This window comes from Dysidea avara, chromosome 14 (genome assembly GCF_963678975.1).
Source record: "Dysidea avara chromosome 14, odDysAvar1.4, whole genome shotgun sequence".
Taxonomy (NCBI): domain Eukaryota; kingdom Metazoa; phylum Porifera; class Demospongiae; order Dictyoceratida; family Dysideidae; genus Dysidea; species Dysidea avara.
Genome location: NC_089285.1, coordinates 8502527 through 8574615, shown reverse-complemented (window position 1 = coordinate 8574615; position 72089 = coordinate 8502527). Strand labels below are relative to the sequence as shown.

At 37.2% G+C, this 72089-nt stretch overlaps 2 protein-coding genes, 3 long non-coding RNA genes and 1 pseudogene across 6 annotated transcripts; 4 read left to right on the top strand and 2 right to left on the bottom strand.

Annotated features, from left to right (window-relative positions):
- Positions 1-3536: 3536 nt before the first annotated feature.
- LOC136244902 (uncharacterized) lies at positions 3537-10539 on the bottom strand. 2 transcript variants are annotated; one of them, XR_010695635.1, is made up of 4 exons: positions 10299-10539; positions 3850-3921; positions 3696-3798; positions 3537-3648 (listed from the first exon to the last, which is right to left on the bottom strand). It is a non-coding gene; the product is annotated as an uncharacterized lncRNA (long non-coding RNA). The 2 variants fall into 2 exon arrangements; XR_010695634.1 differs by lacking the exon at positions 10299-10539 and having other exon boundaries at positions 3850-4073.
- LOC136244901 (uncharacterized) lies at positions 10328-13154 on the top strand. The gene is made up of 3 exons (XR_010695632.1): positions 10328-10598; positions 11537-11591; positions 12529-13154. It is a non-coding gene; the product is annotated as an uncharacterized lncRNA (long non-coding RNA).
- Positions 13155-20189: 7035 nt separating this feature from the next.
- On the top strand, positions 20190-33139 carry LOC136244548 (uncharacterized). Its single transcript, XR_010695412.1, has 5 exons — positions 20190-20309; positions 29374-29593; positions 31209-31356; positions 31691-31798; positions 32720-33139. It is a non-coding gene; the product is annotated as an uncharacterized lncRNA (long non-coding RNA).
- Positions 33140-35446: 2307 nt separating this feature from the next.
- Positions 35447-38568, top strand: LOC136244037 (uncharacterized). The gene is made up of 4 exons (XM_066035563.1): positions 35447-35555; positions 35622-36123; positions 36284-36710; positions 38418-38568. Exons 1-4 carry the CDS (start codon positions 35448-35450, stop codon positions 38566-38568), a joined length of 1188 nt encoding a protein of 395 aa, XP_065891635.1. The 5' UTR covers position 35447.
- Positions 38569-38633: 65 nt separating this feature from the next.
- LOC136244036 (uncharacterized) lies at positions 38634-39251 on the top strand. Its single transcript, XM_066035562.1, has one exon. The coding sequence runs from the start codon at positions 38634-38636 to the stop codon at positions 39249-39251; it is 618 nt and encodes a 205-aa protein (XP_065891634.1).
- A 13182-nt stretch (positions 39252-52433) lies between these two features.
- On the bottom strand, positions 52434-53775 carry LOC136244784 (uncharacterized; annotated as a pseudogene).
- Positions 53776-72089: the final 18314 nt, after the last annotated feature.

Here is a 72089-nt window from a genome sequence, read left to right as displayed (position 1 = left end):
AATCATACGTGGTTGAAAAATACAATTACTATGTAGTGTTAGTAAGGGTAGTGTTTAGTTTTAGTAAAACACAGGCCTATTTATTTTCCATTTTAATAGCAAAAGGAGAGTTCTCGATACCGGAACAGTCAGCTTTGTTTAAGTTGGCTCTGACCTTAGATTGCAATTTTTCCTAAATGTTAGAGATTGAAATGGGGATAGCATTTATTTGTGACTAATTTTTTGGAAAACCTTTGATCTATGCACAATAGTATTTTTGTAATAAAATGTATTTTAAAACAATGGGTAAAAGTGCAAGCTCCAGAAAAAAATTATGCAAGTTTTTATCGCCTCATTGGTGGGGGAATTAAGCCTCCAATGGATAAATATTAGGCATCATCATGTTTACCTGTTCATACGGAGTACAAAAATATCTTTGTTTCATCTCCACACAATAAAGAATTTCAAAGTTACAGTCGTTTATTTACATTGAGGTGACAAAAGAATTTACTGACGATCGTTCTTCAGTGAATTCGCCTTCCTTCTCGGACACAGTCACACAGATTACCAGAACTTTAGCAACTACTTTTGAAAACCTTGTAATGAAAGCCATTCGAATATAAATTTCAACCTTACATCGTGGCTTAAGTAGTTATGATGAATTTATCGAGGATTTCGGACAGTGAAGCCCACGTAATTCTGCATTGGACAGAGTACTGCATACATGAGACCACAGTATGTACTGCCCTGTAGTTGCATTGAATGACACCACAGTACATACATGTATCATGCCTGTTTTAATGTGAGAAAATGTAGTGTTCTCACTGATCTACATTTGTACACTTAATGATAGGGTACTCCTTGCAATAACATTCATGCGGACGCAGTAGTTCTTCTGTGTATACCAAACTGCTGGATGAAAGTAAGTATATACTTTTGTTGTGATAATGTATTGTAATAGTGATTCAATCCAGGAATTGTCTGTCGATGCATGTTGATAGTTAACAAAATTAATGTGCTGGCTGGAATATGTACTGTGTTGCTCTATAGTAAACTTTGAATACTTTGTGTAAACTTCAATAATGATAATTGTACATCACAATAATATAATATAGTTTACATTTTACATTTGTACATAATTACATAGTATAGTGTTGGAGTTAAATCTGTAATATAAAAGGAACACATGTAAGCATGTCTGAAATTCTGCTACAGTATTTTAGCTACACATGCTTACCTTTCAGATCCTAACAGCTCTCTGTGAAATTGGAATAATATTAGCATTACAATACATCTGCTGTTATAACATACCTTACATCCCTAACCATTCTCTGCCTACAGTAAATGAATGTGACCATTATACATACTGACATAGCCTTGCGAACCATACCTTTCCCAACGGCCCTGCCAAGCCCTATATCCACCTCTATAAGTGAGAACACAACATTAGCAGGTACTAACAATAGCAAATCATACCTTCCTCCCCCTCTAGTCAAGCATCCCCCTCTGGTCCAACGTCCCCCTCTGTGTGTGCATTAAATGGTACAAATTCCTCACCTTTTACATAAGCACATACCTCCACTGTCCCCTAGCCCTTCCTCTTGGCCATTGATATCTATGTATAGAAATATTTGTAGAAAGATTTTTGATAATTTTAAATACCTTCTCCACCCTCCTCTGCCATCTGGTATAAATTGAAACAGTTAAAAAATCTAATATATTATCACTAGAATACCTTTGTCCCCCTTGACCTCTACCTCCCCTTTGCCTTCCACCCCTATAGCTACCTCTCCCGCGGCCATATGGCCTCCACCTAGGCCTTCGTCCAGGTCCACTGTGTAGTATGAGTTATTTCTATATTCACTTAGAATAATACACTTACCCCCTTCCTCTGTAATTAGGGCCTGCCCTCCTTCCACCCCTCCAATCCCTGTGTGTCAGAGAGTGTTGCCTAGGGGTTGGGGAGCGTGAACGCAACGGGTCTCGCAGGGGCTCCTCCATCTCCATATTATTCCCTTCTGCATTACCTCCACTGCCTCCAGAGCTTGACATACTGTAGTGAATTCTTGTATAACTCCTAGCATATCGAATAAAGTAACTTACTTCAAATGATAGTCCTTTTGCTAGACTCAGGTATTACCATTATAGATACCCTAATAAATAGCCAATGATAAATGACTACTGGCATTTGGTTGGCGGACTTCAATGCGCGATTTGCATTACCAATGCAGGTAAGTTCCTCTGCAGCTAACATTGTATTTTACTGTTATAAAATATTATTGCTGCTAGCTATATGTAAGTCGAGGTGTAAGTATTTGCCATTCTAGCCTAATGACTATAATTAAATCAGTAATTATGCTGGAAAACCCCTTGGCTAGTCCCAAATAAGCCACAAAATAATCATGGCACGTTCCTTCCACATGAGGAAACATTTTTTACAGTTCAAGGATGGCTGGGATGCATAGCCCCAAAATGGCATACTGACGCGTGGTAAAGGCAAGGTTTAACAGGCAGCGACTGAATACAGTCTATTCATCATATCAATAGCTACTGTAAAATTTACCTGATCATAATAAGTTCCGGTAGGTTTTGCCCGTTTCCGGTTTACCACCTTGTAAACAAACCACCACAACTTTCGCATACTTTAGTTTAAAGAACCCTGATTTAATTACTTGAATTCCCGATGAAAGGAAAGGGCAGAGAGAGCCTTGTTAGGATGAATTTAATACCCATCATCACTAAGGTACTGAGCTACGGTATAAGATATGGCTGGGTAAACAGGGCTGGTTTTTCTCAGTGTAATTGACCAGTTAAGAACTCAACATGGGCGGATTCTTAACCATGATCAGTAGGCTTTGACAGATAAAATGACACCAAGTTCAGCAGATTTTGTAGGTTTTGGGCTTTACCCACTAGCGTAATTAATTTCTCCAATACGTAGTGCGCATTTTGCCTAAATCAACAGAGATTAAGCTGTTAAGTCATCATGACTATGGTAACATTACAACAATACGGGGGGGGGGGGGGGGGCATTGCCGGGAATTTTGCAAGGACTTTCTTTTGTTACATAATGTGCTGAGAGATTATGGGTGCTATAGCTACTGCTTGTAGTTCCTTTTGTATTTTCTATTTGTAGTGCAAAATACATGTATTTTATATTGCACAAGGGAATGACAAGGTTTTTTTAAAAATCAGCTGGTTTGACCAACCTGAGATTGCGAAAGGGATAAAAAAAAGCACAGATTTAATGATTAATTCTTCATAATTAAGAACGGTAAATCTCAGAATTCCGTGAATAAGGTTTTTTTGACCATTGAAGTTTTGGCTTGATTTTACATAATGTACAGAGTACAGTAGCCCAGGTGGTGGTTTACAATTGTAGTATTATGTTATTGCATCACAAATTCGTTCAATGCTGCATCGATCACTGCGACATGTGCCATACAGGTCGTCTTGCATGGTCAATATGCTGGTAAACCCCTTGGCTAGTCCAAATTAACTACAAATACCATAATTATTTGCAAACAACATAATTGAATGTATTACAAACTTTTAAAGTTCTGTACACTACATGTAATAGCTGAGTTGCCTGCATGGAGATGAACTCTTGCTGTGTTATTTGCATCTGCTCTCTCTTGTACACACGTGTAATTTCAAGGAAGCTCCTGTCTACGAAAGGGTAATTCATGCACTTCAATGATGGCATACCATCACACTTTATGTAATGTTATTCTATCAACTCTCTCCACCAATCATATAATAGTCTCGGACATGACAGTCAATCCTAATAGTCTCAGACACGACAGTCCATTACATTACCTGCCATAAAATAAACATGGACTATGAACTGGGAATACAACGCATTCTTACGTTGATATTTCACTTTGTACATATCCCTCCACCATTCCACCAATCACCTCCTAGTGACAGTCCTTATCTAACCTGTCATTAAATAAACATTATCTCATTGTAGTAACTGTTATTGTACTGTAAGCCAGTATGTTGATAGTCACTTTGGTACCACCCCAATCCTCTTCTGGCAGGCATGTTGATCAGTATTCAATTACTCACCTTGCTATCACCAGTTTTAGTATACTCTGCAGGTTTACAGCACTACTGTGTAAACCTGCAGTGTCTCTATTATTTGAATTGATTTGGGCCCTTAGTTCATTGGAAAGTTTGGTCACTTATTCATATTATACTCATGTATAGATGAAATACTCTAGAACAGTAATTTCTGTTTGGATAGCAGTTGGTCAGTATGTCCATCATGCAAGTAATTTGTAATGTTTGTAAGTTTGTTCTCTGTAAAGTACTCCAACTATTACTTTTCCTGGCATGGATAGTTTATTATAATGTGTAAAATTATTAGAATAAACCTATGTGAGATTGATCTATATACCTAGTAAAAGCATGCAGAGTCCTATAATTAGAGCAAGTTTCCTAGTTTGTGTGTCAAATCACTGATATGAGCAGGTGTTCTTATAAATAAGAACTCTTGACAAGACTTGTTCATGTTTCATGTATGCAGCTTCCCCAAATGTACCAGTACTGTCCATTTGGTGCATATAGGCACACATGTCAGTGAATGATAGAAAAGCTTTGAGCATCTTATTATAGATCACTTTCACCATACCTTGTAGCAGTTTGGATGTGTGACCAGATTTAAGACAAAATTTAATATGTTGTAGATACACTTTCTGTACACCTTGTAGGACAAAATTTGTGTGCATAAACATCGCTTATAGCTACTGTAGCAATTAAACCAGGCACTTTATAATTAAGTCAGAGTACTGCTGACAATACAATAGCAGCACTAATTAGATGTAATGAGCTATTCAATTTGGGAGCGGGTAATCATGTTAGTAGTGTGCATACTCAGATTCTGTCATGTAATTATAGTAGCATATAGCTTATAATTTATGTGAACAGTACGGATCCTCACTAATCCGGACTACAAAAACCTGAACACTTGCTAATCCCAACGGTAGAAATGACTGTTCTATTAGGGTATTTTGTGAACAAGTGTTTGCTATGAGAGTATTTGAATAGGATTTTGTGTATAGTCAATAATCTGAACAATTTCACTACTTTTATCAACTTGAGAACAGGGCTGTTCAGATTGCTGAGGATCCACTGTTCAATAAATTGCTATAATGTGTATTATTAGCTTACAATGTGTGACTGTTTTTGTATGTAAGTACAATTAAGTGATGGATAACTATCAATCTTTCTATGATAGATCTGCTCTGTGTTGGCTGGTCTATCCGTTGCCCTATAATTTTGATAGCATACTTTAACATTGTTACGAGGTTGTACTGCATTTTCAGTGTCTTTGTATTGGTACTTGTGACATGAGTTTTATAAGATGACCATGTATTTATGTGTATGTACACTGTGCACATTGCTTGCCCCTTGCTATCTGTATAGTGATCCTTCTATTAATTAAATAATGGACAGTTTGATTAAATAAAACCCCTTGATTTATATTCAGAATTTCATTCAGATACTCTAATAGAGCATACACACTTAACAAAACACTCTATTACAACAGTCACTTCTGTTTGGGTAACAGAACATCATGGGAATAGATGGCCGAACTGCAAAGTACATGCAAATTACTAAAGCAAAATGTTCTCTGGTAGTTTGAGTTCGGCTGCCTTTCCATTGTTCATAGCATTGCCATATACATGGAAGGCAACCAAACTCAAATTATTTATACAAGGTAGAGGCAACCATAAAGTGCTACGCAATGGTAACACAACCAGCTGATACAGTATAGGACCTTGAATCTTGATTATCCAAACTCTTGATTATCTGAACAGTATAAGTTACTGTTCTATTATAGAGTATTATGTAGGAGTAAGTTTATGTTCTATTAGAGTAGTTGAATGGAACTTTCCATACAAATGAATGGGCTCAAACAATTTCACTTTCACTTACATTGAAATTATTATAATTGAACTGTCACATAGATGCTTGGATAATGGAGGTCCTGCTGTACTTATTATACATAACAGTTAGAGAAATCATAATGCAGGTTGTCTTATACATTGAAAATTTACTTGGTTATTTATACTTTTTCAATGAGTTTCAATAATAGAGGGACCACCGTACAGATAACAAAGGGGTAACCCATTTGCACAGTGTACTTTTGTGGGGGGTGGAGCTCCTCTTATCCCTACATTTTCATTAATGGTTTATTCTGGAAACACATATTATGACCTGTGAAATACAGTAATTCAACAGGATTACAAATACACTTACTTGCTTGTCTTTCTACACTTTATACGTAAGTTGCAATTTGTATTTATAACGTAACTACCAAAGAAACTTTTACTTGTGGCCTTGTAGGTGCAAAGGGTGTTCCCATTACACCTCATCAATGAAATGTACTATCAATGCTGCCTACATGCAGAAGTGCAGCACTTCATGCATAGTAAATAAGTTTCCTTTAGCACAATGGAAAAACTTTTGTTTGGAAAATAAAATCCAAATCACATATTAGAAGTTTTGAGATAAATGGTTTAGATTTAAAACTATTATAACTTGCCAAGGCACGCATATGAAATTTACACCAGAAATGCATCAATTTATTACCTTTCAGGTAATTGTAGAGTTCCTGCCAAATAAGAAAGAAAATGTGATGAATTTAATGAGGAAGCTAGCTCACTACAATAAAATGCATATTTGTGCATATGTGATGAGCTCTAAATGTGATATGCATAAAATGTACTTGAGTGGGGTATATAATGTGTAGGAGATGATAGTTCACATTTGCTATTTAATGAGGCAAATGTGAACTATCATCTCCCACACACCACATACACCACAGGAGTGCACGCTAACACATTTAGAGCATATCATGTACACACAAATACACTTTTTATTGTAGCAGAGGTAGTATCACGGCTCCTCACAAAGGGTGGAAGGTGGGATGTAGAGGAATGAGAAAAATATAGACCATGATTGAAATCCAGCCATGCATGACGTTGCAGAGCTGTGCTGGCTCCTTAGTACTCAGAATATATGCAGCAAAATCAACACAGAATATTAAAATAGGCCATCCACCAATTCTTGTCATCCCAAGACAATCAACCTTACCAAGGCCAGAAATTTCCATTGAGCTTTTAACACCACCTGCACCATTAAAACCAGCCTCAAGTAGTTTGAGCTCAAAACCATGCACTACTATGGTAGTGTGGCTACCGTGACATTTGATTTTGCCTGATGTGCAAATTGTAACAGTTTTGTAAAATCTGACACTGTTGTAACTATTATGTCCACTTTAAACTGCAGGTGATTATCTTGCATGATAGTTCAGGACAGGTGCTGTTGTCATGGGGGCCAATAAATCACTTGGCCCATAATTTAATTGCATTCAATTGTTTTTCCACACTTCTAAGAGTGTTAGTAATTGTATGCAATTACAGTCACAATATTACACCCTATCATGAGGTGAAAGACCTCTGTTTGGGGTGTTCCAATGAACAATTAAGGAAATTTACAAAATAGTAACACCCAATGGGTGTGACTATAAACCTCTTAAGGTGGTTATTATTTTCAAGGGTGTTGCAACAACACCCCCCTTGATTTTTAGAAAATTATAGGTGTTATGGTAGCACCTAAATTTTAACAGTGTGTAGTTTATTTTTTAGTTTAGTCACCGTACAGTAATTCCAAAACCACTCACCACAGAAGGCTGAAACTTTGGTGAACCATTCCTTGGACTATGCAGATAATGCTGAGAAATAAAAAAAATATTTTGAGGTTGTGCGAACTAGACAGGTTTTCACTGTGATGGTCACATATGTGATTATTGTACGTACATTCAGTATAATTAAGTAATGGATATCTTTCAATCTTTCTTTAATATTGTTACTCTGTGTTGTGTTGGCTGGTCCATCTGTAATGCTATAATTTTTATAGCATACTGTAGTATTGTTAATAGGTTGTACTGAGAATAAAGCAGATGGGGTTGATAATGGTCCTGTTCTGTGTCATGCATGGTATTGGGGACATTAGCTTTATATAATATTATTATTTATGTACACCGAACACAGAGTTGATGCTTGTTTTCTGTGTGATAGTGTTGTGAACTGGAATAGAAAAACTGATTATTAACTGGTATTGTCTTTTGCCCACTCACTCGGTAGACTTGTGATAACGTCATAGCATAACCTCAAAGCATGTGTAAATGCTGTGTCTTTCACAGGGTTAGATCATCCGATGCGTAATCAAATATCTGGATTGGATCATGTGTGCAACGGATCAATTAGTTCACGTTGAAGTTAGTCCTGCTACAATCTTTATTTGTGTGAGCCACACCCACTTATCGTGATCATGTACAGGGTATGTATTTCGAAGTAATACAGTAAACCTTTGATTTCTTTAGGATGTCATATCAAGTTACACATACAGTGTTAAGGAGTATTGACAATGTCATCAATGGACTGCTTATTGCAAACTACAAGGGTTATTGAAACTGAATGCTGAGTAGATACCTGACCAACTAACACATTAAAAGTGACTATAGATTGCATCATCGCTTCGAGATATGCATATGTACAGACTATACTGAAGTAGGATACTCTCCTCTCTTTATATATTATGAACTCTTGCTAGTGGCCATGGGCTTGGCTCCATGTAAGCTTACAGACAGCATCAAACATAAGATTCATGCAGACTGTAATACTCTAATTGATAAATGAATACAAGCACCGTCTTATAATTAAAGCAAATTTGCTAGTTTGTGTGTAAAATCACTGATAGGAGCAGTTGTTCTTATAAATAATACTTGTTCGTGTTTCATGTATACAGCTTCCCTAGACATATCAGTACTGTCCATTTGGTGCATATAGGCACACATGTCAGAGAATAATAGTATAGCTTTGAGCATCTTATTTAAAGATCACTTTCACCATACCTTGCAGCAGTTTGGATGTGTGACTACTGGTTAAGACCAATCTATTGTAGATACACTTTTCTGTACACTTCGTAGAACGAAATTAATTTTGTGTATAAACATGGCTTATAGCTACCGTAGCAAATAAACCTATCATTTTACAATTATATTGGAGTACTGATGGCTACAATAGCAGTGCTAATGTAAATGTAATGAGCTAGTCATTTTGGGAGTGGATAGCCATGTTGTTAGCGTGCATACTAAGATTCTATCATATAAACTATTGGCATATAACTTATAATGTATGTGGACAGTATAGATCTCCCAACAGTAGAAATGACTGTTCTATTAGGGTATTTTAGAACAAGTGTTTGTTCTATTAGGGTATTTTAGAACAAGTGTTTGTTCTATTAGGGTATTTTTAGAACAAGTGTTTGTTCTATTAGAGTATTTGAATAGGGTTCTGTATATAGTCAACAATCTGAACAATTTTACTACTTTTATCAACTTGAGAACAGTGCTGTTCAGATTATTGAGGATCCACTGTTTAATAAATTGTTATAACATCTTACAATGTGTGACTGTTGTGTGCACATATGATAAAATTAAGCGATGGATAACTCCCAAACTTTCTATGATGGTTTTTCTCTGTGTTGGCTGGTCCATCTGTTGCCCTATAATTTTGATAGCATGCTTTAACATTTTTACAAAGTTGTACTGAGCTTTCAGTGTCTTTGTATTGGTACTGGTGACATCAACTTTATAATATTACCATGTATTTTGTGTATGTACACTGTGCACATGGTTTGCCCCTTGTTATCTGTACAGTGGTCCTTCTATTATTTAAATTCATTAAATAATGGGAAGTTAAAACCGATTGATTTATATACAGAATTCCATTCAAATACTCTAATAGAACGTACAGAGTAAACTCTGAAACAAAATACTCTAATAGAACAGTCACTTCTGTTTGAATAACAGAACATTTGGGTATCGATGCCGAACATTAAAGGGACCATTGCACTGGGGTATGTGTGACATATTAGAGTATTTTGCCATTACATGAACATTCTATATTAGAGTAGGTGTATGTTCTATTAGAGTAGTTGAACATAACTCTATATAAACAAATGGGCTTCATTTATTTGAACAAATTCACTTAACTGGAAGCTTTTAACGTTGAACTGAAACAGATGTTCGGATAATGGAGGTCCTACAATACTTATTATACATCACAGTTAGACAAAGCAAATACAAGTTGTTTTATATGTTAACAAATTTACTTGGTTATCTGTGACCCGGTCCTAGTTACATAACCAAGTAATAATAATAATAATAAGTGACATCATAAATAATTAATTAATTAATTAATTAATGTATAGCGAAACTACTTAGCACACACACAAATGCTCACCGGGATTGTGTTAGACGATAGTAAAATAGGAAAAATAAAAAGGGATTTTTTCTTCCGTGCTTTCGTTATTGAATAGAGTTTTCCATATAACGCCATCCCATCTCAGTTCTTGACAACCAGTAACTCATTAGTTACCACTCGTAAAACCTATTTGCGTGCCCAGAAACTAGTAAGGCCGGTTTGTAGCTCATAGCAACCAATTCAAATGCGCTGCGCCGCCTGCGCGTTAAACCAGGTGCTTGACTCCTATGAGGGAAGGCACTAATATTGGTGGAAACAACGATATTTTCTTACTTGGAAGTTAGTTCTATATAATGTACTCCAACTAATACTTTACTGCAAGTAGTTTTTAATGTATTCCTTTTGAGTATTAAAATGCGCAAAAGCATTAGAATACACTTACGAGATTTTAGCCAAGAATCAGTAGGGGAAAGGTCGTATTATTGGACCACATTTAGAAGTTTGTACTACTGTCAAATCACTGATATTACACTGTGTGGTCTGTTATTTAGCGACTAGTCCATAAGTGGCGACTTACTATTTATAGCTAATGTAAAAGCACTGTTTAGCTAAAATGTAGCAAAACAAAATTTCTATGATAAAAGACTCTGTTTACTGTGCTCAAGATCGAGTAAGGGGCACCAAGAAATAGTTTGTCATAGAGCAGTCGTTCTTATAAGACTTGTTTGTGTTTCATGTGTACATATCAGACAATTCAGTGTATTTTAATGTCATTCAGCTGCAGTATGAAAATGTACTGTTTGTTCAATTAGAATTTTAAAAATAAAACTGATTCTAAAAAAAACCCATTAATTTTAGCAACTTTTATATGCTCACCTGTATAGCACATATATCATATAGGGGGTGGGTGGGTGGGAGGGTGCGGAGGGCAGGGGTGGTGGGCCGCCCACGCACAAGAAGTGGTTGACAGTGAAAAAAACAGTCTATAAGTATCATACAACTGTTTAAATATATACGTTCTTTGATATTGTATATGCATTAGTTTGCCAGTGATAGGTATAAACGGTGAAAAGAATGTAATGAATTGTCCGCCCACGCCCACGCCCAATTTGCGCCTTCGTTAAAATGGCCTTGCTCAAAGACGATTAAATGTCTGACATAGTTTTCTGTATAAATACTTTGGTTCGTTTATCATGCTGTAATAGTATGCTGCTGTGTTATGCTATAATAATATTAATGCTTATATTATTTAATGATGTTTGTTTCTATTACTTTAGTGCACGGTGGGAGGTGGAAGTGTCCATGATGACGATTGGGCAATGTGCAAATAAGGTGAGTGTATATGCTTTGTAAAAAGAAGCCCACGTAGCTGTGCAGGGCTCATCTTCTGTACAGCTCATCTTCTGTACAGATCAGCTTCTGTATAGTCTTTCATTATTTTATTTTTCCCGAGGGGTAGCCAACTCCCACGCAAAACACAGAAATGGTGTACCAGAGGGATTGCCAATGCCCACGCAAAGCACCCAAATGGTGTGTACGAGACTCCCAATCTTTATGTATTTTTAAAAGCATTTAGTGAGATTGCTAACTAGTAACTACCTGTACAGTTGTTGATCTACATCTTGTTCTAGTTATTCATGATCGATCATTGTCTACTTTCTCCATTATTTTTACATGATTTTGGATTTAGGATTTGGTTTCTAATATATTTGTGTATTTCTGATTGTATTTCTCACATAGCATACAAGAGTCCCAAGGCATTGGCTACCCCTCGCTTTTTACCAAAAGCCAGTTCATCTCTAGTTGACAAAGATAGTGTGACCATCTAATTATGATATTATTTCAATCTAAATTAAATTCTTGATCACAGATACACATTTCCCTTGTTGCTATATGTGGCGCACCACAAAATTAACCAATGTAGTGTGTGTTTGTGTGTAGTGTGTGTAGTGTGTGTGTGTGTAGTGTGTGTGTTTGTGTAGTGTGTGTGTTTGTGTAGTGTGTGTGTTTGTGTAGTGTGTGTGTTTGTGTAGTGTGTGTGTTTGTGTAGTGTGTGTGTTTGTGTAGTGTGTGTTTGTGTAGTGTGTGTGTTTGTGTAGTGTGTGTGTTTGTGTAGTGTGTGTGTTTGTGTAGTGTGTGTGTTTGTAGTGTGTGTGTGTGTGTGTGTGTAGTGTGTGTGTGTGTGTGTGTGTGTAGTGTGTGTGTGTAGTGTGTGTGTGATAAAGATTTTTTAAATTCACCAATTTAAATGTGACTGTTTTTTCCACAGGTTTATATGTTGGAGAACTGCATGCAAACAACTAACTTGAAATTTTTATAATGACCATTTTTTAAAATATTTATTTGATTACATGTACAAAATACAAAGATGTATCACGTGATCAAAACAGTTATTAGCATGATGTACAAGGACTATTGACCATTGAAAAGTTGATGAATTAAACATTCAAGAACGGAATGCTTCTCCATTGCAACTCGCCCACGCAATATAGCGCGCGCGTCACTAATAATCAGTGCTCAGCCGGGGTATGCGACTATTGGATTGAGATGGTGATTTTTATAAAATTATTTGTACCGTGTTAAACGTTCATCACGAACGGTATAGCTAGCTGAAGTATTCAAGAAAGGATAGATCTAGCCTGGTATAACCTGGAATCGTTAAAAAGTTCGCGCCTGGATTGTTGGGGTGAGCCAATATTTTCATTGCCAATGGTTCTATGTGTAATGTTAAACCCCCTACTTTGTACCATGAAGAAGGCCGTATTAAGCTGTTACATTTTACGTGAAAGTAGATGTCATGCTGGCCATTCCTGCTAGAACCTGGAAAAGGTTAAAAAGTTATCTGGCGCTCCATAACAGAGCCTTGAAAACCTGCTTCCAGTGTAGACGCGTGTATCTTGTCAATAAATTTTTTTTTATTAAAAGTCGCTTAATTGTTGGATATGATGCAGCTTCTGTAGACATATCAGTACTGTGCATGTTGTACACTAATGATGCAGACACATGTGTCATAAGATAAATAATAAACTTTGAACATTTGCTTTTACTATATGCTTGCAGCACTAGATGTGCGACTGCTGGTCAACACAAAAATCTATTGTAGATAACATGGCTTATAGCTACTATAGCAATCAAACCAATATTGTTAACACTGATTAATAATGACTACAATAGCAGTGCAAATGTAGATTTAATGAGCTATTCAATTTGTGGATGGTAACAGTGTTAGTGGAGTTTGTACTGAGATTCTGTCTTATAGCAGTGCTGCCTGTTCACGTCTCAAAACAAACCCGAAGATTCACTCGCAAACAACTATAAACTTGTTGCTAACTACTCGCATAACAATAGTCTATATATTGCATACATACAGTATGCTATAGAATACTAATGTAGTTATGTTATGGTTAAATGTCTGTTGTTACATATAGCTTGTAATGTATGACTGTGTACAGTACGTATGTATGATGACTTACCATCTCAGCGAATACCCGTCTAGTTCACACAAGCATGAGTATTGAAAAAATCGAAATTTTAAAATAATCCATAAAATGACATATGCTACAAGAAAAAATATGCAAGTTTTTATCGGGCCAGTACTTGAAGAAGGAAGATTCAAATTGATTAAATTATACACCATCTTACTCATGGGGAGTTAGAAAATCTTCCAATGGTTTGCGTGTCATGTGAGTTTGTTTACAGAGCAGCAGACGTAAACAAAGTTATTGCTGTTTTTTTTTTAACAAAACCGCCTTCATACCCCTATGCACAGGTGAATGCAAGGCAAACACTATACCTTAGTTGGTCTGCCAATCCATGGTGAACATTGTAAGCCAAATTTCAACTTTGTAGACTAATCCAAATGGAAGTTATGACTACGAATGTAAGTGCCTGTAGTTTATTTTTAGTTTAGTCACCGTACAAATTGATTTCCTTGTTCTTCCTACTTTCTAGCACTGTAAATCCAAAACTACTCACCACAGAAGGCTGAAACTTTGGTGAACCATTCCTTGGACTATGCAGATAATGCTGAGAAATAAAAAAAATATTCAGAGGTTGTACGAACTAGACAGGTTTTCACTGAGATGGTCACATATGTGATTATTGTACGTACATTCAGTAAAATTAAGTAATGGATATCTTTCAATCTTTAATATTGTTACTCTGTGTTGTGTTGGCTGGTCCATCTGTAATGCTATAATTTTAATAGCATACTGTAGTATTGTTACTAGGTTGTACTGAGAATAAAGCAGATGGGGTTGATAATGGTCCTGTTCAGTGTCATGCATGGTATTGGGGACATTAGCTTTATACAAGTTGACCATATAATATTTTTATATTTATGTACACCGAGCACAGAGTTGACGCTTGTTTTCTGTGTGAGAGTGTTGTGAACCAGAATAAAAAAACTGATCATTAACTGGTATTGTCTTTTGCCCATTCACTCGGTAGACTTCTGCTGACAAGTGATAACGTCATAGCATAACCTCAAAGCATGTGTAAATGCTGTGTAACAACAAGATAATATTTAGGCAATTTGCAGTTGTCAATTTGGCAAAATACACACTATTTAATTTTTATTAAATTTACTGGTAAATTGTCTCTACACTGTTGCACATGTTGTAGGCTGACAGAAGGATGAATTTGTATCCTGAATGTTTATTGTGCTAAAATGTCTGTCTTGTAGATTTAGTGCTCAGTCACAGTGAGCTGTCCACTGATCCCTTTCACAGGGTTAGATCATCTGATGCGTAATCAAATATCTGGATTGGATCATGTGTGCAATGGATCAATTAGTTCAAATTGAAGTGTTTTAACTTAGTCCTGCTACAATCTTTATTTTTGTGAGCCACACCCACTTATCGTGATCATGTACAGTGTATGTATCTCAAGTAATACAGTAAACCTTTGATTTCTTTAGGATGTCATATCAAGTTACACATACAGTGTTAAGGAGTGTTGACAATGTCATCAGTGGACTGCTTATTGCAAACTACAAGGGTTATTGAAACTGAATGCTGAGTAGATACCTGACCAACTAACACATTAAAAGTGACTATAGGTATTGCATCATCGCTTCGAGATATGCATATGTACAGGCTATACTGAAGTAGGATACTCTCCTCTCTTTATATATTATGAACTCTTGCTAGTGGCCATGGGCTTGGCTCCATGTAAGCTTACAGACAGTATCAAACATAACAGACTGTAGTACTCTAATTGATAAATGAATACAAGCACCGTCTTATAATTAGAGCGAATTTGCTAGTTTGTGTGTAAAATCACTAATATGAGCAGTTGTTCTTATAAATAATACTTGTTCGTGTTTCATGTATACAGCTTCCCTAGACATATCAGTACTGTCCATTTGGTACATATAGGCACACATGTCAGAGAATAATAGTATAGCTTTGAGCATCTTATTTAAAGATCACTTTCACCATACCTTGCAGCAGTTTGGATGTGTGACTACTGGTTAAGACCAATATATTGTAGATACACTTTTCTGTACACTTCGTAGAACGAAATTAATTTTGTGTATAAACATGGCTTACAGCTACCATAGCAAATAAACCTATCACTTTACAATTATATTGGAGTACTGATGGCTACAATAGCAGTGCTAATGTAAATGTAATGAGCTAGTCATTTTGGGAGTGGGTAGCCATGTTGTTAGCGTGCATACTAAGATTCTATCATATAAACTATTGGCATATAGCTTATAATGTATGTGGACAGTATAGATCCTCGCTAATCCAAACTCCTGTAATCTGAACAGTTGCTAATCCCAACAGTAGAAATGACTGTTCTATTACAGTATTTGAATAGGGTTCTGTATATAGTCAACAATCTGAACAATTTTACTACTTTTATCAACTTGAGAACAGTGCTGTTCAGATTATTGAGGATCCACTGTTTAATAAATTGCTATAATATCTTACAATGTGTGACTGTTGTGTGTACATATGATATAATTAAGCAATGGATAACTCCCAATCTTTCTATGATGGTTTTTCTCTGTGTTGGCTGGTCCATCTGCTGCCCTATAATTTTGATAGCATGCTTTAACATTTTTACGAAGTTGTACTGAGCTTTCAGTGTCTTTGTATTGGTACTGGTGACATCAACTTTATAATATTACCATGTATTTTGTGTATGTACACTGTGCACATGGTTTTCCCCTCGTTATCTGTACAGTGGTCCTTCTATTATTTAAATTCATTAAATAATGGAAAGTTAAAACCGATTGATTTATATACAGAATTCCATTCAAATACTCTAATAGAATGTACAGTGTAAACTCTGAAACAAAATACTCTAATAAAACAGTCACTTCTGTTTGAATAACAAAACATTTGGGTATCGATGGCTGAACATTAAAGGGACCACTGCACTGGGGTATGTGTGACCTATTAGAGTATTTTGCCATTAAATGAACATACTATATTAGAGTAGGTGTATGTTCTATTAGAGTAGTTGAACATAACTCTATATAAACAAATGGGCTTCATTTATTTGTTATGTGTGACCCGGTCCTAGTAATAATAATAATAATAAACAAGCACCACCAGACAGCCAAGCAGCATATCTGTCAACCAAAAGAAGCTGTATGCATTAAAAGGACACAAAGAAGCTTGATGAAAGACACCATAAAATTCCAGTTAACCTAAATATGATTAAGGGAATTCTTATATATGCACTCCATCAGTGGTTTGTCATATGGCCACTTTAAGCTGTAGTGTTTTCTGTAACTATAAGTGTTAGAGACAGCATTTACAATTTTTATTGTGAAATATTGACTCTAACCACTTTGTTACAGTGAAAAAATCTTGTTAACTGTGTATAGACAGTATTAAAAACAGAAATTGTCTGGGATGTGGCTAAAATCTTAAAGTAGTTAATAAAGTTATAACAACAGCTACCACCTGCATACATCATCCCACACATCCATATAAGGACTTGCACTTGTTACTACAGTTGACCTAACATTAGTGTCAAGTAATTTAGAAGACTACTGTGATCACCAGATGGAACAACAGAACAGTATGTGACTAAAAAGCTATGGCCATTTGCATTAACATGCACTTTTCAGATGATCAAAAGGTGAGCGCATGTAGTGAACAACAAGTGTGCTATAATGATAATGTGATCATATAGTGACCAGCCTACAACCTACACTGAAGGTACTATATTAAGTCCAACCGCATGGTTTCACACCTAGATATACACTTTTAACTTTATTAAAGTTCTTGCAAAATTAATATTGTATAGGCATCAGGGGCAGATCCAAGAGCTATTATTAGGTCAAGTAATTTAGAAGACCACTGTGATCACCAGATGGAACAACAGAACAGTATGTTACTAAAAAGCTATGGCCATTTGCATTTACATGCACTTTTTGGATGATCAAAAGCTGAACGCATGTAGTGAACAACAAGTGTGCTATAATGATAATGTGATCATATAGTGACCAGGCTACAACCTATACTGAAGATACCATATTAAGTCCAACCACATGGTTTCACACCTAGATATACACTTTTAACTTTATTAAAGTTCTTGCAAATATTGTATAGGCATCAGGGGTGGATCCAGGAGCTGGCAAGGGGAGGGGCACAAACAGGCTAAGTTGTAGGAACCAGATTATCTTGTTAGTAGCTGCATTTTTGAAGCAACAAATAATCACCTCTTTACAATGTCTGAAAATGACAACAATATAACAATTTCGACTAACAGATTGGGACAAGGGGCTCAAAATGTCCCATGACAGCTATTCAAATGGAAAGGTACTTGGTTCTGTACATTCCTGGATCCATTTGGGAACATCTGCCTCATACCCTGGCCAATAATAGCATTCTTTGACTTGCTACTGTTTTCTGCTCCCTCAGATGTCCTGAGTAGTTATGTCTGATCCATATTCATTTGATGTTGATAGTAACAGTTGAGACTCATTATTTTAAGGCTTGTATTAGGATTTAATTTAAGTTTATCAATTATGGGTTGTTTTGGAGAGGGGTCAGGAAGCTTGATTTGTAACATTTTCCTGGGGAAATTGTTGATTAGTACTTATTATACCATTTCTAATGCTTCACCACGGTACCGTCTGCTCTTTAATTCATCCACTAACTTGTGCTGTTCTCTCTCTAACCTGGTCCTGTCTGGAATAATGTAAACTTGTTTATATTCTTCAATATGTTTCAAACGATATGAACGAGACAGGAGGAGGTCATGTGTACAAGACATAACATGGGTCTGTACTTGTTTACCCAAACGTAGAATCTTAGAAATTTTAAAAGTGGATTCGTACGTAGTCCTACACAGGTTTGCAAAGGAACGTTTCTCTTCTTCACAGTCAGGGACTTCAGGAAATTATATACGATTACATTTCTCTTTCTTCTGGCTCTGTCAGCAAACTCATCAACAATAGTTAGTGCAGTATTTGATGGGGATCCAGATATAACATTGTTGCTCAAATACAGATGCAGTGTCTACTTCCATGTAGATTTTACTGTTTCGGGAGGAAAGCTCATTGATCTTACTAGTCAGTTCATTTAAGTAAGTTTGAAATTTTATACAGTTTGAATCTAGCTCTGATAGTTTGGTAAGTGCAAACTGTACTTGAGGATGTTTTGAAATTTGACAATGTAGTTTATCATAGAGAGTCTTAAGCTTTGTATCCAATGTCTCCTCTAATTGGCCAAAATATTTGCTCATGCTAAGGGCCTCAGGAAGGATAGCAAGACAGGGGTTACAAAAGAAAACTATGTTATTGGAGGCAAATTCCAAAATACCTGCCTCTTCATTTTTGATGTTGGCACAAGTATTGTACATCCACTGCATGCACCAAGTGCATGTAACACAGTTACCAATCACGTTTTCATTGCATGTACTAAGTACATTGACCAATGCTAACAGACTTATCTATTGGTTTATTAGGTGATTTGTTTGGTAATCTATTCCTTTTCAGCAGTATTTCTTGTCCACTCGACGATTCCAAGGAAGTATACTGAACTAAGCGACACTCGCCTGTTTCTTGCCATGGTACAACAGCGTTTCAGCTTGATGTTTGCTGAGGATAAATAAGTGGAGAAGAGAAGACCACGACAACGAACGCTTATGCTCCAGTTGTGCCCTAAATAATATCTATAGTGGAATAATTCCGTTGTGCTTTTGTTTACTGATAGCTCCAGTAACAGTTAAGTCTTGCGGCCAGATTAAAGCTGACTGAGGACAGTGCCAATGGCTGGGCTCTGTCACACTGACATAATTATGGATGAATTTCCAATAATAGTTTTGTGAGGCCCAGGAATTGTCAGAGTGATTTAGCCTCAGTGGGTGGGGGAAACTGGAGAATTGCAGTCACTTTCTGGAGATCAGAAATGATACCACTAGATGATACAATACAATAGGACACTTCTGTGCGGGCAAAACAATTTCAATTAGGGAAATGTGCCTCCTGTAGAGCTATCAAGACATTGCAAAGTCGATGTAGGTGTTCTTCAAAATTAGTAACATCGTCCACGTTGTTCATAGGTTAATCCAACCAAGACACACTCCATTAGCCTCTGGAAAGTCACAGGTGCATTAGTCAAACCAAATGACATGACATTAAACTCGAAGTGCCATTCCTTGTAGAGAAAGCAGTCTTCTTATTAAATTCCTCTACAGCAACCTGCCAATAGCCAGAGGCTAAATCTAGGGTACCAACATCCAGCCAGAGAGTCTAGAGTATCATAAATTCTAGGGAGTGGGTAAGCATCTCGGTGGGTAATTCAATTCAATTTCCTGTAGTCTATGCAGAAACACCGTGAACCATCCTTCTTATACACGGTCCGTGTACTTTTCCGCCACCCTTAATCCCAATGCCCAAAACTAAAAGGTAATAGGCGCTGCGCGCGCGAAGCGCCTATTACCTCCTTTAGTTTTGGGCATTGGGATTTAGGTTATTGGAATTCGTGAATTCCAATTTTCTATTTTTTAAGAAAAGTTAAGGAGTGGAAGGATGCTGACGCTGTGTTTAAAGACCAGAAAAATACACTGATAAGTTGAAAGGTAGGTCAATTGGTTTATTTGTTTTGGTGGTTTTAATATTTGCAAGTGAATGTCACGGAATTTTTCATATAATGCCCGCCATTACTGGAGGTTTCTGTTGGCATATCTTGCTAATAGCTATCGTTTAATCTGATGTTAAATAACGCATCCTGAGCCTGTGAAAGATGATTTTTACTATGGCGGCGCCCACCCCTTTTCATAGAGAGGGGCAAGGATGAGACGCTCTCCCTCCATGTATGGTGGGGGTGAGCACAACCATACTATTACTGTCTATTTTTAATTGTAGAACCTCAATAGTGATGGGTATGCCATTTTGCCACCAGTTTATAGATCCTCAGTGCCTTGTTTTGTTTACCTTTTTGACTGGTGAACGCACACATACCGCATCAAAAGAAAGGATGGGTGCCAGAGTTAATGTTTTCGTGAGAACGCACGCCCCAGGTATTAATTACTGACTCAAAAGTGAAGTAGCCATTATGCTTTGCTACCAGCCATTATACACTACTATACACAAAGAACACCTCCGCAGTCACCACGAAAAATTCAGACAATTCACTAGTCTCAACTACTCGAGATTGAACGGTGGTCATTACGCTTTGCTTTCGCCTATATATTTCAGTCCGTTACATAGCGTTACAAATGAAGAACAGTACAAGAAGCGTCTCTGCAATCAATCCAGTCACTACAGAAAATATGGATGAGATACAAACACAGCCACAGTGAAGCCGCATCTTGCTATCACAAATCGACTCCTTGCGTCAGCGAAATAGCTGAAACACAAAGGAGGACAAAGGCAAGTTCATGATGCGTGTGTTGTATGTACTGTGGTTGGCAAAAAGGCACATCTCATCTTGGGACAAAGCGACATCGAACAGTAAAGAAGTCAAGCCTGTACCTATATCCATTGTTTGTCCATTGTCGGTTGGCTAAAGGTATCAGTTTTAGTCAGGATAAAATTCTGTTAAATAGAATCTTTTAAAATTTCATAGAATCTTTTTGGAAGTGGTCTGAATTCAGACATTTTTGGGCTTGGCTGTGCCTAACCAATACTGCCAAGTTGTCATGAAAGGAAATTCAGGCTGATTTTTGGGTGGTATTTTGATTGGAAAAGCAGTACTACCATACTGTATGATACTGTTTGACTGAATAATAGCTATTTCACTTTCAAATAGTCCAGTACAGTGAACCCTCGGTTATCCAAATCCTTAGCCAAGGGTAAAAGTGTTCAGATAGCTGAATTGTTTGGATAACTGAGGTCCGTAATACAGAGCTGTGTTGTTGAAGTACTCTAATAGAACTTATAGAACTTTGCGTGGGCGAGATCAAAGGAAAAAGTGTACTTTAAATTTCATAAAGTACACTCTCAGCCGGCCAACTACTTCATCAACCACAAAGAGTGCTTTATTCGTTCAATAAAGCACTCTGCGGTGCAATAAAGCACTCTTTGTGGGCAATAAAGCACAGTTGCCCACGTGCCTTAGTGTAGGCTAATAGCCTACGGGGCTCGCTCCAGTACGACTAATCACCCAAGCCGGTGAAGGCTGATAGCCTCGCCGCGCTGAGTGATCAATCACCCCAGCCAATACGAGTTGCTCCACTGGATTTATTTTATAGACATACGTAAATGCTTCGATAATGGGTGGGAGAAGGTAACGTTGCTGTTACGTTTGTTAATGTAAACGGACAAGTCCTGGAGATATCACGGAAATACTTCACCATGTGACTCACAATAGAATCGATTGTGGGTTGCGAGCAAAACCTGCCAAAAGACGCGATGAACGTCTACTATGCCAAACTATGGTGAAATACGCGTGAGTTACTTTGTTAAACTAGTTTGTGTGCGTTCAGGCTGCTAATAGTTCGTGCAACGCTTGTTAATTACGAGTCCTAGTGTATGGTGAAGCTACACGACTAGAAAGTTCCATAAATCATTTAAAGCATAGCCTTGCTCGTGCTATATGAAAAATAAAGTACTCGGCCGTGCGCCTCGTACTTTATTTTTCATATAGCACTCGCGGCTATACTTTAACATATACGTACATTTGTACTTGAATACTCTAACAGAACAGTCATTTCCAATTTTGGATAAACCAGGATGCGGATCTACTGTATTGATGCATTTCTGAATTAAGTATTTATTTGTATTTATTACATGTATGTAACAATGCCTAGCGGTTGTGGATAAATGAAACACCCATGGGAATTTAATTATTAATTTTATTACAGCCTACCCAGCAGCTGTGTAATGGTGACCTGGTGTCAGCTGGGGAAGCTCTCATTGTCTCACTTAGCATTGTTGTGGCTGTTGTGAACTTAGGGTCCCGTGGGCTCTCGGTGAGATTTGGACAATCTCACTAGTCCTGCCAAAGAGTTTGTGTGCACAAGACTTATGTGCCTGAGTATATCAGTAAATCATGCCAGTTATTGTTCATGTTATGAACGTACGTACCAGCCTTATATAGAGTGTCAGTAAATCATGCCGGTTATTGTTCATATTATTAATGTACATACTAAACTTAGAAAATGGTATGTATAATATGCTTTGATCTTTGGAGGATAATGAGGTCTTTAAAATCCACTAAGAGACCTGCTAGCAGGTTCTTAAAATGGTTAGAAACCTGCTAGCAGAAAAGACCTCAAGCATTACAAATCTCACTTTCGATCATTGACTGACAATGCTCCATCCAAGCATAATCAGGCTGATAGCCTGCAGTGGGTGACCAGTCACCCAGGCCAATATGTGGTTAACCACTCTGTTCATTTTATAGGCATACCTAAAAGAATTCGATTATGGGAGATACAATTTAGCATTGTCTGTACGTTTGTCACGATGAACGGAGAAATCCAAAAATATCACGGAAAATTCTGTTAAGCGCCCATCTGTTTCTAGAATGTTTTATGGCTGTTTTTGTTGTTTATTGAACTATGGATGGACTTTACCCCCTTGTAGAACGTTATTTTTTGCTACGTGTAATGTGGGTGTGGTCCATATTAGAAACCCTGCCTGTTCTTCGTGCTACTGTGGGCACAACTTGAAACAACTTGTTCCCATCGTATAAATCCACACAAACTGCTTCTTTGACACATGTGTAGTGTTTACACTGCTGTGATGCCATAGGCACTGGCCCGGCTCGACATTATCGATCACTGCTGTTTCCCAGCTGTGCCAGATCCAGTTATTCTAACTTGCGGAAGGAAGTGGTGCGAGCTTCGATTTTTTTCAACAATTCAACAAAAATATGTTCAATCTTCTGTGATTATTTTAACATTGCACGACAATTTCAGTACGACATAACCCAATCCCACAATGACTCCACCTATATGTCCATATATATAATGCATACATTTTCTAAGTCAGTTAGAGACCACGCCTCGGATCTTCATGTATTTTAAAAACCTCGCTTCGCTCAGTTTTTAAAATCCACGAAGATCCTCGTGCTAGGTCTCTAACCTACAGTTATATGGAGTGTCATTAAATCTCACCGGTTATTGTTCATGTTATGAACGTATGTACCAGCCTTATATAGAGTGTCAGTAAATCATGCCGGTTACTGTTCATGTTATGAACGTACATACTAAACTTATATGGAGTGTCAGTTAATCTCACCGGTTATTGTTTGCGTTATGAACATACGTACCAGCCTTATATGAAGCATTTGTAAGTTATCAGTGTTTTCTTGTAATTTTTTTTGTCCGTAAACAAGACATACATACCATTGACTTGCTAGTGTGGGGGCTCACCCCAATTAATATTTTGCTTGACTGTTGTATTAGGGTGAGTGCTCTATTAGAGTGACTGCTTGATCTTGCTTGACCAGTTTCTGAAAACCTCAGTAGCTAACTCCCCAGAGCTGCTCCTGGATGGATTCTTACCATGTACAATAAGTTGAACTAAATAGCACATAAAACTTTGTTAATACAAGCTTTCAATGCATCTAAGTATAGGTTATCGCACAAATCCAGGTATCTTCGCTATTTTAGAGCTGAGGAATGGCACAATGATCACCAAGGGCGAACAAGATACCATGGATTTGGTGATAACTGATTTAGAGTATGGCTCATACAGCCCTGGTCACTGCTGTAATGGCAGCTTCCTGATCGAATTAGTGCTAAAATAACTAATTGATAGGCTTCCTAGATGAATATGATCATCTTTATGATCCAGCAATGCTTTCTTTACACTCTCTGATGGCTATTGTGACTGGAATCCAGCAAAACGCGTGACAAAATAATTGTCATGGGTATCTAACCAGTTTAGATACCTACCCCGGGTATCTATTGAATTTTAAATACCTCATTAACGGCTAAACTTCAAAGCATACTATGCGTGCCATAGTCTAAAAGGTCCAACGTAGCTCTCAGTTCAGTGACTTCATTCACCAATATATTTGGTAAGGCAACTGCCTCACCTGCCTACATTGTAGCTACATAACATTCCATCCAGATTTTCCCATATATTTCAGTCACAAATTTGTTTATGACAAACTACACTTCACCAATTTTTTGAATATAGATAGCTGACTCAATAACAAAACGACACAGTAAAGTTATACAACTGTTCTTAATACCTTCTATCCAAGTAGATCAATTTTCCAACATTGGGACATTCTAGAATTTTATTTAACTTGTTGCTGTGCAAAAATATTGGTGAAAACTAGAACAAACATGCACACATACAAATGATGGTACAAACCCATAAGTACATGAAAACAGCTTCCTTGTGGAGAATGACACGTACAGTACATTATAGCCCTATGTGCTTTATCAACTGCTTCACCACCTATTTTTATAATCATGGACAGAACCATTTCAAGGCGCTGATTTCCCATATTGACACATTCTGTATTTAGATGCCACAAAGTTATTTGAAGCACTTACATTGCTGTCAGAAGTATCATAAGTTGTGATTACCAGCTAGAAGACATCGGGCCAGCGAAAAGCAAATTTATATTATTTTGCAATAAAATTACATTGAAATAAACTGAGTAAAAATATGCGTGCCACTTAAAAATAATTTGCTTTGGTACAGCAGTGAAACAATGCTCAAATCAAAAACACCTATACACCACTGGATTTATCTACTCCTGGAAAGTAAGAAAATCTTTATTTTATGTTCGTATAGCTAAAGGCATATGAATTACAGGCGCTTCTTCATGGTGTGGTAGAATTAACATTTACCATCGTAATTTCTTTGTTGAAATGGCCTTTATATCTGTGGAAACAGATGGATGTAAGGACAGAGCACTATACCTTGATTGATTTGGTAGTTCACAGTGAACAGATTAAGCCAAGTCTTAGATTATGCCAGTCGGTGTTATCATTAGTCTTAGAATATAGTTTAGTTAATCTAATAGATAGATAGGTAATATCTGTGACAAAGTTAAATATAATTTTAAAAACCCATGTATGTATGATAAATACGGTATTCATACCTCACAAAAATAATTATACTACACTTACTTCAATGTTACACTACCAGATTAGGTGCATTGGACCATCGTGTCATGATCAAAACTATAAAAGACAAGACTGCTAGTTTACTCATTCCAGACTAACCCTATACAGGACGTATGCATCTGGAAAGAGTACTTAATAGAACTGCTTGTCTTTACTCTTTGGAGTTTAGGACATTAGAAAGACTACCAACTACACTTTGTTGTTAGGACTGGATGTCGTGGGTGGTGGCGTGTGCATGATAATTAGTGTTCCAATGAGGTTAACCATGCAAAATAGTGACCTAAGTTTCATGCATGGAAAAGTACAGATGGTCAATAAAATAAGATCAAAAGACTTGCTGATGCAAAATATTTTATTTCATAACTAAGTACATACAATATGAAGCACTAATTATGGAGGTGATTTAATAGAGCAGTTAAATAGCACATGCTAACAAATGTGTCAACTACTGGTTGTAGACACACCATATTCTATCAGTAAACACATGCCGTACTATCATCTGCTGTCATGATAACATCAAAATGAAGTCGGCTACTAATGTTATTTAGCTATAACACACACACATGCACAAACACACACAAAGTAAAGCCTTGATTTCTGCTCAGCAAATCAGCACTGCAATGCATGTGCACCCTCCATATAAGGCTGGCACGTATGTTCATATAAATACAAACAATAACTGATATGTTATACTGGCCTATTCCTTATTTTGTCTGAGTGGACGACACAGATGATAGAGCTGAATCGCTTCATAGGTGTCGCAGAGAACTTAACACCAGATGAAGCAAAATTGAGAAGAGTATGTAAGAAGAAGGGAACACAATAGACAATAATAGACAAAAGAACTGATGAATGCCAGAACAAGTGGAGCTACAAGACAACAGCACGAAAGCCACAGGAGGATATTAGTAAGTAACTCAACAAAGATACAGAATAAACATACAGCTGCTAAACATTAAACAAAGGAGTCGAGGTGAACCCGTCATTGAAGGCGCAGTCAGTCAGCAATGGTATAGTACTATTGGGGCCTGACAGTCCTGCGGCCCAGGATAGCCGAGATGTAGAGCGGCGTAAGGAGAATGAGATGAATGGCTACTGTAGTTTGCTAGCGTATTGCTACTTTGTTGTCTGAGCATTCTGGCCGGGCAGTGTTACAGTAGAACACTTCACTGGCCGAGTCAAGTTAACTTTTTTTACTCCACTCAGCAATAGCTTGTCTAAAGGGATCTAGGTCATCTTATCATCATTTTTGTTCTTTTAAGGACTCAGCAGTTGACCTGGTGTGTTCTGAGAGTCACTTAGATTTGACTGATTAATTATTGTCTTGTTGATTTGTAAAAATATTTGTTTGTGTGAAACCTTCATTAGGGGGGTCTAGCTTGGTGATGCCATGGCCTAGTTGTAAGTCGAAGACCAAAAAAAGGTAACTACTTGCTGACATTGGCTGTCCTCCACCAACTATATCCCGAGTTTTATCTCCTTATTTATAACTACATACGTAATTTGCTACTCTACTGCTCTGTGACTGCTCTATTAGAGTATCTCCATCTTGACTGCTCTATTAAAGTATCTCGAATTATTGATGCTATTGAGTTAGGTTCTCAATGACAAATATAGATAATATTAGGGGGGCTAAGCCCCTCCATAATCTTTTTGATAGGAGCTACGGCCCTCCTTCTCTGCCGCCCCTGATACATATCATACAGTATGGTAGTACTGTATAGTAGAGATCATGCAGAATTGGGGTTTTCCAGCCAAAAATATCCCAGCCTCATGACAATTTGGCGGTATTGGTTAGGCACAGCCAAACCCAAAAATGTCTTCAGAGCAACTCTAAACCCTTCCAAAAAGTTGCTATGGAATTTTAAAAATTTTCTATTTAACAGAATTTTATTCTGACTAACGTAATTTTCCATACTCTGCAATGGTGTTTGTCTGTCTGAGAGGCTTTGTATTAATTGCAAACATAGCATCAATGATCACTGCTTGTGGCACCCACAATAATAAGTCTTCTATACTTGGTGTGGTACACTGGTAGCGTTTTTGTAGCTTGTCAGTCCAATGACTCTTGTTTGATTTGTGTGGGTAGCCATCCTCATCAGCCAGTGCTCTAGGTAATACACAATACTGTTCTACCTTCGCACCATTGTATCTTATGCCTTGAATATTTAATCACCTGTCTTACCCTATTCTCTTCCTGTACACTCATCAGTTTTTTGGCATTAATGTCAAAGCACAGTTTTTAAATGTTTTCTTCTGTACATAGTATATAGTGGATGGTGTGGTATCAGTGATTGTGTTGCTAATAAGCTTGTCATATTTCTCAGGAAACAATTCTTCTATCAGGTTGTTGAATGCTTTGATACGATCATTTAAAAACTAAGAGTTTTTTTTGTAAATATGTGTGGTGGAGTGTATTAGAGCTCTTTTCATACCTTTATTAATGCACGTTTCATGTGAATGCCACAGAATAGTATCATCTTCCTGTAATACTAACAGTAAATGCTCCTGCTTCCAAACACTGTAGTGGGTACTGTTGGAGATCAGCCAGTGACGTGGAATAATTCTCACATATGTGTCATGATCAAATCCAGCAAATAGTGGTGCCATTCATTTTAAACTGGATAATCTAAGCTTCCAAATACTGCTCTGGATTGCAAGGTGCAGTGTTAAATAACAATAGCAGTTTACAAATACAAAGTCGGCCCATACAGTAGATTCCAAACAGCATCCCTCTCAGTCATTGACTAAATGAATTTCTTAAAATTTGCAGTGAGTCAACATTGATGAGGGAACCGAGACTCCTGTAGTGCAGCTTCTAAAATGTACTTAACATTATCTATAAGGGTTTGAGTAATTGGTATATGCTCGTACCGTTACTTGATATAAGGCTTCTTACGCCTTGCTTCTTTACTGTTCCAGGGGCTAATCCAGGAGCTGGCAAGGGGAGGGACACAAGCAGGCTAAGTTGAAGGTGGTTGGAGAGAGCAGATTTTCTTGTAGCAAATAATCACCTTATAGTAGTGTCTCACTGTTCATTTTTGCCATTGTAGCCTTTGTAGATAGTTGTGAAGTCTTCAAAGCTGTTTAAAAGGCTATGAATTTCTCAAACACCAGTAACATGATAATTATCTTAGAGGCACTTAGTATGCACGAGAGTGCTGGGTGACAGTTTGACAGCTACTTTGACTTCGGTTTCAGGTATTATCACCTGGTAATAATATGCATTTTTTTTTTGATTTTGGCCTAACAAGATTTATACGATCTGGACTGTGATTCTGTGATAACTGCGTGCTGGTTGCCGCAATAGACAGCAGAGTAGCTCTGCAACATGTCAAAGTTGTCAACCGAAGCAATTGTGAATGCATCTGATCATTTATGGCAGCTCATTCCAAATGCTTTGTGTTCGCTCATTGTTGGCAAGTTGGGCAACAAAACAGTCATGTGTATCTGGTGAACCAATCTGTTTAAAATTCTTAACAGTTCTCATATAACCACCACACATCTCAACAGCATCTGCTAGTAGGTCATGTATAAATAAGGGTTGTGTTGGGTTTGTAGCATATAACAGTGAGCTTAGAATGTTGTATGTTCTCACCTTCTTTAGGTACTGGTTGCTGTCACTCACTCTGCCTAATGACAAATGTTTACAGTCACGGATGGATGTTGTGATACAGTAGATAAATTGTACAAGTTGTGAATTAATGTTCTCAAGCTCCTAATTGACGGTCAATGAATGATTTCCTACTGATTGTACTGCCTCTTCATGTATTAAATAATTTACCATGTATGTAGCTTCATGAAGAATGCAATGAGATGGTTTTGTGGTAGGTGCTTGCTGTTTTAATTTAACTATTTCATTTTTGCTTATGTGTGGTTATAGTGTGATATACTGAAAATTTATACACTAGAATTGACACATATAAATTCAGCTTCTTTCCTTCCATTGCTATACTATGGAACAACTTGCAACCAGAGACTGTTGAAGCTTCATCTATCACCGTGTTTAACAACCTTCTTATAAATGAACTGTAAAATTGTAATTAGTTAGCTGTAGCTATATATTTGATTTGTATATTGCATTTATACTCACTGTGCGAGGTCTTGCAATAATAATAATACTGAAAATTTATACACTTTTTAAAATGCAGAACAAAAGAGCTTTCAACGTTAACTTATAATATATTTCCAGGGGCGGATCCAGGAGCTGGCAAGGGGAGGGGCACAAACAGGCTAAGTTGGTAGGTGGTTGGGGCCGGAGAACCATATTCTCTTGTAATGTTAGTTGTTGCATTTTGAAGCAGCAAATAATCACCTCTTAGTAGTGTCTCACTGTTGATTCTTGTCGTTTTGGCCTTTGCAGATGGTTGTGAAGTCTTAAAAATTGTGTAAAAGCCTTTGAATGTCTTAAATAACAGAGACACGATAATTATTTTTAGAGGCACTTAGTACGCATGAAGGTGCTTAAAACCTTGGAACAATGATGGGGTGTATAGAGGCGCTTGGCGTTTAAACTGTAATTTGTTATGGCTGCGTTAACTGTGCGAGGTCTTGCAATAATAATAATACTGAAAATTTATACACTTTTTAAAATGCAGAACAAAAGCGCTTTCAACGTTAACTTATAATATATATCTATCATTGATCTGAAGGTGCACAATATTTTCATTGTAAATCAGCATGTGGGCATTGAGATAATTCAGTAGTTATACATCACGTGATGCAAGTAATTTCAATGCTTTCTATTTACGCACAGTATCTAATTTTAGGAGGAAAATGAGGGAGAAGGGAATCCAGTCTATTTTTGCATCCGAAATGAGTAGCAGCATGGATTCTTTGACTTACAGTGGTAGACAAAAATTAGTGTTAGGAAATTCAGTTAGAGGTGAAAAATTGCAATTGGTGGCTGAATTAATCCATACGATTATCTCAAGAGTCAGTCAGACTGGAGTATAAAAATACAGATGAGTTAAAAGAGAACAGGAGGTATATAATAAGTTAGTTTTCATTTCTAGCTTCTATATAATTCATGCAGTAGCATTGAACTAATGAAATAAGGTGAATTGCAGTGTAGCGACAGACCAATCCACACCGTTACAGTGCTGATTACTTCAGTCATAAGATCCACATTGACCAGAACGAGAAAATGGTCATGTTTGGATGCACACATATATGTGCGCTAGATGGATATAGTTCAAAAATTGTTGGATTTATCACCTTACCAGTGAAGAATAACTACACCATATATTCAGATCTTTTTATGTATGTAAGACTAGCCCTTATGTTGATTAATATGCTGCATGATATTGTGACACATACATTACTGTGTACATCAATCCGTGTTAAATTAGTCAATGTGTTGATGTATGTGCTGTAGATGTGTGTTTACATGAAACGATAATATCTTGTCACACATACATTTGTGTCTTATTTACAATGTAGACCTATACTTAGACAGTATGGAGTGTGGGATCAGGTTCGCGTAGACCATGGGAATGAGTGGATGTTGATGCTATTTGTACAAGAGCAGCTTTCTCACTTCCGAAATAATACAAGAAGGGACCCTCATTGTCGAACAACTTCAAAACAAGTACGTATAGCTATACAGTAAACAACAGTGACACACAATTGAACCAGCTTACGTGCAGTTGTAATGGAATCACAAAATAAGCTTGATATAATCATTTTTGACCAAGTGGCATGATGGAGTATAATTTACATGTTGTGTATTGTGTAAGGGAACACACAAGTACACTCTTATATATTTAGGTACAGACAAGAATCTTGCTTCAATAGCCTTTATTTGTTTGCTTAAACTTTATACTCTGCATTAAAGGGCACCAGCTGCATTCTAGACTATCAAGTGCATACATTTTTTTGTTAATTGTTTTAGTGTTTCAAACCTTTGTATCTTATCCTTCTAGAATGCTGTTTCAACACATGCCAGAAACTTTCAATTGTGGGAATTGTTTTTTTGGGATGTAAAAGATCTAATACTACATTAAACCTTTGCTATTGTGGCAGTAAATAAGGTAACACATAAAGTTAAGTACTTAGGTAATCACCTAGTTGTCATATTCTTGTTTCATGACCTGTTCAATGGCTGACATGCCCCCCATGCAGTAGGTAAAAATATGCATCCATGCATCGCCCAAGCAATCATTTTAGTCTTAGAATATAGTTTAGTTATTGTTAAATAATAAACTTAGCAACTACACTGAGCCTTGCCTAATGTGTAAACTAAAACCCACAATAGAACGCTCTATGTCGCTCAATAAAATGAGTCAAAGCATTTCGTATCTTTGAACTGGTTGGTCATTAAAGCGATAAGCAAACCACATTCTAATGATATTGCCCAGGTAATATCTAGACATTGCCCAGGTAATATGTGAGCCTGAATGGTACCTTTGAATACCCACAGTAAAGTGGTATATATTATATACGTATATACAGGTATATGGCTACAATCACCTGCCTTTCTGGTCTCTTGGATACCCTGCTGTAGTTTAATCATGTATGTGCTTTTATCTCTGAAATGTAAATTAACAGTTATGCACTTTTATTCAAAACCATGCATAAATCTGTGAAATCTTATGTGTTATCAGCTGCAAATGAACAAATATAGTACTGTTGTATAGTATAATAGTATAGTAATGAAAGTATGGGAAAAATCACCTTCCAGGTACCATCATTACAATACCTACTATACACGACATGTTTGGCTGAATTAGTTGGATGTAATTAAACCCAAATCAACTTTGTGACATATTGAAATTCTTCCAATATGTTCCAATGAACTTAAACCCTAAAGTTTGTTTCAACTGCAGCTAAGGATACAGCCAACTATTGGATTCACTGATAGCCTGTGATTTACTATATGGTTTCATTCCATAACTAGGTGTTAATTATTGCATGGACATACTTTTATTTGATGTAAATTTATTTTGTATTAGGCATGAATAAAGGAATACCAAATGTTGTAATGCAAGCCAACAACCAGACTGGCCAGCTACCTTTATCTGGTATACCTGACCCAGAAGATGTTCTTCAGCAGTACCAAAATTTTGGTGGTCAAATAACAGTATTCAGTGGATTTGGAACAGACCCATTAGAACAAAGGGTTGATTTGATAGAGCAACGGGAGGAGCAGTTTAAACTACAGTTTCAAAGCTTTAACCAAATTTTCCAGGACATCGTAAATGGAAACTCTGCTTGCTTTCGTTCAGGTCTCCTTCACTTCATTGACATCAGCATAAATCTATGCAGACAGTTGTAGGTTTACTAGTAACTTTTTTGCTTTACTGTATATAGTAGATGCTATGATTTCTATGTAGAAAGTTCTCACATGAAGCTCAATAATTATCACATACCAATATTACGTAGTTGGTCACAAAAATTCGTAAGGTGCGTAAGCAAGAGTACCAAGAGTCCATAGTCCTCTTATTATGGACTCTTGGTATTATGTACAATTGGCATAAGTATCCCCTGATGGTGTGATACAGTGTTAAAATGAGAACATGTGCATAATCTGGACACATGTCAGTGGTCCCAAAGTATCCATTAGTATGTGCACTAACCTGGAAATCAGGACACCTTCATAACCAGGACATACACTTTTGGTTGGTGCCAGGTCTCCTTAAACACAGGCTTAACTGTAACCATTTTCAATAGCCATTGCAACTATTGGATCTGACATGATAGTCAACAACTGCAGTCCAGCTGTGTCATTTTGAATTCACCTGTATCTTATTGGAAATTGCACTGTCATGAATGTGCTTGATGCACAGAAATGGATTTGCCAGTTTTACAGGTCAAAGAAAACAGACCTTATATGTATAGACAGGTATTAAAATATTTGGTATAAAAGAACAGCTCACATGACTTCAAGTATGTATCTTGGCATTCTATAGGTATCATTGGTAAAACATTGGATCTACTAATTTGAAAAATGAACAAAATAATTTATGACAGAGTTCAATTGCCTTGCTTGTGTGAGAGAGGATCACCACTGCTTTTGTCAAGTTTACACCTGTCAGAGCTTGTGTAAACTGCTCCATTACCAAAGGCAGTGATGATTGGTTCAGAATAATTGCAAGTTTTATTAATGTCACATGACCTGCACCTGTCAGAGCTTGTGTGATCTGCTTCATTGCCAGAAGACAGTGATGATTGGTTCAGAATAATTTCAAGTTTTATTAATGTCACATGTCAGAGCTTGCATGATATGCTCCATTACCAGAAGGCAGTGATGATTGGCTCAGAATAATTGCAAAATTTTATTATTTTCACATGACCTGCACCTGTCAGAGATTGTGTGATCTGCTTCATTACCAGACGGCAGTGATGATTGGCTCCGGATACTTATAGGCTGCAAAATATTATTATTGTCACATGAAATACAGCATTAATAACTTCTCTGGTGAAAGAGATTAGTGTTAAATAAGGCCATTCCAATTCAAGTTATACATTTAAAACATCAATTACCTGGCCTGGGCCTGCATGTATCCCTAGCCCTTCAACATTTCCAATAGACTGCTATGGTTCACTAGGATTTGATTTTAGCAAGTAGCAACTCATTAGCTGCTGACGTAACATGTAATCTATAATACAGTGTATATTGTAAAAGGGGTAAAGGGTGGTGGTTTAAGAAACGATGCTTCAGTGAAACCTCATTAATAGGGCCACCTCTAGGATCAGTGGCCATAATACGAGGTGGCCTTATTATTGAGGTCATAAAGTAGTATTTGGGGCTTACTAGAGGTGGCCACAATAACCAGGTAGTCTTATTAAAGAGGTGGCTGCTAAGTGAGGTTTCACATGTATTAACATTAACACTGACTTTGAATTTAATCTCCTAAGAATATGTTGTAGCTACCACTATACCCATCAGCAATCACTGCTGATGGGTATAGTGGTACAGCATCTTAGGAGATTAAATTCAAAGTCATGAGTTGTACTGGATCAGCCTCTTGCACACAACATCAATGCTATATATATCTATCTGAATTTGATTGGTCATTGATTGCATGCTACATTTTGGAAGGTCATTCAGCTGTTGGATCTCAGACTTCAGCACATGCATGCATGGAAGTGGTCATAAAGTATCCATTAACTAGCTATCATACTATAGAAATTATCTTCATTTCCGGGGTAGGGAGAAATTTTTGCCAGACCCTCTTCTTCTCCGTAGTACCAATTTTGCAATGACAAAAAGATGGCCGGCCCTAATTCTCACTTGTACAGCTTCTAGCTATCCCAGAACAATTAGTGACTGGAATAATATACCCATACCTGTAATCGAATCTGGATCAATTACCACTTTTCAGAGAAATCTCCTATAACTGTACTGCATGATACTTTGTTTATTATAGACTTATATTATGTATAGTCTGTATAGCTATGCATCTTTTGGACGCCCTGTGCCCCTAGGTGTCACCAGCACATTGCTGACTACCCAATCAAACTAAATTGGTCCTTGGCACACAGATTTCACTGTAAAAGAATGGCATTAGCCGAAAAGCAATGAATGCAAGAGGCGCCGGGCCACCAGTTGTGCCGGAAATATCGCCGGAAGTAAACCTGCTATAAATGCGCATGCGTAATGTGGTGGCTTCACACGTACTGTTAAACTGATTTCTCATTGTCTTAATTTTTAGTTGTAACAGACAGCTGGAGTTGGCCATGGCATCATCTTCTCGTGTTACAGTGATGCTTGAACGCCAAGGCTGTGACTCGCATGAGCTACGGCTTGAGCAAGTCACTGTTGACACACTACGGCGATTGTTTCAGGTTAGTTACCACTAGCTATATAGATCACTTTGCATTATTACCATTACTGATGCATTATTTTTATAGGTTGACCCTTCCTCTACTTGGCTGAGGGAAGAGCTTGAAGAAACGTTGTACTTTCCTTTGCCTAGTGGCAACTTTGATTTGTCAAACCAGGGCCTTTCATGCCATGCCATATTAATTGTGGAGGGCCCTAGCTTGCAAGGCACAACTCGCGGTAATTTGCTGCCTCCTCGCCCGCGCTCTTTAACCAGCACTCCGCTCTCGGAAGATGTCCGCAGCAGTCCCGGTTCTAGCCGAGGTAGTAGCTCTGGATTCCAGTCTGTTGTTTACCGGCATCAGAGTACCGGTCAGTCCTACAGCCTAAGAGTTATCAAGGCTGAACCTATTCAGACCAGGCACAAAAAGAAGATAGAATTTAAAGAGATTAGCCAAATTTTTGTGGAGTTGGAAGAAGCAACAGCAAATGTTAATTATATTCTTGGCGTTGTCAAGAGAAAATGGGGACCCAACTATATTATAGTCACAAGTGATGGTCTACCAATAGAGGAAGGTTCTGCAACAAAAGGTATGTAGCTAGCTTATAGTTACACAAATGTATATATACATGATAAAAAAAATGAAGTGTACTTTTTACACAAAACTGTGCCCGGCTATAGCACCAAAACAGTGCACATCATACATATCCATATAGCTAGCTGAGTCATCTAATCTTTCTTTTGTTATAGGATTGGCATTCTGGAAAAGTCCAAAGAGAAAGGTTTATGCAGTTGTACAAAATACTGATAGCTCGGACAACGAATTAGATGAGCCAAGGCATAAGAAAATTAAACAGCAAGTAGTTGATGGGATGATCAGCTACACTATAGTAGAAAATTTGAGTGGAGTTGCTGCAAACATTGAACAGATGAAGGAACACATTGAAGAAATTCGCATGTGTGCAGCAGACAGCAAGTTGCAAATACCAATCGCTTTAAAGACATCACTGTCAGAAAATTTTAAGTGTAGGATTTGTCACAGTATGCCCATTAAACCACCACTAATGCTGGCAAGATGCTGTAAAAGCACACTTAGCTGTGACACATGCTGTCGCAACTGGTACTCAGGCCCAGAGGCAATAATGAAGCGGTGCCCTTTGTGTAGAGCTGAACGAGGGTTAAGTAGACTTGATAATAATATATACACTCATTTAAAATTTACAAATGCCATTCTTCTTGTTTGCTATGAAGTAACCTTTTTTTCTCATCGTGTAGTGAATTCTTGGAACAGTTTACCGCAGCATATTATTGAGGCACACTCATTGAACGACTTAAGTCAGAGCTGGATATGCATTGGACTAATAATACGTATGTTTTTCTATCATGATTTGGTGTACAGGCTATTCTAGCCTCTTAGCCAAAATAAATATAAATAAATAATATATAGTTACATGCTATATATGTATTATTATGGTAGGCCCTGCAATCAATTGGTATGAATAAAATTACCTCCAGATTCAAACTTGTAACATGCACCTATTTTTAAAATTTCCTTGTGGGGAGGCATGCTCCCAGACACAGGACCACCACAAGGTCTGCCTCACCAATATAAAATTCTAGTTGACAGTGATAAGTACTGAGACAATGCCTATGATCAAGATATCAATTATGATTAACACGGTATAAAGGCACAGCCTGTAACTATACCAGATCAGCACACATGCAATTTTTACAAGGAATTTAGTTAAAACTATTTACAGAAGTATTGTACAAATGGAGGAAAAGTGTTCCAATTGTTATTTAAAAAGTAGTAGTCTCTAGTTGCACAGTGCAAAAATCATTCATAAAGGCATGAAACTTTCCACCACAACTCCCAACTATAGGTAATGCTAGTTTGTCTTACACAATGGAGGTGGACAGGTATACAGTACAACCTGTAGCTATTAGTGACCACCTGCCTTGAAGGATTTATACTACTGTTAATTCTTATTTGAAGTCCACCTGTCTATAAAACCATCATTCGGATTTGCTAGACTGGGTGGCTGCATTAGAGCTATAACATTAAAGAAATGAGAGCGTAAAGGTGCATGGTCTTTCAACACTACAGCTGTAGGTTGTACTGTACTTGTACACCTCCATTGTGTAAGACAACGTGGTTCCACACAAAAATTTATTATTTTAGAATTTTAAACAATACTAATTTTTTTTTTGAAATATTAAGGCTTAAAGTGTTCATCTAAGAACTTTTCAATCTCAGCTAAACTGATATCCCATAATTTAAGCATCACTTGAAAAAGGTCAATCAACAGTCTTTTTTAAGTGGTGAAGATTTACGTTATTTTAAATATTAACACTGTACAAATTTATAGTTAATTTTGTACTTCAGATGGACCAATTTGTGGTCATAAATCTCCATAATTACTTTGTGGCTATGGGGCTAAAAATTTGTATGGGTGATGACCACCACAGGTACTACAAACACCAAGTTTCGTTAAAATCCTAGAGGTGACCCTAAATTACTTCTTGATTTGATACTATTTATGTGGAATTTCATGCTTTTATGAAAAAGTGCAATGATTTGGGGGCTACTTCACTATATTATTACTGCGGTTTTCCAGGTTCTTGCAATTCAAAGCGTCATGCGCTAACTTTGTGCGCTCATGCATGCGCGGATTTTTAAATTTACGCGGTACCCCCGGTAAACCATGACATCATTAATAAGGCAAAGGTATAGCTGTGAACCGTCTCGCGCTAGTGCTTACAGTGACGATATTAGATGGCGGATTGTGTGGCAAAAGGAAGTTATGAAATTGTCTGATAAAGAAGTGGCTAGTAATTTATGCATTGATCCTACCACTGTGCACAGAATTTACATGCTCTTTAGAACAAAAGGAGATGTGAACAAGAAACCATATCCAGCTGAGAATGCATTTAGGAAGCTGACTGAACCGGTGCAGTTTTTTCTAGCTCAATTACTGTTGACAAAGCCAGGAATATATCTTAGAGAGATCCAACTGGAGTTGGAATCCAGCTAGGTGTAGTTGTGAGCTTAAGTTGCCTTTGTAAATACTTGCACAAGGCTGGCTTCACCCACCAACAGATGTCCAAATATGCAATTCAAAGAGATGAGGATTTAAGAAAGCAGTATGCTGATGATGTGTCCCTCTACACTCCTGAAATGATGATATTTTTAGACGAAACAGGAACTGATAGAAGAGATGCTCTAAGGAGAAAAGGATACAGTATAAGAGGGAAGCCAGCAAGGAATCAGCAGCTTTTAATCAGAGGTGAACATGTTTCAGTCATTTCATTCCTTTCCATTGAAGGAATTTTAGGCTGCAGTATAGTGCGGGGTGGTGTGAATGGTGAAGTATTTTATGATATAATTCTAAAACATTTGGTAAATATATTGATGCCTTTTGATGGAGTAAACAAAAACAGTGTAGTCATCATGGATAACTGTTCTATTCACCACACAAAAGAAGTAGTTGATGTAATTGAAGACACTGGTGCTATCTTGCACTTTCTGCCCCCTTACTCACCAGACTACAATCCCATTGAGAATGCATTTTCTAAGGTTAAAACTGCAATGAAAAGTATGGAATTAGAGATGCAAGTTTTGGAAGATATTGATACAATAATCTATGCAGCATTCTCATCAGTATCTTCAAACGATTGTAAAGAATGGATTAAAGCATCTGGTATTTACAACATGTAAACACACACACACAATAACAATGTTGTAAACACAAATAACAGTTTATATAATCACATGTGATAACAACACTTGTCATCACTACTCTCACTTAATTAAGTTTACGCAAAGTCCTAAAAATTTCACTTTTTTGCTCTTTGAGCTCTTCTTCTGTCAAAACATCATCATCAAACAACCTTTTCAGCACACTCAATTGACTAAGGCATTTGCCTCTAATCTCTGCAGCTTTTCCAGGTGAAGGTTGACTTTCACTTGTACTTGCAATAACAGTTTGTTGAAAAGAAGGAGACTGTGTAGTACTGACTTGTGATGGGTTGAAGGCTGCCTTAACCAAAGCACTTGCTGTAGAGATAATGGTTTGCTCCACATCATCCATTCGTTTTCGCTTCTTTTGGGCTGGTGCAACACCAGTAATCAGAGGAATTCGTGGTGGATCTTGTTTACTTACATGAATACCATTTTGAATCATTCGTGCCCACAAGCGATATTGTGGTTCAGTGTAGTCCTCATCAGAATGAATTTCCTTCAGTTCATCTACAAGCCTATCAATTTCTGCTTCCCTATCAGCTTGCTTTGTACTTGTGTCTTTTTTCTGATTACTTCCATCTTCATATCCATCACACCACAAAAGAATATCCCTCTTTTTTGCTGATTCAAATGACAAATACATTTTATCCAAATCATCCTGACTACAGACCCACATCTTCATGGACTGCCGACCTTCGAAGTACCCAACATTAAACGTAGTTGTTGCTGGAACTTGTGTCCCAAACTGATCCATTAGTTTCACTTTCAAGTCCATTACACACGAGAATCGGCTATTAAAGTGGTGTAGCTCTCTAATTAAAGCTTCCCTCTTTCGGTTAGATGGAATTATCTTCACCTTGTAGAAGTAGCTGGTCTGTAAAACCAATTATATGCATGTAATATCCACTTATCATTTAGCTACATATAAAGTTTAATTGAATACTTAGGAATATTGGAGCAGAATAGGAAAATACAATACATTCTTTAGTTATATGATCAAAATTATTATTGCTTTAAAGTCTAACTCCTGGCTCCCTTTGTAAAAGCTAGGTTCATTTGTAACAGCTATTAATTATTAGCAATGAAATCATTATTGCTTTAATACAGGTTCATCAAAATGATTAATGTGCACATCATACCTAAAACTGCGTGCTTGAGGAGGTTACAAGAAAGTACACTGATCATGTTTATTGGTATATTACTAGATATCGTTGCATGTTTTTCTAACGATTGTATACAGCCTAAAGTGATCACATGCATGATGTTTCAAAATACATAGAATTGAGTACAAAACTGTATAAGAAATGACTGAGACTTTAAATAGGATGTAGATATGTAGTAGGGATTCTAATTAGAAAACACATTATGTAATCATATGATCACGTGTGTAGTAACTGTTGCTGTTGTGCATGTAATGTGTCATCATTATTCTGTTAATCATGCTGAGTCATTCTTCCCGAACAAGTTATATATAATCCTAATACTAAAGTAATTACATCCCAGACCAAAACAATCTAGATGAAAACACTTGACCACGAAGCACCTGACTTATTGACAATGCTAGATTGAACTATATCAACAGTGGAGCACTGATTTAGGTTGGGATAATTCTATGATACAGGAACACTAAAGATTACGGACCATGCACTATGATGAAGGGGAATAATAATGAAATGAATTCAGCCATGTACTGCGTGCAACCAGCCCCTAGTGGTCTATGAGTAACACTAGACATGATTGTACTCCATCAACAAGATACAGTGCCAGTTACTTACATCTGGCTTTACATATGAAGAAGTTTGCTACATGGGTTGGACATTATTTTGCTCAATCATGGAACACTGTAATTTTCACAAACTAACCTGCAGAACTAGTTCAGTGTTTTTGTTTTGTTGTAACACTAAAGGTTAATGGCTATGAAGACATCAAAATAGCTCAGAACGTTCTTTTCCAAATATCCACCATTCAATTCGCCATAGAAAAGTAAGAGATTTTCAACCTTAAAATGACGACCTTAAATTTCCTTCTACTATCGCAGAGTTGCTTTACACATATCAAATTCGGAAAGTTACTAAACAGACTTGAGGCAGGCGGTACACAATAATTAATCAATCGAAATGTATTGGACATGCCTGTTCCAGCTGGCATTTTTGCCATGAACAAAAGTATAGCAAATGTCCGCAAACTTTTTCATAGGAATATAGCTAATAGGGTTACGCCAGCTCAGTACGACAACCAACCTGAAAAAAGTACTTAAAGAATCATTTCGTGTTCCTTCAACATTGGCCACAACAAAAGAAGGATGTAATAGTTTACTAAAACACTATAGTCTTCCCCATAATGCATAATAAATGACTGCACATGATACTCAACACAGAAGTTTACTAACCAATACGGCGGGCATAGTGGTGATGGGTTGTTGATATCTCGAGCTAGTCGTCAAAGGAGTTACTACTATTCCTCTTATATTCAAGGCTCCTTGGCTTGCTTGGCTAGAAGCCCCACTTGGATGATTAATTCGCAAGGAAGTTCCCGGCACACCCGCCATCTCACTGCGGTTTTCACTAATAACCAAATGAACTTTTGCGCATGTGCGTGTGTTGCGCACTTTGTTAGCGCATCACGTTTTGAATTGCAAGAACCTGGAAAACCGCAGTACGGTCATTAAATGAATTCCCCATGACATGTTTTGATGTGTGTGGAGGCCTGGTTTTGTCAAAGTCACAAAGGGCTGCAGGTTCAAGGCTGTTCAGATCCACATGTAGTGATGAATTTTTTTCCTTTCTGCACCTTTTAAACATACTTAGTGTAACATCTTTAAACAGGCTGTAGGACCAGGTGTCCTACAGACCTTCAGCACCTGTGCTATAAAACCATAATTAACGGAAAGTCGGAAACCATGTCTGTTTAGTTCCACTTGGGGTAGCTACTTTGGGAAATCATTGATACATAACAAGGATAAAACATCCTGACTGCCTGGCAGACCCCTGCAAGCGCTTGAGCATAAATCAGATGGCTAAAGGTTCGAAGCTGCCCAGGTCCAGCCACGGTCATAGATTATTTTCTCCTTTCTGCACCCAAGGGTTGTAAAATTAGTACCCAATAAGATCATACAACCCAGCTCACATGATGTATCATGAAAGGCTATAGAATTTGATTGATGCATGTAATTTAACTAATATTGCTTGTCAGGAACAAGCACTGTATAACACTGCGTATACAGTCCTCAAATACTAAAAATCCATGATCATTTCAGCCCTACATTGTAGTACTATATGTACATAACCTGCAAAAAGGTGAAGGAAATAGGGATCTTCTACCATAGTAATGAGATTAGTAACTTCATTGCTTGTAGTAATAAAATTACCTACTATTCGAGTCATTACAGAATGTGTCAAAAAATTCCATACAAGTGAAGTGTACAGTATATACGTAGCTAGTACACTGCAACCTGTACTATATTAAAGAAAATAAGGACTCGTAAGGAGATGATGACTGTAAGAGCCTAGCCTTTTTAGCTGACCTAAGCTGTTTTGATCAAGTCATGAAATAAATGTTTGGAGCTTTGCTTATTTTTACATTGTGAAGAGGTGGTCTTTGTAAAGAGGGTGGTATTTATAAAAGGTGACCATGCATGAAGGTCGGGTCATTAGGTATGCCTTAGCCATCTTCAAGATGTACTGTAATTTACAATTTCGTAAGGTGTTTTTTTTTTTGCTTTTCAATTGCATTTCTGGTGACTATTGCACATTTTCTTCAACTCCTTGAATGTGAGTGATTCACTGAGTAACACCTGGTCACAATGAAGTAACAAAGCTCACCTCAAATGAATGAATGAAACTTAAATACACATTGTATGTTCAACAATGTGATCATGTCACATAATGAGGTGGTAGTTCAGCTTAAGACTAGCACACAAAGTAATTATACTCTTGATATTATTAGTCACTTTGTATATTGGTAATGTATATATAAACATAAACTAAACAGTTTTATATGTATGCGTTGAGCTGGATCCTCAAAAACATTAATAACTCACAGATGCAATTACACACGATCTTGAAATTTGGCTCATTTGTAGCACTGCTCGACCTGCTAAATCTATTAAAACTCTTTACATTCAAATGTCTGGCACAATATTTACAGCCAATCAAAATTTTTACCATACTTTTCCTATATGGAAGCCATAAAAGTGTTGTGTCCATTACAGCTCTTTCCTAAACAGTGTTGTTGACACCTATGCTATCACCCAGGAGCTGGCAAGGGGAGGGGCACTAAGTTGTAAGTGGTTGGGGAGAGCCAGGTTCTCTTGTTGGCAATTTAATTTTGCTGCATTTTTTGAAGCAGCAAATGATCACCTCTTACAGTGTCTCACTGTTGATTATTGCTGGCCTTTGCAGAGTCTTAAACACTCTGGAATGTCTTAAACAGCAGTAACAAATATTGTACCACTGGTTAAAAGAGGTGACAGCTAGTAACAATTGACCCATGTCATTAACTTGTCCATTAGAACACATTGTCTATTCACATATTACTTTATGCTCATCTTACTAAATATAACATCTTGTGTGATCAACAACATGACTTCTTCCAAGGGTGATCATGTGAAACTCAACTATTGCTAACAGTAAATGATTTTGCTGAGAACTTAAACAAAAATGAACAGATCTAGACTGACTTTTTTTTTTACATTTCTCGAAGGCATTTGACAAAGTATCCCACTAGCATAACTCCATCATTATTTATTTAAAACCTTACAGTGTAAACAACAATGATTTACAGGGGAATTTGACATGTTGACGTAGATAACTTAAGAGTTTGTTACACTGATGGAATACTGGCATCCTGTGCCAGTACCCAAATATAGTATCTGAGGAAAATTACTAGACTAGATACAACATTTTGTTCTGCAAAGATGCCAGTGTGTAATAGTTGAAGGTCAGCAGAGTGATCCATCTACAGTAACTTCTGGTGTACCCCAGGGCACTGTCTTGGCCCCACTACTCTTCCTGTGCTTCATAAATGCTTTGCCAAATGGGATATTATCCAAAATTAAATGCTACTACTCATTCAGAGCAGGACTGCCAACAGCTACAGAGATCTCGGGATTCTCTTGGAAAATGTGCTGATGAATGGAAATGACAATTATTTAACCCTCAAAAGTGTGAGTTTCTCAGAATAACCAACAAAAACATCCAATTTTAAATCCTAAATGAAGAAATTAAGGAAGTTGCCCATGCTAAGTATTTAAGTGTAACTAGTCATAATCTTACTTGGTCTGAACATATAAACAAATTACCAACAAGGCTAACAGAACCAAAGGTTTTATGCAACGTAACTTGTATAACTGTCCACTTGAACTTAAAAGCAATTGTTACAGAGTGATGATAAAGCCTATTATTGCTGGCTATATTAGATTATGCAACATGCAGCCATTATTTGGTCACCACACACAAAAGGATATCTATATGATAGAAGTTAGAGACAAGCAGCAAGATTTGTGATGAATAACTTCTCCCCTATGCCAGTGTTACACAAATGCTAACAAACCTTAACTGGCCGACCCTTGCTAAATGTAGAGAATAGAAAGCTGTTATGATGTTTAAGATTACTAATCGCTTTATTGACATCTCAGCAAGCTCCTACCTAACACCTGTACCAATTACATGATACAAGAGGCCATAGCAAGAGGTTTATACAACCAATGACAAGAATTGATTCCTATCGAATTGATTCCTATCTATATTCCTATCTATATTCCTTCTTTACCTCCACTATCAAACTCTTGGAATTCTCTACCCCAACATTGATCAATGTAAGCTAAGACTATAGCTGGTCTAGCAAGAATTATAGGGCAGATCCAGAGTTTTGAAAGGGGGGTGCACTTTGCTGTAAAAAGGTTGAAGAGCAAAAAAAAAAGGTCACAGCAATAATGGTTGCCCTTTACCAAATGTATTTACTATAAAGTATATAAAAATCCTTATTTGTATCCTTATTCACAGCTTCACAGTTAAGCTACAATGCCTCGTGAACAATGTGACTGCTTTTTTAGAGTGACTGCTCTATTAGAGTATCTTGATCTTGTATGCAATTTTTATTGAAAGGGATGCAGGAAGGGGGGGGGACACATACCACCCCCCTGAATTATTAAGATTGATTAAGCTAATTGTAATTTGTTTGTTTGTGATCTGTGCATCATACTCTTTTCAGAGGTCTGCACAGTAATAATATTTATTTTTTAGTGGGCTTAGTACGCACAAAGGTGCTGGGTAACAATTTCATAACTAGTTTGATTTTGGTTTGCTTTAGTTTTAGGTGAATCTGTAATAAACAGTAGTAAAATGTGCATATTTTCATGAGTTTTATACCCCATTGTCACCACTTATGCTCCATCCTGGATCCACCATTGTTACCACCTATCATCTGGTTGGCTGAAATGTTAACTCTGTTGAGAAAAAAAACTTTTAATTTAGCTGTTTTTCAGGATCCAGCTCAACTTGTACATACTATAGTTGCAAGTAACAGTAATAAGTTACGAGTTTAACTGGCAAAACACCACCTGCTTAATTCTATAAGCAATCATACTTCAATACAATAAATATTCCACTTATAAAATACATGACTAATGAAAGAATAAACATGATAGAAGCGAACACCACAGTCATTCTGTTTACACCATTCACTGGGACTGATGGTGATGCTTTTCCATCCTCCCCCACATAGAGAAAAGTTTCCGTGTACCTTTCCAGCACTTTTACCCTAATGATGTAATGACAATGTGAATCAACATAATATTTAACCCTTAAACGTGCATAAGCCTATATATAGGCAGATTATGCATACCCCTGGAAAACGCATAAGCCTATATATAGGCTTTTACGCATGGCTGTAAACAAAGTGCTGTAACTTTTGAAGCATTCACCGTATGGCTTTGTAATATGTGTCATTCTACTCGTGATGTAATAAGCAATACAATGATACCTAGGGGTTTACCCTACGGCCAAAGAATAGGAACTAAAAACTCACCATCAAAATAATTCTTAGCAAAGAACTACAAAAATGTGTTACATACCTTTAGAAAATGATCCATACCTTCTTTTCAGTTGGTCCAAATCGCTGCAAACAAGTATCAGTCAAATCGCCATTCAATGGCGAATCAGATTATATACAGCTCACATGATTAAACCCACAATCAATACGACAGACAAGACGAAGAATATGCTGTTGTGATAAAGTGAGACGTTATTCTTCTTACAGTGGTTATTTAGCCTTCCCCAAGTACTGTAGGCCAATGAATAAGCTTTCTGCTGATATATCGTTTTAGGCTAATAGAGTTAGGAAAGGCTATCTTGCCTCACCATATAAGTTTGCTTTGTCTAAACACGTATTCCTTAAAAGTTACGTGTGCATTAACGGCTTAATTCCTTAAAAGTTTCATGCGCATTTAAGGGTTAAAAAAACTGATTAATATGCTAAAACAATGAATCATACAATACTACTATACTGTATAGTAGGGATCCCCCTAAATGATGTACGACTCCCATAAAATCCAGCCCATGAAAAAATCTTAGAAAGAAAAATTTTATATTATGAAAAGGTCTTAGTCCTATAAGGCCATACATCATGTGAAACACTTATGTATATTTTTTTTAAACTTCAAAACCCAATTTTTGGTCGGTCTACCTCTGCACCATGCTTTTCATTTGATCTTTAAACATGCTGGTCGTCATCCTCATGCAATGAAATTATGTCGAATTACACACCACAAAATTGCTGAAAACGCTCATTCTGCAGTAAGAAGTACTTTGTGACTCACTACCATACATAAGTATTGATTACCAGCTAGTAGACAGCGTACCAACAGTTTCACGATATGACTGATCATGTGGACTTATGGTTTAGCAGTGTCAGTAATAATGTAGCATGCGACACATCCCTTAATGGTCTAGATGTACTACAGTAAACGCGGTCAGTCAAATCAACCACACCTCTTATTTTTAGCACATTGAAAAAGAGACATGCTTTTGATCATTGATTTACTGTGTTCTCCGAGGCATATTGCACTAAACTGAAGACAAACTTTGCTAAATAGGTAAGTTACCTTGTACAGCTCTAGAGTTTATATGGATACATATACATGAAATTGACAAAGAGAAAAGAACTTGACCACCTGGCAGACTCCTGTAAGTGCTTGAGCATAAATCGGATATCCATGTCCAGTCATGGATTTTTCTCCTTTCTGCACCTTTTATAACATTTTTAAACAGGCTGTAGGACCAGATTTTCAGTAGGGCTGCACCGATTCTTACCAAGTACTCAGTTGGGAAGTATCTGCAGGTACAAGTACCGATACCAAGTACTAGAGATGCAACAATATATCGATATATCGCGTATCGTATCATTTTAAGACAATATCGCTGTATCGATACAAAGTCAAACCGTATTGGTATATCGTGTATCGTGATATATTGACATATCGTGGCTTGTTACCATGGCTGACAATTAAATTATTGTACATTGTGGTTAAACTGAATAGTATGTAATGCTTCTCGAAGAAAATTTAGATCACTTATTTCTCTTTTCAAACAGTTCTTGATTTGTACTACTGTTTAATGGATTGAACATAGCCAACAATGAAGCATAACAGATACTTCACTTTACAGATGATAATTGATACAATTGGGACGCGCAACACCATTTCTTTGTTTCGGTATGCATGGATTGCAAAGATGCTTTTCGAACAGTATTGGAACTTAAGAATTCGGCAGCATCGACTCTACCTTATGGTGTTACTATTGCCAGGCGTTCAACAACGTCCTTGGAAAATGACTTCGGAGACATAGGCTTCTTCTTGGGGGTCTCACCGATGATATCTGCAGACACATCCAGGAGACTACTATCCATGTCTTCGATAATGCTACTTGTGTGGTGGAGAGAGAAAAAAATGTAAATAATAAAATGTTTAATTTTAATGCTGTAGTAAGTTAAGATATGTGTTAAGAGGTGATTGGTAAGAGAGAAGATGGTAGACGGAACTCTGTGACATTGTTCAGAATTCCAGGAGACTCTGACAATAGTATTGTCAATAGTCAGGTAACTAAGAACTTTATACTAGTCACAATGCATTTCTGCTTTTGACAGCTTCCTCAGGTGACATGTTCTTAGATCACAAGAATGAAGAATAGAATGTATGGAGCTGTATGTATAATGTTAAGGTCAGTGGAAATAAATTTATTGCTTACCTTGTCATGTTACCCAAATTTGTTTGTATTTCAGTGGGCTTGGGGAAAGTAGCTAGTCTCTATGATGACTTTAAGTTGGAGAACTGGTAATAAAAAATAAATAAATAAAGTATGTTGAAAGTGTTGAAATAAAAATTATGTTTGTAGAATACCTTGAATTAAGCGGTGACACGATAATTAATTTATTTCAATAAAGCGGGTGGTCCTTGTAGAATGCTAAGAGGGGAAGGAAGTTTACGATAAGATAAAACTCTTATTCACTAAACCTCTTCAAGCGAATACTATGCGTCCCATTCATCTTTGTTGACAGCGAAAAGCGTCAATTTGACGGTAGCATGTGATGGCTTCCCTTCGAAACGGAAATCATCTATTTTTTATAGTGGCTATTTTGATTGCAGTGGTGCTTTTCAAACAGTTCTTGATTTGTACTACTGTTTAATGGATTGAACATAGCTGACAATGAAGCAGAATGGATACTTCACTTTTCAGATGATATTTGATATAGCTAGGACACGTGGTGCCATTTCAGATGCGGTATGCATGGGTTCACCGGTCATAATAATTGTTTACAAAAAAAATGTTAACAATGAAATACAAAAGAAAGTTTTTGGAATTTTCAACTAGAGTAGGGACCATAGCACATCGATAAAAAGTACTGAAACTATTTATAGCCATTAAACCCTCAGCAACACTTAATTTTTCACCTCCCACTGCATAAAATGATCAAGATACTCTAATAGAGCAGTCAAGTAACTACTCTAATACAGCAATCAAAGCTACAGCTTAGTCAGTTCTTTTATCCTAGTATTTACAGTTTAAAGCATTGATTTATATGTATAATTGTTAACTAATAGTAGCCTAAAATCCAATCTCAAAGCTTCTAAATCTCAATATTTTCTGTTGAAATGCCCTTATTTTTCAGCTATACCAACTTTCAGAAACCCCCCTTTAAAAATTCTAAATCTGCCACTGCACAGTAGGGATATAACACTTCTTATTGTTTTACTGTGATTTAATGTAGTGCACTACTCCAACTTGTTTCAGTACTTTTATTGATGTGCTATGGTCCCTACTCTAGTTCAAAATTCCGAATTTTTCTGTGTAATTGTGTGCACTTATGAGTATACAGTGTGGTCATGGCTCCACATATGTTTGTAACAGTAACACATGAGATCTCAATAAGTGGATGTGGCTACCAAAAGGTCGGCTGCAGTAGCACCATCTAGGCCAGACTATTACGCGATAACACATACACTTCCACATTGTTATAGTATGTACAAGTTGAGCTGGATCCTGAAAAACAACCAAAAATTAAAAGCAGATTTTTTCTCAAGATTGAGAGTTAACATTTCAGCCAACCAGATGATTAGTGATGACAACAAAGATGTCAACAACAGAAATGTACAATTTGGCTCTGTTACAAGGTAGGGAAAAGGTGTGATGGACAGTGTACTTTTATGGCTTCCTAATAGGAAACGTATGGTGAAAATTTTGATTGGCCATAAATATTGTGTTGGACATTTGAACAAAAACATTTTGAGTATTTTTAGCAGGTCAAGCAGTACTATAAATGAGCCAAATTTCAAGATCGTGTATAATTGCGTCCATGAGTTATTAAATGTTTTTGAGAATCCACCTCAAAGCATACATACTATAAATTAGGTCGCACGTGATCCAATCCAGGTCAGACCCAGATATTTTATAAAGCGGATGAACCGTACAAATGAAACCCAGTAGACCCAACAACACTGAACTACACCTACAGCCATAGCTACTAGTGGATATTTAATTCCTACTTCATTCAGACAGTCTGTCAATAGTACATCAATGACTGAAGTATATGTCAATTTATAGTACAGCTGCAGGTGTAGACCACCTCCCTCGATATACTTTTTATTCCTATCATCCCTACTCTAATGTGAAATTTCTACACTTCTTTAATTCCCTTTTTTTCAATAGCACAATAATACATGTGGACCATCGCATACTGCATCAAAACAAAAGAATGAGAGTGAACATTGCTGGAATATGGAGTGGTCATTTCACTTAGCTTTTAGCTATTTTCCACACTTCAATACAGTAGATCCGCATCCTGGTTTATCCAAAATTTTGGAAATGACTGTTCTGTTAGAGTATTCAAGTACAAATGTACGTTCTATTAGAGTACTTCAACAACACAGCTCTGTATTACGGACCTCAGTTATCCAAACAATTCAGCTATCTGAACACTTTTACCCTTGGCTAAGGATTTGAATAACCGAGGGTTCACTGTACTGGACTATTTGAAAGTGAAATAGCTATTATTCAGTCAAACAGTATCATACAGTATGGTAGTACTGCTTTTCCAATCAAAATACCACCCAAAAACCAGCCTGAATTTCCTTTCATGACAACTTGGCAGTATTGGTTAGGCACAGCCAAGCCCAAAAATGTCTGAATTCAGACCACTTCCAAAAAGATTCTATGAAATTTTAAAAGATTCTATTTAACAGAATTTTATCCTGACTAAAACTGATGCCTTTAGCCAACCGACAATGGACAAACAATGGATATATAGGTACAGGCTTGATTTCTTTACTGTTCGATGTCGCTTTGTCCCAAGATGAGATGTGCCTTTTTGCCAACCACAGTACATACAACACACGCATCATGAACTTGCCTTTGTCCTCCTTTGTGTTTCAGCTCTTTCGCTGACGCAAGGAGTCGATTTGTGATAGCAAGATGCGGCTTCACTGTGGCTGTGTTTGTATCTCATCCATATTTTCTGTAGTGACTGGATTGATTGCAGAGACACTTCTTGTACTGTTCTTCATTTGTAACGCTATATAACGGACTGAAATATATAGGCGAAAGCAAAGCATAATGACCACCGTTCAATCTCGAGTAGTTGAGACTAGTGAATTGTCTGAATATTTCGTGGTGACTGTGGAGGTGTTCTTTGTGTATAGTGGTGTATAATGGCTGGTAGCAAAGCATAATGGCTACTTCACTTTTGAGTCAGTAATTAATACCTGGGGCGTGCGTTCTCATGAAAACATTAACTCTGGCACCCATCCTTTCTTTTGATGCGGAATGCGTGGGCTCACCAGTCAAAAAGGTAAACAAAACAAGGCACTGAGGATCCATAAACTGGTGGCAAAATGGCATACCCATCACTATTGAGGTTCTACAATTAAAAATAGACAGTAATAGTATGGTTGTGCTCACCCCCACCATACATGGAGGGAGAGCGTCTCACCCTTGCCCCTCTCTATGAAAAGGGGCGGGCGCCGCCATAGTAAAAATCATCTTTCACAGGCTCAGGATGCGTTATTTAACATCATATAATCACAGATTAAACGATAGCTATTAGCAAGATAGGCCAACAGAAACCTCGAGTAATGGCGGGCATTATATGAAAAATTCCGTGACATTCACTCGCAAATATTAAAACCACCAAAACAAATAAACCATATGACCTACCGGGTTTGCTGAAGAATACGATCCCGGGATCGTATAATTCAGGATTGATTTCCGGACTCCTGTAGAATGTGATCCCATAACTTTTTACTGAAGAATACGATCACAAGAGTTTCCTGAAGAATACGATCCTGACGTAGGCATGTGTTCCGCGCGTAATTTTAAATTCATTATTTTCAAAAGCTCCACCAAATTTTGTACGAATGCCCCAGACTTGCAATGATCCTTGTGTCCTACATTATCCTACTTGTATAACTACCATTTTAGCTATAGCTATGGATAATTGATAAAACATAATCATGAGATTTTTAATTACCCCTTTGATAAGTGTACCTATATTTCTTTGATTCATAAATTGATGTTTGATTGATTGAAATGATAGAAATATATAAAAGTTACACAACATACATGTAGTTGCAATCACTGATATGGTAGTCAAATACTTAATTACGGTAAGTCATGGTAGAGGGTATCTTTTGGTGATATGACCAATCATGCTATCATATGCCTCTTTTGCTGTCCTTCCAAATCTCTCCCTTCACATAAATTCATCAAGATACTCCGGGAGATGATCATCACATGTTCCGTGCATCCTCTTCAACTTAGCCAGGGCTCAACCCAGAATATTAACCTAGAGGGGGAGAAGTAAGTCGCTTCGGATTCTAGGGGGGTCTGGGGGCATGCTCCCCCAGGAAAATTTTGAAAATTTAGGTGTAAATATACTCAATTTTGGTGAAATTTTACTGTGATGCCATTGAATATTGACCATTGGATTATACAACTTTGGGATCAATTAAACCTTTCCATTTCTCAAGGCTTTAGGTATAAACCTAGGGGGGGCAATAGCTAACCCAGAGAGGGCCTGTGCCCCCCCCCCCCCGCCCCCCCTAGATTAACCCCTGTTAGCTTTTGCTCTTGACCAGTAGCTCTCTATATGCTGGGTATGAGTCCCTGTAATGGGATCAACAAAGTGTTAACTGATGAATGGGTATAGCCTGTTGCAGATATACGAGAATAAGCTGCCCACTCATCTGAATGTACCGCTGTCCCTGGATGCACGTGTTGTTGTATGACAGGAAGAAGAGTAGCTGCATTTCTTTGAACCACTAATTGCATGTATCCTGTTGCTGGACGAGTTGAAATATCAACAATACCAAACACCCATTTTTCAGTTTGGGGAGATCTTCCTCTATGGTTCTATAAATACAGCAAATATAATATACTGTAAACGATAAGTATCATAGCAAAACCTAACCTTTGGTTATGTTTAAACAATGACTCATCAATTGCAGAGTACAGCCTGGCCCTCCTAGGGTAGTTGGATCTCTTAACAACTTCCAGGAACAGCTAGATATCTCTCAGAAAACTGCAGCAATCAATGATGGTTTTCTGACTGATTCCAGTAGTTTCAATTATCTGCTTTTGTGAAGCATCTGCTGACCACAAAAAAGTGATGTGGAGCCACTTCTGAAGATCCAAATTAGATTTCTCAAAGAACCATGCCGGAGGGTCAACCAGGTGCGACAGCTACTATTAGTGCATCTCCAGCTAAACTGATCCTTTACACTTGGCCGTTTCTTCAGATCCATAGTAGTTCCACAGAGCCTACAGTGCGCCTGACTTGCAAGAATCGGAAGGCATCAACAAGTAACTCTTGACGGTTCAACCAGTGAGTCACATGCAGTTAACTCGGGTGTCCCCCAAGGAACAATCTTAGCCCCTCTATTATTTTTATGTTATATTAATGACCTACCATTATCAATCAATGCCAACATCGGTCTGTATGTTGACGATACCATACTTTATACTGTTATTCGCTCTACATCCGACTGTTTATCACTTCAAAATGATCTCAACTCCTTATCACAATGGGGCACTAGATCTGGTATGTTTTTGAATCCTGATAAAAGTGTATTCATGAGAATCACTCGTAAACACAATCCGATCACGTACAACTACACCATTAATGACATCTCTATCCAAGAAGTTTCATCTACTAAATATTTAGGAGTTACAATCACCAATGACTTGTCTTGGTCCACACACATTACTAACATCACATCCAAAGCTCTATCAGTCAAAGCATTCCTACAGAGAAATCTTAAGTCCTGCCCAACTCAAATCAAATTGAAATGTTATAATGCCATGATAAGACCAATCTTAGAATACGCCAATCCTGTCTGGTCCCCTCACATCAGAAGAGAGGCAATCTGCCAGATTCATTATGGCTGACTTCTCGCGTTTCAGCTGCGTAACTAACATGCTCATTGACCTTAACATTCCCAGCTTAGAACACCACAGACAAGTATCTAGTATCACCCTCCTCTACAAAATTGTTCATAACCTCATTGATATATCTCCAGTTGATTTAATCCCTGTCACTTCTAACACCAGAGGACATGATCAAAGATTTCATCATATCTATGCAAGGACCAATCAGTACAGTAATTCATTCTTCCCTAGATCAATTAGACTGTGGAATTCACTCCCACCTGACCTAATCCAACAACAATCATTACAAATTTTTAAGTACCAATTAACTGACCAATCAGTAATCCCATAATCAATCATATTGTAAAACATTTTGTATGCATGTTTCATATGTGCGTTAATCCTCAAACTGAGGCTGCACATTTTTGGAAAATAAAAAAATAAAAATAATGAAGCCACTGACGTGCATAATACATCAGACATTCTTCGTAGTTTCCAAATATTAATGGCCCGAGCTCATCCATAGTTGTTGCAAGGAAGCAATAGTTGTGTAGCTGACAATTAAGCTTTAAATTTATACAGTGCCATTTCGGATGACATAGCACACATTTCGGATGATGTAGGACACAAGGATCAATGCAAGTCTGGGGCATTCGTACAAAATTTGGTGGAGCTATCGAAAATAATGAATTTAAAATTACGCGCAAAAGCGCGCAGAACGCATGCCTATGTCAGGATCGTATTCTTCAGGAAACTCTTGGGATCGTATTCTTCAGTAAAAAGTTATGGGATCACATTCTACAGGAGTCCGGAAATCAATCCTGAATTATACGATCCCGGGATCGTATTCTTCAGCAAACCCGACCTACCTTTCAACTTATCAGTGTATTTTTCTGGTCTTTAAACACAGCGTCAGCATCCTTCCACTCCTTAACTTTTCCAACTTAAAAAATAGAAAATTGGAATTCACGAATTCCAATAACCTAAATCCCAATGCCCTACACGGACCATGCACCACCACTACTGGGGATGACCAGGGGCTAGCACTAGGTCTGATTATGTCATTCTCCAACATGTGTTGCACTGGTTGTCGCCTTACCAAATGTTGTGCTGGTTCCTGGTAGTTGATTAGCCTCAAATCCTGCCATCTTTTTGGTCATTGATTCTACTAGAGCCTGAAGCTTCTGAGAATCTCCATTGTCAGGCTGGGGATGTTGTTTATAAACACTGACCTCTTTTGGCTCCTCTGGCACCGACACAAAGTTTAATGCATGTTTAATGCTTGTGGCATCAATAATGGCTTGTTCCAAAAATGTTGGTTTACTTATCAGTAACAGTTGGTGGCATATGGCTATTTAAAAACTGTTATAAGAGGATAAGCCTCATCAGGGTAGGATTCTTTGAACAGCTTCTTGATATCAGTGCATAATCTCTTACAGCTTCACCTGCACCTTGATGATGGTTCATACACGCTTGTCCTGAGGTTAATGGGTCACACACGATTTCAGTGCCTTCTTTATATTGTCCAAATTACCACGAAGAAGGGTTGGGTTGGTAGAATTAGTTTTTGCTTAGCCTCATCCCATTCCTTGGCAGCTATGACCAATTCAAATCTGATCCAGGAATGCGGAGCTCTCAACTGGTGGAAATCAACTTTGAGTGAGAACATTTTAAAATCTCAGTACATTCTTTTTTTAGTATAGATTTTGTCTAGGAGATTGACCATTGTATGATCGGTATTTTTTCTCAGCTTTCTCTGCTTTAGCTTTATGAGCTTGCACATTAGGATAAGAAATATCATTTTGTTCACTTTCTGTCTCTAGTGAAAATTGAATTTTAGGCAATGCAATCTTCTTAACAAACCAAGGAGTCCAAAGTTTATAATTGTTGAAAATGTACTACCATATTGTCTTGAATTACGGCCCTGGTGTTTATTTCTTTCAAGCAACTTTTTACCTCAGCTACTGAACAAGACTGGCGACTATACGAGACTGGCATTTATATACCTGATCCGGCAGCATTCATGAGTCAACTTCATGCCTTGGTGTTGTACTTTCCTTGATGTTTCCCTCAGCATATTTCACAGATTCAAGCTTACAAGAAACTCTATAAAACATTTTTCACCTCATCATTTATAACACCTTAATTGTTAAAAATAATGACTACACTAGACGTTTATTTGAGACCTGGCGTTTATTTTTGTTATGATACTGTACACCCCCGGCAACTAAATGGGACCAGGCATTTATGCAATACCGGCTGTAATTCGAGGCAATACGGGACTCATACTGTGCATCATCCTAAACAGTTTCTCACAAGACTGGGAGCCATGCAGCCATGGCAAAAATTGATGATCTTTGCCACATGCAGATTGTATTAATGAAATAATTGAGTGAGCATTTAGTTCCACACAGTAACAACAAGATGAAGTTACTGTCAATAGTGAATTCATCTTTTTGAAACAACCATTAGTGCCAGAATCTAAGAAAGAAAGTACCATACCATGCATACCATGCTTTATAAACTCGCAAGAAAGTCTCATCTATGTAACTATCGACAATCCAACGTAAAACAGTGAGGTATAGATGAGTTCTTTTTGCATCAGGGATCTCATTATTACTGAACTGCTAGTGATTCTCATTACTGCTTCCAAGTTTTGTTTGTCTTTGTGGTCAATGTCAGAGATTCGCATTTAAAAAAAACTTTATGATACAACCTCATCACTTTAAACAAACAGCATAAGTACAGCAATGTGTGTATACAGTATATAAGTGTCATTAATGGTAGCAGTGTTGGAGACATTTCGGCGCACCATCCTGTGGCATGGCTCTGTAGTAGTAAATTGGCAGGTAGAGTGTCCCATATTGTTGAAATTGCACCATGCCAACTTCTGCGGAAACTATCCAAAGATTTGAATGCAATAGGATTGTTCAGTCTAAGTCCCTGGGCAGGATCTGATAAATCGGTTAGATGGGATGATCTTCTAGTGACAGTTGTAACAAATTAAGGAAGAAGCGACTATAAATTACCACGACCCTCACCATCCAACAAACGACACGTGAGAGCAATTGCTACAGCATACCGGCATGATTCCAGGGATCAAAAGGTACAATGACAGATACCGGCATTCCATGTTGATCTTTAAAAAAAATTTGGATTACCATTCTCAAACTATGAATACCAACCAAGTAATGACCAATTGGCAAAATGCAAGATGGTTTTGTAACTTTACAGCTATGTGGATGGGATCTTGAATATATGCTAGAATGGTTGGATGTTGTACTTTAAACCAAGACTTCCATCTTTGGGAATAGTCTATTGCTACTAGTAATGATGATGGAGATATCTTAGCAGTGCTTTATCAAATGACTGTAGTAACTGGCATGAGCTTTTCATTTGCTCTCAACGCTCTGCTGTCACCATCTGCACCAAAACTCACAATTGTAATGCCACGATGTTTGCACTCTAAATATATATATGTGACCGGATTTGCGAAAAGGTACCTTTTTCACACACAAACTTTGACCCATTTTTTGAACTTTGAAACTTCATAACGTTTGTATCATAGCATACAATTGCCTGAACTTTTCCATGGGTGTAGCTACAGTATTTGGCTGCATTTTGATACTAAGAGCAGGTTAATCAGTATAAGGAGTCAAGTGTTACATCATTTTGTTTGCTGGTATGTAAAATGTGTGGAAAAGGTACCTTTTCGCAAATCCGGTCACATATATATATATACTTCCATCGCTTAAGGACATCCTCCGCAGGTCTGTTCCAAGACAAGCAAGGCAAAAGGCAGGTACACGCAACAACAGAGCTTGGGCCATATAAACATATGCAAACTTAGCTACTTCATTTTCTTTGACATTGTTTCTTCATTCATGTGATTGTATTCCGATCGTATAATTCTATGAACTCTATGAAAGCATGGTAATATGTTTTCATGGAGAAAATTGTAAGCTCTTGGACCTGCATATTTGAGAAGTGAAGTTGAAAGCTTTTGATATCATGGGCATTGTTTTTTATATACGTTCTCCAGCAATCGTTTCAGCAGACAACTAACCTCTAATTCAGGATAGCTGATTGCTAGTCTCTCTTTGTGCAAGTTGAAGCCTTATTAATAATCTCACTACATTCTAAATTATCGCATATCAGCTAGTGTTGTGTTAGGTAACTAAAACTAAAAGTATAAGGCTTTTACTTTTAGTACTTTAGTTATTCTGATTTGTCAAGGCTAAAACTAAACTAAAAGTGCCTCAATTTTTATGCAGAAACTTATACTAAAACTAAAATATCATTTAATGTTTACAAATAACTGAAACCAAAAGTACTCGCCAAGCATACAAATAATTAAAACTGAAAGTACTTACCACACAACATTTATAAAAGTTGTTAATTCTTTAAAACTAAAAGTACCTTGCTATATTGTAGTAACTAATTATTCACTATACACATACTATCTGCCAGTGTATATAAAAGTAACTAAGAGTGTTTTGCTATAAAGATATTTCATAATCATCACAATGGATTAAAAAGTTACTACTGCGACGATGTCAAGCAGGATGTAGCTAACTTAAACTACCACAGAGTTTAATAAGAGCTCTTTTAAAATTAGTGAAATTATGTACACTTGTTCTTTGAAAAAAAATCATGCAGGTAAGCTGCTGCATTCATTAACATTGCATAACTAAACATGATGGGTTGCATCAAATTATTGAAGGGTGGTATGCACTGACTGCTAAATCGGTCTTCATATTTACTACAATTGTTTTGGCACTTGGAACAGCAAATCATTTTGATTTTGATACCTTAGTACATTCTGTTGATCTTTTGCTTACCATATCTATCTTGGCACCTTAATTGTCACAGTGTGTATCTTGTATTTTCAGAAATATTTAGAATGTGTTTTGCTGCAACAAACAAGCAAACTTAGGTGTGTAATTTATATCACTCATCCTCCGCCAGGGTGTGTGTATATTTGGGCCACTCAATAATATAATGGGTCATTCCATACCAGTTCAGCAAAAAAAAAATCCTGAGCCTTTCCAATTTTTATTAAAATTGGCACAAATGTTGATGGTATTAAGAATCATTGTACCAAATTCTGGCTCATTCCATCAACTACCCTTTAAGTTATGACTGCTTATTTATTTTGGAATATTTTTACACGTCTTAACAAAAATGCTCATATGTGACTGGATTTTGGAAAAACGATCCAAATCGCACATTAGAAGTTTCGAGATAAACGGTTTTAAAGAATTCAAGCCAGCATAACTCTCCAAGGATAGCAAGCACGTGTATGAAATTTATACTCAAGATGCATCAATCTGTTACCTTTCAGACCACTTCCAGTACTTGTACCTGCTTGTAGAGTTTCCCGCCACATAAGATAGCTGTTGGACGAGCAAGGTAGTATCACGAGTGCTCACAAAGGGGTGGTGGGGTGGGCAAGGGTTAGACCTCAAAATGGAGACAGACCACGATTGGAGTCTAGAGACGAGATTACAGGGCTGTGCTGGCTCCTTAGTGGTTGATATGTACCAAAATCCACAGAAAAAACGTCTGGCCTACATTATCAGGCTGTCCACCAGTAAACCACTGATTCTTACCAAGCCAGGTCATTCAGAAGGCCTAAAACCGCCATTCGAGCTCTACACACTTCCCAGAAAAGACATCTGTAGAAACCAGCCGGGTTAGACCTCAAAATGGAGACAGACCACGATTGGAGTCCAGAGACGAGATTACAGGGCTCTGCTGGCTCCTTAGTGGTTGATATGTAGCAAAATCCACAGAAAAATGTCTGGCCTACATTATCAGGCTGTCCACCAGTAAACCACTGATTCTTACCAAGCCAGGTCATTCAGAAGGCCTAAAACCACCATTCGAGCTCTACACACCCTCCAGAAAAGACGTCTGTAGAAACCAGCCTGGAGTAGCTTGAGTGGTACTGAGTGTCAAAACTACTAGTAGGATAGTGTAGCTATCCACTGGTGGTGTTGGTTTGATTTTGCCTGATGTGCGATTTGGATCGGTTTTGTAAAATCTGGCCACATATCATTTTTTGTAATCAACGTAGGCACATTCTGTTTGTTTTATTGAAATGTACATTAAATTGTCGTTCAAATGATATATAGGTTGTTATGACTGAACCAAGGTAAAGGTTAAACCACAAAAAAATGACCTTTTCCTTTGATCTCAATTATTTAGAAAAAGGATACTTCAATTAGTTTAATTTTTTGTTTACGTTATTTAAACATACATTGCAAAACACCTTGAGTTTGAACTTGGGATGGCCACTACTTCATGAGAAAACACATGCTCTAGTATAATATATTCATGTGTTGGTGCTTCAGCCATAAACGTTAAATGTAACTTCCTTAATTACTTCTTAAGCACAAGTTTGAGAAATGCTATACACTGTATAGTACAAAATAGAACTACTGTGTTTAATTGTATGTGCAAGAATATTTAGTAAAGCTTGGGAGGTTGATAGCCACTTGAAGAGTCTGATAATATTAGGCATAGGACATTTGCATATATACAGCACATTATGAAATACAGATGTACATATATACAGCTACTAGGTAATAAACACCATTAGATGACTTATGTATTAACAAATATGTTTACCATAAAATCTTTAATATTAGGTTTATAATGATTACTTAATGGTGAGCTATGAAAGACAAAGACTGTAGTTATCTTTCATGTCCCTTTTGAAGCAGATGATATGAGGTTGTAAAAACAGCCACTCACCATAAATATTATTTTTAATAGCTAGTGATTACTTGAAGGTGGGTTATAAAATTAACGGAAAGACAAAGACTGTAGTTATCTTTCATGTTCCTTTGAAGCAGATGATATGAGGTGGTAAAAACAGCCAGTTACCATAAATATTATTTTAATAGCTAGTGATTACTTGAAGGTGGGTTATAAAATTAAGGCAAACACCTTCATGTTCCTTTTGAAGATGATGAGTACAGCCAATCACCACAAAGAATAATTACTTGAAGGTGGGCCATAAAATTAAGACAAACACCATAGTTATCTTTCATGTTCCTTTTAAACCTGTTGATATGAGATGGTACAGCCACATAAAAACTACTAAGTTTATATGCTCAATAAGTTTATTATTAGTTAGATGGAAAAGTGTTGGTTGTAGTGCTGTTAAATGGAAAAAGTTCAATGGAGAAATGTATGCTGTAATCCATTTAATAAACCTGGACATTGTTCTATGAAAAATAATTTGAGACCAGTTTAAAACAACTCAACAATTTAACTGTTAATGAAGAACCACTTGATGAATCATGTGACAAACTACGTCATGATGTAGATGATGACTATGCTTGTCCACAAGATTTGGAATCGATTAATCAATGTCTGAAGGCCATTGGTGAAACTCCAGTTGTGAAAAAGAAGTTGGAACACACAAGTTATACCAAAGAAAAATTAACTAAAATAGAAGATGCTGCTGCAAAAGCTTTTTTACCTTCTACAATGAGAAATACAATTAATGATGGCCATGAGATCATAGAACAGTTGAAGGAAAAATTCTGTGCCTGTACAGGCAGAAGCCAGAAAATACAAATTCTTACAATACTTCCTAAAAGTTGGAGTGTGAAAAAATCCAAGAAGAATTTTCAGTTACGACTTATATGGCACGCACAGCAAAAGACCTTGCTAAAAATCATGGGGTTTTGTCTTCCCCAAATCCAAAGCACGGATCCACCTTACCTACTGGAACCATTAGCCTTGTGAAAGGCTTTTATGGACTTGATGAAATCAGCAGAATCATACCTGGTAAAAAAGATTTTGTGTCTATAAGAGAGGGTGATCATTGGATTCATGTTCAGAAAAGATTAATTCTTGGAAATTTAAAAGAAGTTTATCAGCAATTTAAAGAAAAATATCCCAGAGAAAGTAGGGTTTTCAAAATTTGCTGAACTTCGTCCAAGAAATTGTGTACTAGCTGGGACAAGTGGCACTCATGCAGTATGTGTTTGTACGATCCATCAAAATATCAAGCTGATAATGGTTGACGGAAAAATTTCTGAACTTACAGTCATGATGACGATGTTCCACTCAAAGAATACAGTCACTGCCTAGCAAAAATAATTAGCAATCCTCCACATTATTTCCAGCTTTGCAGTTCATGCCCTGGAACATCTGGCTTGCAAGAACTTCTGTATAAACTGATGGATGACAATATGATTGATTATGTACAATACAAGCAGTGGGTATCCACTGATAGACCAACACTTGAGACTATCTCCAAACCAGTTGAAGAATTTGTGGACTTGTTTTGTGATCAGCTAAAAGCTCTTTTGACCCATTCCTTTATTGCAATGGTTCAGCTGCACAGAATAAATATCAAAAGAATTTTATAAACTTATGTCATCACAAAACAGATTTTGAAATTGATGCTGAGTGGCATTTTTTTGCAATATCCCATGGAAAAGGACCATGTGATGGTTTAGGAGGCACAGTGAAATGCCTGGCTGCAAGAGCAAGCCTTCAGAGAACCTATGACCATCAAATAATGACACCCCATCAGTTGTACAAGTGGGCATCTTAAATTCTGTACCTGTGAAGACTACAAAAGAGCAGAGATGTTTCTCCAAGAAAGATTTCAGCAATCTAAAACCATTCCTGGAACACAAAAGCTTCATTGTTTTGTTCCATTAACAAAAAATACACTCTGTACCAAACTATATTCCAACTCGGGTGTTCAAAAGGAAGAAAAGCTTGCATCAATTGAAACCGATGGACTCCCATTAGAAGAAATAAATGGATTTGTTGCAGTAGTATATGATGAGATGTGGTGGATTGGTTATGTACATAATGTAGATGAGAATGACAGAAATGTAAAAATTGACCTTTTGTGTCCCCTTGGACCATCACAGTCATTCAGATATCCATCAAAACAAAATATTGTAGTGGTTCGCTATTCAGATGTCATCACAAAAGTTGACCCAAGAACAGTTACAGGTCATACCCACACTATATCAAAACAAGAAAGTAAGACTGTTACTGACAAACTAAAAGCAAGGAAAAAGTATACATAATGTTGTTTGTACATATCATTGGAAACATAGGGATAAGATACACATACGTAAATAAACCATACATGTATTTACATAAAGTAATGTACGTATGTATAACGTGTAAGTGCTTTCTGTATCAAAAGATGTTTTCACAAATAAAATGTTACTCATGAAGCAGTGGCCATCCCAAGTTCAAACTCAAGGTATTTTGCAAGGCATGTTTAAATAGCATGTAAACAAAATAATTAAACTAATTGAAGTATCCTTTTTCTAAATAATTGAGATCAGAGGAAAAGGTCATTTTTTGTGGTTTAATCTTTACCTTTGTTCAATCATAACCTATATATCATTTGAAAGACAATTTAATGTACATTTCAATAAAACAAACAGAATGTGCCTACGTTGATCACAAAAAAAGATATGAGCATTTTTTTAAGAAGAAAAAATATGCCAAAATAAACAAGCGGTCATAATTTAAAGGGTAGTTGATGGAATGAGCCAGAATTTGGTACAACAACGTTTCTTAATACCATCAACATTTGTGCCAATTTTCATAAAAATTGGAAAGGGTCAGGATTTTTTTTTGTTGAATTCATATGGAATGACCCTAATATTAAAATAAAGAAAAACAGTGCTTAAAACGCTGCTGTTTTTGCAATTTGGTTTTGGATTTCACGAATTCCAATTTTCAAAGTTTAAAAGTTACAGTAGTAAGCTAGTGATATGTATCAGCAGCAATAATTGTTGCACCAGTGCAGGGTCAGTTATAGTTTCCAGGGCTTCTATTCAATCTGTGAAAGTTTTAACTTTCGCGTGGTTTGCTATAAATAGAGCACACCGGGATCAGAGAAGCAGCAGTGCCGAGTTATAAAGTGAGTTTCGGTGATTGGGTAATAGATTGTAAGCATATACAGTTACTAGGGACCATATAGTGGGGCAGTCTGGCATAGCCACCCGGAACCACGGGGCTATAGACACAAACAATGGTGGAACACGGTCCTGGTTAGTTCGGAATCCCTTAATGCACCTACATATCAACCCCTTCTTTGTCATCACTAGAGCACCACTCCAGTGCCCTTTAGTCAGTGCCCAGTGCTGATAGCAAATTCAAGGGTCCAGCCATTTAGTCTGTACAGTGGACAACCATCCAGCAGTTCATCAAATTTATACAAACCTTCCAAAAGAAGTTATCTTGTAGAGAGTTCAGCTACAAAGAAATCATTCTGTAAAGAGCTCAGCTGCAAACAAATCACCTGCACATAATTCAGCTACAAACAAATCACCCTGTAGAGAGATCAGCTAGAAGAAGTCACCTTGTAGAGTTTAAGTAACAAAGAAACCACCATGCAGAGAGTTCTGTAATAACTATATGTATTATATATATAATTTGTACATTTACTGATAAATTCAGAAATATGCATTTAAAGTATTTAACATCTGCTTCATCTTTTCTTTTTCCTGTGGTAAGAAAAAAGATAGGTTAAAAAGTCCCAAAGCCAGCCTTTGGGGTATACAAATACAAAAAGAAGTGAAATCTAATCCAAAACAGCCAAGCTGTAAAAAAATAATGCGGCCCTCTAAAAGGCTATGGTGAAAAAAGGTGTGAAATCCAAGGTGGCGGCCAAGAAATGGCTGTGATGGTCGGTTAATGGTAAAAATTTTAATAACGAAAATTCAGGTGAATTTTGGTGTTGCTTAGTCTTGGCACAAAATTCACGTTATATAAATATTTACCATTAACCTACCATCACAGCCATTTCTTGGCTGCCACCTTGGATTTCACACCTGTTTTCACCATAGCCTTTTTGAGGGTCGCACACTTATTTTACAGCTTGGTTGTTTTGGATTAGATAGTGAGTAACAGTATTGATAGGACTGTACAGATTCTTCATGTGAAAAGTTGACGTAACTTTATAGAGAAGGGTCTTTTACAAACAGGTGGCCATGAAACAGATTTCAATGCATTTGCATTCTTAAAGTTAACTAAAGATCTGGTCTGTACTTGGCATTTGAACCCCATGAAACTTGGATCTCTTGTAATTTTTATTAAATGAATCGAGAGTGAAAGTTCACCAGAGCTCATCAGCTTGATTGGATCGAAGAATTATTTTCTAGGTAGAAGAATGAAATTTTTGACTTCAATAGCACAAGTTAATTCCACATGAAATTTTAGATATGCAAACTGCAGTAACTTCTCTGGTGCTGCCTCCAAATCTGTCATTATTTTTGGTATAAAAGTTAAAACATCAAGTTTCCAACCCCACTGCCTAGGATTCAACATACCGATTAATAGCTTCAACTTGTAAGTGAGCCTGTAAGTTGTGATGGTATGCTGCACGTTCTATGGGTGGAAACTTTTGACGATCAAGCAATGATTTACTTATGATATTATCTCCATAACATTAATTGCAAAAAAAAACCTGCAGCTTGTTTAATCTCAAAGCATGAGGAAATTACATTATGTAATGTAATCATGTGTAGTAACTGGGTCAATATGACCTGGTTTGGGGAATTGTAATATCAGTGTTGCCTATCTGTAGTGTGGTAGGGTCATGTCCTCTTCTCTTTGTATATACAATAGCTTTTAGTTTGGAAAACAACAGGTTGAATTTATGTGCACTCTTTGCTTATCAACCTGAATTCATTGGATGCATCAACTCAAATTGAAGAATCATCTTCTCTTAATGGATGCTTCACATTGTCAAAGCACTACTGAAGTTCATGCCAACATATATGTGATTTTCTTTTCTTACCTCAGAAAATGAATATTGCATCAGCCATGCACTCCCTCCAGTGATAAATCAAGAGAACAAGAACATTCGTGTCGTCTGCTACAACATTAACTTCATTTCCTTAAGCAGAATAACTTGAAGCTTTTGTGACCATAATTGTAATCACCATCTCCTCTGCAACCATGTCCATAGTATTCTTGCATGTGAGCATGCATTCCTGCAATAACCCTTGTTTCCTAATTCTCTGTGCATCATTCTTTTGTAGAGTCAGTATACGACTAAAGTCCCTGTAACACCTTTGATGAACTAGAACAGTTCTAATAGGTGTCATATTAACACATTCAGTTAAATAGGTAGTACGGGAGTTCTGATCACCCATACCTTTTACTATATTCGGTAAAGGTCAAAAATACCTTTCCTTGTCAAATTTGTTATCTTCAAGACATAACACACAGTGGTCTTCTTGAAATTCAGGGCACATTCTGAGGTATCTTGCTCCATACTCACTATTGTCTAATTTACAAATTAAATGTATTATTATTATTGTTATGTATAATTGGTCAAAAAGAAGACAGAGCTCAATTTAATTTAAATAATAGTGACGGTAGCGTAACTATAAAGTTTTAAAGTCAGGCTGCAAAAGATCACATGCTCTTTCAATGCATGTATAAAACTTTAGCCTGAGGAGCCTGGCCTGAAATAATTGCACTTTAATTTCACCTTAGTAGTATTGTAAAATTTTAGGTTTGTGTTAGCAGCATTTACAGTATGTAATTTGTATGTATTAAAGAAGTGAATTCAAATGCAATAAAATTTACAGCACAAATCAAAATTAATACCATGTCATCACAGTAATACAGTACTCTTGACATAGTTTGCTATTAACAAGTGGTTCTGCAGATGTTGACAATATGCCAGACAAAGTGATCATGAAGTTGTCCAAACCATTAAGTTTCATGATTTGTGACTGACCTTGGTCTGCTGTGCACAGAGAAGTTCTGGCAGAGCCTTGTGGACTAGCATACCACTCTGTACAGCAGGTTTCGCAGCCTAGTATTCTTCTACAACATTGCTCAGTAAACTTAGTATGCTGTGGAATAACATAAGATATCATATCATACTGCTATAGCTCGTTGCTGCAGTGCAATAGCTGCCTTAGCCTGCCTATCATGCATGCAGAGAGCGAACTGAAGTATACATGGATACCTGAAATATGCGTTGCAAGTTTTCAGTATTCACTTGGTCTATACGTATTTCATGAGTCCCTCCTTCTCGCTCAAGCATTACGAACGAGTCTTGACAAGATGTAGTCAGGGTAGTCATTGCTGGCAGAGAATCGTCGTGAACTCGATGTCACTAAATGTACATCACGTGTGCATTAGTCATCATGTCACGAGATATTTAAGCCTTTGCACTAAAAAAATCTTGGGACCAATGGCTGAAATTGTCATGTTTTGGCTAAAATTTGGCTATTCTGCTACTCATAAATCTAATCAACAAACGTAATCATGATGAATTACCCAAGTCCTGTGTACCCACTCAGTAGTTCTCTAACTACTGAGACAAAAAAAATGCTGATGCGAGTGGTTTGAAACTTTCTCGCTCTTGTTCTGCTTTACTTTTGAATTGTTTCTGATTTGGTGCTAGTTATCGACTGCCAGATTGGAAGACATCAAGTCATGCTAGATAATGCCGAAAGATCATCTCCAAAATTGCATCCAACAGGCCAAAGCCAATTTTGAAGCAAATTTAGTCCATTTAGTAACAACTCAAAAATATTCCAGCATGTGATAAGCATCACTAAAATTATCATCTTCTATCCCTGCCACAGTCTTCTTTGATAATGGTTCTGCCACCCAAGATATTGACAAGGCAACTCTATTCAATAGGTACTTCTACTCTGTCTTTTCCCAGAATACTTATACTCTACCTCAATTTGAAGATATGCCTTCAACAAATTCCACTATAGACTCCATCATCATCACTGTAGAAGAAGTCTACTATCACTTGACCCTACAAAGGCAACTGGCATTGATGGAATTAGCCCTGCAGTCCTAAAACACTGTCCAATTGTTTTAACTAAACCTTTGCATTACCTATTTTCATATGCCATATTAAATTTCTGTCTTCCTTCTGAATGGCAGATCCATTGTATCACCCCTATCTTCAAAGCTGGCAACAAGAATAGTGTCTCAAATTACAGACCCATATCATTTCCCTGCATTGAAAGTACTTGAACAAATTATTTATGACAAAGTCATCAATTCTATTTTTGATTGTATCTCCACCTCTCAATTTGGATTTATGAAAGGACGCTCACAACAACTTCTTATCTTTCTTAAACATATCTATGAGCAAAAAACCCAAACTGACGTGATCTATTTAGACTTTTCCAAGGCTTTTGACTGAGTTCCACATAATTTACTGCTTCTAACACTATGGCAAATTGGTATTACTGGTGACTTGTGGTTGTGGTTTAAATCTTATCTTAAAAATCGATTCCAATGTGTACGCCTCAATAGTTCTTACTCAACATTTCTCCCTGTCTTATCATGTGTGCCCCAGGGGAGTATCCTTGGACCACTTTTGTTCTTAGTTTAGATCAATGACTTATTCCTATCCTGACTTATTCCTGACTGGTCTCATGACTACTTATCTTGCAACACCAACAAATTTAGACACCTTTCCTTTAACACAGAGCATACCACTTCTTATAACATAGACAATTGCTCGATAATGTCTAGCAACACCCATTGTGACCTAGGTATTTTATCCACTGACTTGTCTTGGAAAGATCACTACAATCACATTTCATCCAAAGCTTACAGAACACTTGGGTTACTTAGACGTATATTCAGCCAATCTATCAACATTACTACAAAGTGAACCCTCTATTTAGCACTAGTTAGATCCCAACTACTATCAGAGCTTATGATAAGAATTCTCTGTTGTCCTGCCACAATGTCCTGGCAAACCAAAATTGGCCGGACAATTGTTCAAATTGACTGGACAATTGTTCAAATTGACTGGACATGTGGAAGATGAATGCCCAATATGTCTACTGTAGCATAGCAAATTAACATTATAGTGGTAAGATGTCACATGACTTACTGCAGCTGTTATGTGGTTGCAGTACACCAGAGAGGTAGTTATAAAAACCGGAATCGAAACGGGAAACGAAATGAAATCAGCCTACACTCTAGTAGAGGACAATTACTATATTATGCACAGTTACACTATAATATGCACGCAGTACCTGTTTATACATCAAGCATGACTCCAGGTGGCAGATTTCTCTGCACGGTGCTTATCGATTAGATAGAGATATTAAACGCCTGCTCCTATCCGAGGGTCTGGGGACTATACAATAGAAAAGTTCTGTGCTTGGGTAGGTGAGCCGTTGATTGTCCCTTAACCACTTTCATAAGAAGCGTGCCATAATAGCCACAGATGGATCCCTTAGTATGGTGGCGCCCGCCCCTTCGCATAGAGTAAGCGGAGGGGCGGGCGCCGCCAGACTATGGATCCCTATGGCTTTAGACTCGTCAATCCACTGCTTTTTTTTTTTCCGTAAACGGTTTGTAATGATCAAGTAGCTATTCCTAGTCACTCCTCTTATAAAAGTGGTCTAGGGACAATCAACGCTCACCTACCCAAGCACAGAACTTTTCTATTATAGAGTCCCCAGACCCTCGGATAGGAGCAGGCGTTTAATATCTCTATCTAATCGATAAGCGCCGTGCAGAGAAATCTGCCACCTGGAGTCTTGCTTGATGCATAAACAGGTACTGCGTGCATGTAACTGTGCATAATATAGTGATTGTCCTCTACTAGAGTGTAGGCTGATTTCGTTTCGTTTCGTTTCCCATTTCGATTCCGGTTTTTATAACTATCCACACCAGAGGGTTGGCATTGGTACATTTGTGGCCACTCCCTTGGGTTGTAAGAATGTATACTATCTCCTGGCAACCAAGTGACTGTTATTGTTGATAGCATGCCAGCTCAGCCCTTAGGCTCCTTCCTTGTGCTTTGATGGGACACTGTGTCAGGACAAATTGCATTATGGTCAGACATCTATGCAATTTGACCGGATTTTGTCCGGTGTCCGGACGTTATCATAAGCTCTGTACTATATTGTTCCCCATTGTGGCATCGCTACCTTATCCAAGATATCTCTGCTCCTGAAAGAATACAGCGCTGAGCCACCAAATTTATCCTGAATGACTACATCTTTGACTACAAAACATGCCTTATCAAACTCAACTTGTTACCATTAATGTATACTTATGATCTATGTGACATCCTGTTCTTTATTAAAGCAATGAAAAATCCATCTAATCATTTCGACATCCGAACCTTCATCAAATTCTTCCACCATTCTACCAAGTCTTCTTCCTGTAACAAACTTGAACATGTTTTCACATCATCTAACAAAGAAATTTTTACTTCAACAGATTACCTAGAACTTTCAACAGCCTACCTACAATTGACTTAACTAAACCATTTCTTACCATCAAAGCTCAGTTAATCCAATTTCTATGGCAGCATTTTATGGAGAACTTTAATCCTGACAACTTACACAGTCTTTATTTTCTTGTCCCTGCAGCATCTGTTCTAAACACCCCAAGCCACCGAACTTTAATGCACACAATAGTTAGTTATTATAAGTAATTAAGTGCATAACCTCAGGGTCCGGTACTTGTTACCAGATTCCTTTAGTGCAACTTGCTCATGCAGCTATAACTACTGTTTGTATCATTATGCATTTTTAACATTGCACTATAAAGCTTTTACTACTACTAACTGGCTTCCATTTCTAGTGTACAATAAAAGTATCAGAGCTGCTGTTCATTTTAAAGTTAATTTTGGTGTATTATGCTTAAAATACCTACAATTGACACTAATAACAAAGTTACAATAATTTCATAGACACAATCATCTCATAATCAGCCATTTCCCAAGAGAAAGTGAAATGAGCAACCAACAGCAGTTTATGTTCTGCTGTTTTAAGAAGATACCACTGGTATTTTAAAAGTCGCAAAAGGACAGTTAAGAAGAAAGTTGGTTCATGAAAATCACTTTAGAGGCATAAATATTAATAGTAAAATTAATATTAATAGAAGTGACAGTGAAGAGGAAGTTAAACAAAAGATAGCACACGCACACACACACATATATATTAGTCAGTTTTCAGTCAATTCACCAACCAACAGGGCGATAAAAACTTGCTTAAATTTTTTCTGAAGCTTGCATTTTTTACTTATTGTTTTTGAATGCATTTTATTACAAAAGTACTATTGTGCGTATTTCGACGGTTTTCTAAAATTAGGTCACATATAACACATAGCTTTCTATAATCTGGCTGCGACAAACAGATTGCCCCAACCTAATGAAATTAATCACAAGACTTCACCCTAGAGATCCAAGTCTTTTCTCAACATGGTGATCTCTATAAATTTGCATAACCAATCACATTATGGCATGTACTAGCATACCACTCATCAACCACACTGAGCTCTATACATTAGTGCTGAAACAATTATCCGGTTTAACGAATAGTCGATCGAAATACTGGTATTCGGTTTATTAGAAAGCATATTGAATATTCGGTATCTCTAATTAGTACACACTGTTGGCTAACACGTGTCGTATTGTTGTTACCACGAATTGTATTTTGGTGCTCGCTAATAGTCATTATTATGATTATTATGATTGATAGAGTACAAATACTGCATCACCATGTCAAGATGGCAACGAAGCTCAGTATGGGATTACTTCAAGAAGAACAGCGATAAAATTGTGCAATGTACACTTCGTGATACAAAGTTAACTTATCATGGTGGAACATCGTCAATGGGAAGCCATTTAATTGCTAAGCACGATCAGATTGTGAGCTTGGATTCTAGCGACAGCTCTGCCCGGACAAAGATTGATGGACTCTTTTTTGTGGGAGTGAAGAGAAAGTGCTCATCCGATCGTGCAGCTAAGGTGACCAAACTAGTTTGTGAGATGGTTGCCAGACTTGCGTCCAGTTAGTATAGTAGAAGGAAATGGCTTCGGGCAGGTAATCAACTATCTTGAGCCAGACTATCACATTTGCACTAGCCGTTCAGCTGCTCCATT

Bases quoted from the DNA above. Each gene is read 5' to 3' on its own strand.
- LOC136244037 (XM_066035563.1), top strand. From the start codon at position 35,448: ATGGCATCATCTTCTCGTGTTACAGTGATGCTTGAACGCCAAGGCTGT. The intron at 35,556-35,621 runs GTTAGTTACCAC...TTATTTTTATAG, and splicing joins CACTACGGCGATTGTTTCAG to GTTGACCCTTCCTCTACTTG. The intron at 36,711-38,417 runs GTTAAGTAGACT...CATGCTCTTTAG, and splicing joins TTGTGTAGAGCTGAACGAGG to AACAAAAGGAGATGTGAACA.
- LOC136244036 (XM_066035562.1), top strand. From the start codon at position 38,634: ATGTCCAAATATGCAATTCAAAGAGATGAGGATTTAAGAAAGCAGTAT.